The sequence below is a fragment of the Artibeus jamaicensis genome, unplaced genomic scaffold (genome assembly GCF_021234435.1).
Source record: "Artibeus jamaicensis isolate MK-2021 breed Jamaican fruit bat unplaced genomic scaffold, CSHL_Jam_final scaffold_916, whole genome shotgun sequence".
NCBI classification, from domain to species: Eukaryota; Metazoa; Chordata; class Mammalia; order Chiroptera; family Phyllostomidae; genus Artibeus; species Artibeus jamaicensis.
Genome location: NW_026522059.1, coordinates 39,134,056 through 39,202,903, shown reverse-complemented (window position 1 = coordinate 39,202,903; position 68,848 = coordinate 39,134,056). Strand labels below are relative to the sequence as shown.

Below are 68,848 nucleotides of genomic sequence, written 5' to 3'. Positions count from 1 at the left end.
ACTTGTGGAGATTTATACCACAGCCCTAGTAAGTCAAGACCCAGAACTTTATCAAAATTATAATATGGGGAGGGAAGGGAGCCCTTTAAAACTCTTTCAATTGCATTTTTTCCTCTTATTTCTTTATTCACTAAATATTTATTAAGTAACTAGTACATGTTAAGCACTCTCTAGTCACTGGAAATAAAATAAGACAGATAAAAGTCTCTGCCCTAGTGAACTGAAAATTCTAATGGAGGAGAATAGCAGTAAATAAACATAACATAAGCTAGTGTTAGGTGCTGTGAAGAAAAATAAAACAGGGAAGTTTATTAGAAAGTAGTATATGTAGGTCACAGAAGCATCTTTGAGAAAATGACATCTGAGGAAAATCCTGAATGAAGTAACGAAGTAAGCTAGGCAAACGAGTAGGGGTTAGGGGAGAACTTTCCTGTTAGAGGCAACCAGTACCAATGCCCAGTGCATGAATGAGGCAGATGGGTAGCGAACAGAGAGATGGCAAAGAAGGGAAGGAGATGAGAGCAGATCAATTCAGGCCCCTGTAGGCCTGGTTAAGGATTCAGATCTTATTCTAAGCATGATAGGAGGCCATTGGAATGTTTTTGTTTTCTTTTGTTTAATAAAGAAGTGATATTATCTGATTTGTATGTTTTATAGATACAAATAATATCTGGTTGCTCTGTAGACCAGGGGTTCCTAACATCAGGGCTGCAGACCGGTACCAGCCTGGGCCTGTTAGGAACCAAGCTGCTTAGCAGGTGAGCTTGAATGTAATGTGCTCAAATCATCCCCAAACCATCCCCCCACCTCCTGTCCATAGACAAATTATCTTCCGTGAAACCAGTCCCTGGTGCCAAAAAGGTTGGGGACCGCTGCTCTAGACAATAGTCTCTAGAAGAGTGGAAACAAGGAAGTCAGTTAAAAAAGTTTTAAACAGCCCTGGCTGGGTGGCTCAGTTGGTTGGAGGCTCATCTCATACTCCAGAAGTTTGTGGATTCGCTCTTCAGGCAGGGCACATATCTAGGTTGGGGGTTAAATTTGCCCGTAGTCAGGGCATGTACAGGAGACAGCCAACCGATGTCTCTCTCTCCCTTCTTCTCTCTCTAAAATCAGTGGATATATCTTTGGGTGAGGATTAAAAAAAAGTTTTCAAACCGCCTGAAGGGTGGTAGTACCTTTGAGCATCTTCAGAGGTGGTGCTATGTAAATTTATATAGAAGAAACTTACAATAACCATCTAAGCCTATAAACATCACCCCTTTTCGAGTTAAATATCACGATAGTCATGAGATTAATTCATGGTCCCTGAACTTGTTTAAATTAGAAAATGATAGGTATTATGGAATAAACCAGGTAGTAACCATTTGGACATTGTATTCACAGCTCAAAAATTTAATTCCAAAGTTGAAGAATAAAAATAAAGTTACTGTTGAAAATCCAGGGTTTAATTTTTTTAGGCAAAGCACTTATATATAATTAAATTTTTATGAAGTATAGCAAAGTAAGTTATATATATATTAGCAGTAGCAAATTAATTTTTAAATACAACTACAATGATTATTTCATTTAGAGTATTTAAGACCCTCAACATTGTCTAAGAATTAGTAAATTTTACAATTTTTGGAGTGAAATAAGTCAGTATTCAGAATGCAGTTTAGTTTAATGTGAAATTTGTTCACTTGTGAATAAGTAAATATAATTAGTAATAGCAGTCACTGACTTTAAAAAAGATTAAATATCCAAGTTTGAAAGTCTTCAAAATTTTCTAGGACAAATAACTCAGTTCAAAAGTGGGTAAAACATTTGAATACACATTTCTTCAGAGAAGATACACAGGCAGCCAATAAACACCTAAAAAGGTGCTCAATATCATTAGTCGTTAGGGTAATGCACATCAAAACTAAAATAAGAGCCTAGCTGGTGTAGCTCTGCAAACCAAGGGGTTGCTGGTTCGATTCCCAGCCAGAGCACATGCCTGGGTTGTGGGCCAGGTTCCCAGTAGGGGGTGCATGAGGCAACCACACATTGACATTTCTCTTTCTCTTTTTCTCCATCCCTCCCCCTCTCCTTTCCCCTCTCTCTAAAAAATAAATAAGTTTTAAAAAATTTTTAGAGAAGACTTCCACCAAGATGGAGGCATAGGTAGAGACGCCATACTTTCTCACACAACCAAGTTTAGAGATAACAAAACATTAGCAACAGAAAACACAGTCAGAACATAGAAAATTGAACTTTTCAGAAGTCTGATAACAATGAATTCTTCAGCCTGACCGGTAAGAGGGGCGAAGCCAGCAGCTGGGGGAGCGGGGCTGCACAGGAAAACTCAGTCAGATGGACTCAGGTGAATGGATCCCAGGCGTGGGGTTGCAAAGGGCGGACCCAGTGAGAGACCCAGTGAGCCACCGGGAGGGCTGCAGGTTGACTGGTGGTGCATTCCTGCACAGATAGACTGGCGAGGGAGTGGGCAGTGAGACGGGACTGAGCAGGCCCCAGCGGCAGGAGGCAGCAGAAAGGGCTGCCATTTCCCACTATGACCCGGCCCCCACATACAGCGTCACAATCCAGCGACCCCACCCTGGTGGCCCTGCCCTGCCCCTAAGGCTCCACTCCTCATACTTAATGGGTGTAAACAGACCAAAAATAGCTCAAGAAGATCTCAAAGCCCCAGAGCCCATAACTCTAAGCAATGAAGAAATAGCAAAACTTTCAGATGCACAGTTCAAGACACTGGTGATCAGGATGCTCACAGAACTGGTTGAATTTAGTCACAAATTAGAGGAACATATGAAGGCTAAACTAATTGAAATGAATGGCAATGCACAGGAAACCAATAGTGATGAAAAGGAAACTGGGACTCAAATCAAGGGAGTGAACCAGAAGGAAGGAAACAATGACCAAACAGGAAAATATGAAGAAACAAGAATTCAAAAAAATGAGGAGAGACTTAGGAACCTCCAGGACATCTTTAAACACTCCAACATCCGAATTATAGGGGTACCAGAAGGGGGAAAGAAAGAGCCACCAGTGGAAAACTTATTTGAACAAATAATAAAGAAGAATTTCCCCAATCTGGCAAATGCAACGGACTTCCAGGAAATCCAGGAAGCTCAGAGAGTCCCAAAGAAGTTGGATCCAAGAAGAAATACACCAAGGTACATCATCATTACATTAGCCAAGATTAAAATGAAGGAGAGAATCCGAGAAGCAACAAGAGATAAGGGGACAGTCACCTACAAAGGAGTTCCCATCAGAATGTCAGCAGATTTCTCAAAAGAGACCTTACAGGCAAGGAGAGGCTGGAAAGAAGTATTCCAAGTCATGAAACCCAAAGATCTACAACCAAGATTACTCTATCCAGCAAAACTTTCATTTAGAATGGAAGGGCAGATAAAGTGCTTCTCAGATAAGATCAACTTCAAGGAGTTCATCATCACCAAACCCTTATTATATGAAATGTTAAAGGGACTTACCTAAGAAAAAGAAGATAAAAAATATGAACAGTGAAAGGACAGCAAACTCACAGTTATTAACGACCACATCTAAAACAAAGCAAACTTAAAGGACAGCTAGATCAGGAGCGGAAACATAGAAATGAAGATCTCATGGAGGGTTAGCAACAGGAGAGTGGGAGGAGGAGAAGGGGGGAGAAGGTACAGAAAATAAGTAGCATAGATGGTAGGTAGAAAATAGATAGGGGGAGGGCAAGAATAGTATGGGAAATATAGAATCTAAAGAACTTGAGACACATGGTCACAAACTAAAGGGGGGGATGGTAGGCGTGGGGGGTACAGGGTGGAGGAGAATGAAGGAGGGAATAGAAAAACTGTAAAGGCATAATCAATAAAATAAAAAAATTTTTAAATTTTTTAAATTAAAAAAATTTAAAAACTACAATAAGATACAACTTCATACACATCAGGATGGCTTTACCTAAGAAACTGAAAATTGTAAGTATTGGTGAGGATGTGGAGACATTGGAACCCTTGTACACTATTGGTGGAAATGCAAAATGGTGCAGCTGATGTGGAAAACACTTTGGTGCTTCCTCAAAATATTAAAGATAGAATTACTCTATGATCCAGCAATTTTATTCCATGTTGTATTTCCAAAATAACTGAAAGCAAAGACTCAAATAGATACTTGTATAACAATGTTCATAGCAGCCTTATTCACAATAGCCAAAAGGTAGAGACAACCTAAATGTCCAGCGATTAATTAAATACATGAAATGTAGCATATGTGTACAAAATTTGTTCATCTTCAGAAAGGAATGTAGATAAACCTGATAACATTATGCTAAATGAATAAGACAGAAAGAAAAGGACAAACGTTGTGTGATTCCACTCATCTGAGGTACCTAGAGTAGTCAAATTCATAGAGTCAGAAAGTAGAATAGAGATGGTCAGGGCCTAAGGGAGGGAAGAATGGGGAGTTATTACATAATGGGTATAAATTTCCTATTTGATATGATGAAAATGTTCTAGAAATAGATAGTGGTGATGATTGCACAACACTGTGACTGGACTTAAAGCCACTGAATTGTACATTAAAAATTATTACAATGCTAAACTTTATATTAAGTGTATTTTACCACAATAGAAAGGGACAAGGGATGTGCTATCAGAGTTCACTGCTTTAGCCAGACTCTGTGAATTCTAGGGTAAAACTCCTTGTGGAGACAGGCTACCGCTCTTGTTCTGAGGGCATACACCCACCCCCTCCAATGCTCACAATGGCTCTCTTCCCAGAAATGGTTGGATAGAGTCTGACTATGGCCTCCTGTCACTGCATGCACCATGGCTGGTGATGTGTGTCATTAGAGCTCCTACTATGTGTTCTTTTTTTCATCTACTGTTTTTCTGGAAAGCATTGAAAAATACTTCAGATAACCCTATAACACTTGTTTTCTCTTTTTATTTCAAATATTCTCACAGTTAAAACAATGGAGTCATTTACCAAGTTGAAGTCTACACACATTATTTTCCTTGATACTTTTCGTATGTTGGTTTTTAACTGCAGATTGGGCCTGTTGTAGGTGACGTGGGTGTTGTCAATAATACCTAAATACTTTTGGGGCAACCATATGCCCTGACAGTTTAGTGCTTACATGTTTTCTTGGTTTGAGGAATTTATCCAACCCCAGCAGGCAAAATTATTGTAATGCATCTGTTGGCAATTATGATAAACCATGTACTCTGCAAGTAGATAAAACTGTAAAACCACCAGATAAAACTGTAGTACACACAGGGGAAGACAAAGGAACAGATAACCTGTAAAGCAAATAAAAATATCAATAAAAGATGGAAACCAAAAGCCTCACAAAACAAACAAAACCAACCAAATGTCTAAAAAACCTGGAGCAAAGCCGCAAGAAACAAGTTGGTTTTGCTTTAGACAAAGTTTAGTCACATGAAAGAGATAACTGGAAGAAATGTTTTTCTTAATCTGTGGACACTATATCTGCCAACCCTCCCTCATGCCATCGTGTTTGTGAAATCACAGACACTGTTGAGATTTCTAATAAATATGGCAATGATGAAAGTTCACCAAGAAGTAGAAATAAAAATGCATGCACAGGCCTGAATAAAAGTTATAATGAAAAAACAAACCCATCGTTCTGGAAAACAAATGACCAGGAGTGTCAGGGAGGGGAAGAGAATGTTTTGTCTGCTGCTCAACTCACCTAACAGTCTTCAGAGTTACTTTCATCACAAAGCCATTACTCTTGACCTTGACCTTCTTCTTATTCCCACAAGTACCTCGCTTTCACCTCCACATTGTCCCCCATTCTATTCCCTCTGAATTGGACACCCACTTCTTTTCACCCAGGCCCCAAGTTCCTTCCCCAAGTTCAAATCCCACATATCACGTGACCCAGTTTTAAAGGCCCTTTCTCAGTGAAACCCTTCCTGAATTCCTCAGCTGGAAGCAGCCTTTCTCTTATAAAGTCCGTACTTCTTTTAAGTACATACGGTCTTACCTCTTTCTGCATGATACTACATTTATCTATGATTATATGCAATCTTTTTGGACCCCTCCAAAATTTTGGACCCCAAATTTCAGACGTTCTTCAAAGGTCTCTGCTGGATCTCCTCTCTCATCAGTCTCTACTACATCCACACAAACAGATATGCACATGTCCCTCCGCCACAGCCGTCTGCCCACGGCTTCCCTGTCTCTTATCTCCACAAACAGGAACTCCAAAATCTCTACACCAATCTTCAGTCCTATGGTTCTCTCAAGTTTCAGTCCTCATTTCTGACTGCCTGCTAGATTTCTGCACAAAGTTGCCTCTTTACACCTCAGTCTCACTGAGTCTACAGTAGAAATGATCATCTTCCTCACCCAACTTTCTTCCTTTGTTAATGACTGCCCACCTGGTCACTTGGGTGCCAAACCCATTACCCATCATCACTGCCCACATCCAGTCAGTTACGAATCTAGCCAATTATATTTCTGTAATATTATTGTCATTTCAACCCTTTTTCCTCACCCCTTTCCCTTCCCTGGACTGTATACAGTCCACCACTGTACACACAGTATGTGGAAATACATAGTGAAAGAATGAACAAGTAAATTTCTCACCCAATGCCTTTGCTCATTCATGCAATTTTCTTATTTTGAAATGTTCTTTTACCACATTGCCAATATTTACACTATTCTTCAAGATGCAACTCAATTGCTCTACCCTCCGTGGAATTTTTCCAAAAAGGCAAATTTCAGATTTCTGAATTAGTCAGGATTCTTGGTTGCAAACACAGTAGCCAACTTTGATCATTTGAAAGAAAAAGAACAAGAACGATTTATTAAATGATGTGTTGGAGACTCACTGCATGGATGGGAGGCTGAAAAATAGGCAGGGGATTATGTCACACGGACAGAAGCATGTGGGACAGAGGCCACCACCTTTATTACCCCCATACCGCACTGCAGCTGGGTCTAGAAGCCAATGCAGTCTCTTCTCGTCACTCTTCATCTTTCACCACCTGATCAGGACACAAAGTCACAGCAGAGCACACATATTTGGCTAATCCTAGGTTATATGTTACAGGGTTTGAGGACACAGGATACCTGATTTCTTGACTTTCAAAGGAGATGGCAAGAATGCCTCTCCCAAATACTCATATAATGGCAGAGTCCCTATTTATAAGCATTCAGATACTGAGCAGGAAATAAAGCAATAAGTGTCCATTACTCTGTCCAGTGGCCAAGTTTTTACTCTTCCACAAGACTGTAAGTTCTATGAAGGCAGAATTCATATCTATTGGTATGAATGGTATATTCATACTATTTATTGTTGTATCCAATGTAGCTCCTAGAAAAAGCACTTTACACTTCTCCTGATTGAGAGGGTACCTTTTAAATTACTTTATCATATCTATCTTGATTTAAAGTTTCTTGTTTAAGTTACTCCACACCACTCAAAATTTTTCAGATTAAAAAAATAATAATATATATACACATACACACACACATATCTGTATATTTATATGCATTCCTTCATAGGGCTTACAGTCTTGTAGAAGATTTTTGCTTTCCCAACAATATCCTGGGTCCGCTCTCTTGAATTCCCTTCCTGACTCACAGTAGTCATCTGCTCAGAAAATATTCCCCTAGAGCAGCCTCTGCAAAGCAGGTTAGGTCAGGTTTGATTATCCACATAATGTAGTTACCCACTTATCGAGTCATTTCTACACATTGGGTACTTTGTTAAGTGCTTTGTAAACATTATTTCATTTATTTTTCACAACCTCCTGATGAGGTAGGTATTTTTATTCACATTTTACGGATGAGAAAACAAGCCTCAAACAGGTTTAGTAAATTGCCCAAGACCATACAGGACAATTTTCTCTAACATTATTTAAATTAGACATAAAAGACTCTAACACTACTGACCATCTTTCTAAGTGAGGCTGCTTAGAAACACATCCCTGGCTACCATATTTTGACTTTGCACTCTCCAGTTCTGACTAGAAGATAGTCATAAGACCTATGCTACAAACCAAACTGGCTTTTTTTTTTTTTGCTTCAAGAAAAGAGTTTCAGTGTTGCTGATAATAGTCATTAAGATTACAGTGGCAGATTGTGGCATCTGTTTTCACTAGACTTCCTTTTTAAGTCTAAATTCCAGTAAAGCAATAAAGATTTGTATGCTTTGTTTTTCAAAATGGAATCTTCTAGAAACGAGACAGCAAAATTGTCAAAAGTAATTTCCCCTCTAGCTTTGGGAACTCATTCCAATTTCGGATTTTCTAGACCCTTGTTTTGAAGGCCTGAAACATAAAGTTTCTTTCAAAATGGATTTTGTTTTGTTCTGAGTGGGAAAGATATTGTTTCTACTCTGTACTTCTACAATGTACTTTTTATTTTGTGAGTTTTACTTTCTTGATTTAATTTATGTTTTGACAACTTAAGATATTTAAAAATTTTTTTTCAACTAAATCAAAATTTATTCTGGGATTGTGTAATAATAATATAAACCAAGTATAGAAAAAAACCTCAACCATAGTTCACAGAAAAAATATTTCAAGCATCATGTAGAAATATGTTATGGATCTGTCTCTGGATGTAACTATATCTTGACAGCAAAAACAGTATGGAAGCTGAAAAACTAAAATTTCAATATATTGTTTTTAAAGAAGTAGATAATTCCTTATGTTTTTGAACCTACAGAAGTTAAAATTTAAATGAAAAACTTATTGAAATTACTGCTGTAGATTATGTATCATTTCTATAAGTAAAAAATGTTGGAACTTGCCTAAGGAATGGACAGAGTTCCTTTTACAAAACAAATCATTGAATAATATTTTTTTCTGAAAAAAAATTTTTGCAGCACACATCTTCCTGATTGCAATTGTGGAGAGTGATGCCTGAAAGATCAAACTGCTGACAACAATGATACTATACTTTTAATGTCATATTTCTAAAATCTGACTACTAATATTGTAATGAAATAATTACATTTAAGAAATAAAATTTCAGATTTACGTTTGTGACACAGTTAATCACATCCAAAAATGTGTATTTGTCTCATTGTCTAATTGTCTCATTTTATCATTAACCTGGTTCCCCATGTACTTATTATTTTCTCCTAATTTCCAAACATCTGTATCATTCTTTTCAATGTTTTCCATATATTCAAACACTTTGTTCCAAGTTTTCTAGAGACCTACTTCCTGAAACCCCCTTACTACTTACTTGACACGGTAGTCATTCTGGGACTTGCCTTCTTTGCATTCTGTTTTGAGATGTTTTCACATGTTTTCAGGATCCCTTGCCTTCTTACTTAGATTATTCTTTTGTTTTAGTGAAACACATCCCCCAGTAGCCTTCGAAAGGGTACATGGTAAGGTACAATTTTGAGACCATGCAAGGCTAAACTTTAATTTAGCTCCATACTTATTTGGATTGTTGGGATACAGAACTATAGATTAGGATTAATTCTTCATCTTAAATTTGAAGGCCTTGCTTTCATAGTCTTCTAACACTCAGTGTTGCTACCAAGAAGTCTAAATGCCATTCTGAAAATGTCCTTTTATGTAAACCTTGTTTTTTCCCTTTGGAAACCCTTGGGATCTTCTTTAACCCTAATATCCTGAAACATGATTATATAATTTTGAGTTTAATTCTTTGTGCTGGACATTCAATGGCTCTTTTTAATGTAGGAGAGTTAAGTCATACATTTTTGGGAAATGTTAAGATGTTTTTGACAGAAGATTTATTTTTTTTTAAAAACGTTATTATGCATTAGAAATTGCCTGCAAAGTTTCTGCTAAAAAATCAGCTTATGGGCTTATGGGTTTCCCTTTTAAGTAACTTGTTGCTTTCCTCTTGATGTGTTTAGGATTCTCTCTTTGCCTTTAATTTTTGACAATTTAATAATGTGTCTTAGTGTGGATCTTCTTGAGTTCATCTTGTTTGGGATTCTGTGCTTCCTGGACCTGGATGTCTCTTTTCTTCCCCAGGTTAAAAAAATTTTCAGCTATTATTTCTTCAAATGAGTTTTCTGCCCTTTTATCTTTGTCTTCTCCTTCTGGTCTCATCACACCTATAATGAGAATTTAGTATACTTAATGTTGTCCCAGAGGTCCCTAAGCTATTCTCAGTTTTCAAAACTTTTTTTCCTTTTTTGCTGATCAGCTTGGGTAATTTCCACTACTCTAACTTACAGGTTGTTGATCTATTCTTCTATATCATTTAATCTCCTTTTGAGTCCCTCTAGTTTATTTTTCACTTGGATATTGTATTCTTCAACTGTAATTGGTACTTTCTCATATTTTCTATCTCTTTTGAGATTCTCACTGTGTTCATCCATTCTTCTGCAGAGTTCAAGTGAGCATCTTTATGAGCATTACTTTGAACATAAGGTAGATTTCTTAACTCCATTTCATTTAGTTCTTTAATAGAGGTTTCTTTTTGTTCTTTCATTTGAAATATGTTCCTTTGCTTTACTTTCTGTGTTTGTTTCTGTATATTAAGGAGATCAGCTATGGCTTCTGGTCTTGAGGGAGTGGCCTTATGTAGAAGATGTCCTGTGAGGCCCAGCAGCACAATCCTCTCTGGCCACCAGAGTCAGGTGCCGTATGGATTTTCCCTGTGTATATTGCATGCACACTTTAGTTGTGGTGGACCACTGTTGTGATAGGCGTGCTGTTGGATGACTGGCCCCAGCATGGTGGGCTAAGCGGCCTGGCCAGTGTCTACTGTGGGTGCACTACTGGGCTGATGCACCCACTTTCAAACTGTTGTTATGAAGACACTGGGAGAACAAGATTAAACACTTTTTTGAAAAACAAATTACTCTCTCACCCTTGAAGCACTCATTTTTTATGTGTGCGTGCTACTTCCCAGTCCTGTTGATAGGTAAATATTTTTATGTAGTTGCAATTTCACATCCTTTTTCTTAAAATAATGACATTATTTGAAAGCTTTTTTTAAAAAAGCAGTTGTTGCCACTTACCTCTTAGGTGACTTTTAGCTTAGCCTGTGTTCATAAACATCAAGTGTGCAGGGCTGAAAAGGAGAGCATTGTCATTATATAATCTTGGCACAGATCACTAAAAGCCCTCACATGTTATTTGACCTTCCCAGTTTGACCCAAATCTCATTTTATGCTCACATTTTAAAGTATCCCATCCCAATATTTCATTCAATCTTGTGGTAAAAGAAATAGATATAATATCTGATGTTTTAAGGAACTATAAAATAATTTTTTTAAGCAACCAAGACTTGCTTAGCTATATATACAGTACACTGGCCATCACCAGGACAAAGAATGGCAGAAAATTTTCCTGGAGCATCATATTTGCAAAGAAGAAGTAAAAAGAAAAGGAAAGCTTTAACTTGCCAGGAGGTTAAATCCCCTAGGAAAGAAAGCAGTAAGCACAGTTGAACTTCCATGATTTTTCTAATTTAGTACTTTAAGGATCATTAAAACTGTAATTTTTATCTAAAGAAACTGCTGCAAGAGAACTGTTGGTTTTCTTAGTTTAATTGACTGTTATGAATTCAGATTGTATATATTACTTAAGCATATATGCACAATTCTATGATATTCCTACTCAAATAGAAATGGAAACATTACTCAAGAAGAACTGATATATTTGAGAATAATATTTTGGTGACTTTTCTGTGGTTTTTCAAAGCACATTTGAAATTGCCTCACTGCTACTTTTCTGTTTTCTCCAGTGGGAAAATTATAACATCATAAATGTTGAAAGACTTTAAGCAGCCTAGATGATTTATAGAAAGCACTGAAAAAATAGTCTTCTAATCTACAATATACGTTATTCATTTTTCTCTGTGAATAAATTTTAATTCTCTCATATCATACATTGATGATGAATGACATAAGAAGTCATCTAATCACTTCTGCCTTCAGATGCAAATAAATCTTGATCTAATTTGGGAGGATAAAATTTATGTAGGGAGCTAAAACACTTTTCTAATACTGCTTGTTTTCCTTCTGACTCGTAAATCCAACCAGCTGGGCTGGCCTTGGAGTCTACATCTAGATTTATTTTAAGGCACCTGGTAAGATTTGTCTCAAGCATAAACTTTCAAGACAGCATAGTTCATCTTTGATGTTTTTCATCTCCCCTGTTGAGGCCTCTTTTCTTCCAGGCCACACCTGCTGCCTTGCCTGCCACACACCTGTGATAACAACCCTGGGCTAGCATTCAAGGTGGGCTGGCACGCAGAACATTCTTGGCTGATTGGCTGATTGAACTTGGGTTTTATTTCCATAGTATTTGTTCCTTGTTTTCTCAACTAAGCAATTTCCCCTCATTTTCCCCCAGACGATTCTATTAAAGATTCCTGAAGACTAAGAGGAATATGGCTAAAACTGTAAAGTTTATTCACTATAATAGAAAATGGAAGTTTTTTCCCTCCTCTGGAGAAGCAGACTAACTACTTTTAAAACACATGCTTTATTTCTGTGTGGAGATGCCTATGCTTCACCAAGTGACGTTCAGAAATGAGCATTCAATAATGAGACAAAATGAGATCTGGAGTTGATTGAAGCTGAGGATGCTGAAGCTTCACATCCCTTTTTTGCACAGGTCTTTTTGAGGTCTTGGAAAAGGCCTTAGCAATATGTTCACATGTTATATGTTTTTGCAAAATTTGCAAAATAAAGATATTTTAGCCACCCTTCATTAACAGAATTCTCCTGCCCCTTTGATATCCTTTCTGCAGCACTTGGCCTTGTGCGGGGTCTGTTGCAGTGGCTGTGGGTATTATAGGATCCTGGTAAGGGGAAGTTCAATTGGTGATACATTTAGTGTAGGCTTCATAAAGTATATTTATATTGTTTGCAGTCATTTCTGTGATTAGTTAAATTATAGCAAGGTGCCCTGAGGGAGGAATAGTTTCTGGGAATACTTCTACCTCCCGCTATTCTGACCCACCCAACATCATGACATAAAGGGGCAAAGCCAAGGTTTATAACAACACGAATGGGTCATATCTCATCTCTTACCAGGACTGTGTAGGTAAGTGGGTGGAGAGACATGTCTTAAATGTTCTAAACTAGCCTATGGAAAATGCTTCCCATCATCAGATGTATAAATTATAAGCAGAGGATTCAGTTTGCATTGAAGCCTAGACATAATCATAGCTTTCCAGTTGGAATATATAGGATGATGCAACATCTACAATTATCAAGACACCATATATATTTTTCTACAGTGATGGGAATTGTGTGAAATTGAACTGAACAACATTCTTTTGATTTTAGGGCACAAACCTATAGCAGTACTAAAAACAGCAAACATGTCTGTGCAAAAGGTTGGGATTATTTATGCATCTTAAACTTCAATATATAAAACAAATCTCAATCAACTGTGCTGGAGGAAAAACTGAATTACTTTTTCATTGTCTTTATAGATGATATTACAAAATAGCTGTTGTATAAAGAAGCTACTAGAGAATACTAAACCAAAAAAATGAAGAAGAAAAATATTATATTGGTATGTCAGGCAGTTAATAAATAAAAATATATGATTTTCCTAGAGTTTGTATTATTTTAGTGTTTATCAGCATTTAAAAAGTTTAAGCCTATTGTGATCTCTATTATTATTCTAATTTTTGCTTAATTTTGTATTTATAATTTTATATTATTTTCTTTTACGAGGGCTCCCAAATTATGTAAAATTTTGACTGCAAAACCTCGATCTGCCTCTGAATGAGATGAGTTAAGTCAAGCCAAGTCCTGGCATGTGACACAATGAGCTAATTAAATAAAAATTGAAGTTAGTGAAAAAAGGTAAAAAGTCAAGGAACTATAAGCGAGACAAGGAGCAGGATGTATTTTTTGAAAAAAAAAACAAACAAATATTTTATGTCGGTGAATATAATAGGCACAGGTTTAGATGATACTGGTTAAGGGAAAGTATGTGACTTGAAATATTAAAATTTTTACTAAATTTATTGAGCTCCACTAATTCTCTTCCGTCCCCAAATCTCTTATTAGTTGCTCAGCACTACTAGAATATTAATGTTCAAAAAAATTTAAAGCCTAGTTTTGGGGGGGTTTGCCATCTAGATTTTTAATGGATTCTCCCATTTATATTAGAAAAATTTTCTTTAAACTATACAACCTCAGAACATATAGTAAGATACTGAATAGATTATTGCATTGAATTGTCTTGTCTACATACTCATCTAGGACTCTCTCCAGAGGAGCCTACTCATTTCAAATATATTTACAAATTTGCCTCCTTAGAAATTATAACTAGTGGAAGGGACGTGTCAAACAATTGATTATCATGGTGTTCTAGAACCAGTTTTCTAGGTTCTGCCTCTATAAATCCTTGTTATGATGATTAGTTAATTCTCACTCTTCATTCCAAAGGTCTGAAGTTTTGGGACAAGCAAAGGCACATTATTGGTAGTAGATTCTTTTCTTTGGAATTTGCGTTCTTTGTTATCCTTTTGAAATTGGGTTGTTTTTGATCCTAGCTGTCCCAGACACATACCCAAAGCCTCATTAAGTACTATTCACTCTTGTTGGTTTTCTACTGACTGACTTTCATTCAGAAGGGTAATGATGTTGCAGAAAAAGCAGAGTAACTCTCTTCTAGTTTCACTACTGTTTGAATTTTTGTTTTTTATTCTTAAGTTAGACTCTTTTCTGGAATATTTATTATCAGGCTTTCATCCTCCAAAATACATTTTTAGATAGTATATAGCTGATTAGTGGTAATAACTGGATTGAGAGACTGTTAAGAACCTGGTCAGTGTGCTTCTCTCTCCCTTACTTGAGCTTTGCTAAAAAACTACTAGGTGGTTTTGCTCTAATTATAAAGGAGCACAATATAGTACTTTACAAATCAAATTATGGAAAACATATGGAATCTGTCATGTGTTCTGCTTATCCTGATGCAGTATGGATATATAAAAATACTGCATCCAAAAAGTTTTGAGAACATCTACACTAGATTCATTATACCTCATTTTTTAAAATTTCATACATTTTATTCACTTGAACTATATTTAATCCACATAGTATTTTGCCATTAAGTATTGGAAATTACTAAATTTATTGTGTTTTTATGCTGGAATAATGTATGAACAATTTTTTGTAGATTGCATAACACCAGATAAGAAAAAACATTCTTTAGGAGCATGGCAGCAAATCCGCCCAAATGGCACAACCTGGTGCTTACTTGAGCTTATCAAGTCACGAGCCTTTCCTATTTACTGAAGTGCATTCAGGGCTATCAAGGAGAACATGACCCGCCATACCTCTATTGCACTTTAATCACACGCGCACACACACACACACACACGCACATGCATATGCACACACTGGGAGAAAGCAAATTTCTTCCAGCCAAATGTTCCATAATCTAAAAACACTGATAGTGTAACACTTTCATCAAATATTTCAGCAAATCATTGGCCATTGTGTAACTCTTGCCACAGAACACTCAGGTTCTATTTGGCCAAGTTTAACTGTTAGTATTTTAAGTAAGTTTTTATATATGTATAATATTATAAATGTATTATCTTACTCTGTAAGTAAAAAAAGCTGAACCTTATAATAGCTAAAGGTTTGCCCATAGTTATAAAGCAGTGAGTCAGAATTAGAATCAAGGTAAGAAAGCCTGACTGGTACCTGCCGATTCCCTGACAGTCAACATTTGAAGTCATTTAGACACTTATAGAGCCAAGGTAACTCTTACAGTTGTTGGCTGTAGTTTGAAACTAGCTGGCTCGATATGTGGGGCATTCAGCTTTCTTCCATTTGACTAAACGAAACCATATGGAACCCACCCATGTATTATGGCTGGTGTTGCCCTGCACTATCCACCAATACATACTAATTTAAGTCCTTAAAAGATTATAGTCTTCAAGACTTAGCATGATGTGACCCTGAGTCTCTCTGTCCATTCTCTCTAATCTTATGTGACCTGTTTCTTGGCTTTGGATGCCCAGACACCCTGGTGTTCTCTCATCACTTCCCGAGAGAATCTGGACCCCTCCCCAACTCTGGTTCTTTGCACAGACTATTTCCTTGTTTTCTAATGCTCACTTTTCTCTTTACTTGGTTAATATTTATTCACTTATTCTTCAGATCTCAGCCTTCATTTCACTTCCTTAGGGAAGCTTTTCCTGACTTCCTGGTCAGGGACAGACTCCCCTGTTAGACACCCTCAAAATCCCCTATACTTCCTCATCATGGCACTTATCCCATGTCTTTTTCTCATTATTTGGTTATTTCTTCAAGGTATAATTATTTCTTCAAGGTATAATTTTCTCCACTAAACTGTGAGTCTGAGAAGGCAAGAACAATACTAAATTTTACAATATTCTCTCCTAGCTCACATACCTAGCACATAAGCAACGTCCAATAAGTATCTGTTGAATTAATCAATCAATTTCAGTAATGTCTGTGAAAATATATATGTACACTGTAAAGCTTTATATACATAGTATTGCTATTGTCATTATTAGTAGTCTGATTACTTGAAATTTATCTTACAGTTTAATGATAATGCTAGTATATAGTGAATTTGTATGAGTTAAATTAATTGCAATACATTTTGTATTATTTTAATAGTTGAGCTTATCTTTGGCCAGCCTTGTGGTTTACTATGTGCATAGGAAGGGCAAAAGTTAACCAGAAAAAGGCAGGCAGATTTTTGTTCAACTGTGACAGGAATCCTAACTACACGGGAAGGCTCTACATTCCTTACCTGACCTCTCGCCCATAAGACAATGAGTCAATCCTAAGAGATTCACTCTCAAATCAGAAGAGTTTTGGCAATGTTTCTGGTACTACTTGTTCCAAGGAGAAAGTATGTATTTGCAGACAATGTTTGCTCTTTGTTTTTTTTATCAGAAAACATAGACCATGTTATGCAAGATGCTTTCAACTTCTGCCATAGGTGCCAAGATATTAAAATAAATTCAGTGAGCACCTTTTACTCCTTGCAGTCTGGTGTTCTTTATTTCTCTGCTCTTTTTAAATGGTTTCTGTTCTCTTTTTATTTCCAGTTGTCCTGTTTTATATTTTATTAAGAAATCCTGAATCCTTTGGGGCAGTTGGAGCTAGAGCTATCCGCAGTTAGAGAAGTAATCTCATCTTAAAGGAAGAGCTGGCAAAAATAAAACTATTATCTTTATTACAGTATTTGAATTCGGACACAATGGCATCTGTGTTGGAGAAATCTCTTGCACCTTAGCTTTCTTTAGTGTTCCTCAAATTAAAATTATACATATACGATTCCCTTTTTGACTAAGATGAGGCTATCTTTAGCATAAAATCTAGCCACTTTTTAAGTTCATGGTATAAATTCAATAATGTGTGTAAAATCACATTGTAAACATGTTAAAGTATTTAGTAAAGGTTCTATGCAAGTGTAATTGCTATGGTTATAATTATTCTTATTCTAATTACATAAAAATCATTATAGATTTTAAACAATGATTAAACCTGGCATTTTGAGTATCTTAAATAGCTGTGCACTGACTTTCATTTTAAGCAAATCATTTTTGCTAGTAATAATAATAATAACAATAACAACAACAACAACTAACATTAAGAGTTTATTATATGCCCAGCACTGTGTTAAGAACCTTATGCAGGCTCTCTGCTCCTCGTCTTGGACAGACAATGGCATCTTCCTGCACAGTGCTGGCTGCAACCCTGGGGCATGATGGTGAAGGTTGCAGTGAACGGATTTGGCCTTATTGGGTACCTGGTCACCAGGACTGTTTTTATCTCTGGCAAAGTGGATCTTGTCACCATCAGTGACCCCTTCATCAACCTCAAATATATGGTTTGCATGTTCCAGTATGACTCTACTAATGGCAAGTCCAAAGACACAGGCAAGGCTGAGAATGGGAAGCTTCTCATCAATGAAAAGTCCATCTCCAAATTCCAGGAGTAAAATGCCACCAACATCAAATGGGGTGATGCGTGTGCTGAATATGCTGTAGAGTCCACTACTATGAAAAGTTGGGGCTCATTGAAGGATAGAGCCAAGAGGTCATCATCTCTGCCCCTTCTGCAGATGCCCCCATGTTTGTGATGGGTGTGAAGCATGACAAATATGATGACTCCCTAAAGATTGTCAGCAATGATCCTATACTACCAACTGCTTGCCCCCCGCCCCCCAGCTAAGGGCATCCATGACAACTTTGGCATCATGGAGGGGCTCATGACCACAGTCCATGCTACCACTGCCACCCAGAAGACTGTGGATGGCCCTTCTGGGAAGCTGGGGAGTACTGGCCAAGGGGCTACCCAGAACATCATCTTTGCTACAACTGGTGCTGCCAAGGCCATGGGCAAGGTCATCCCTGAGCTGAATGGGAAGCTCACTGGCATGGCTTTCCATGTCCCCCATCTCAATGTGTCAGTTTTGGATTTGACCTGCTGCCTGGAGAAAGCTGACAAATATAAGGACATCAAGAATGTGGTGAAGCAGACATCAGAGGGCCCCTCAAGGGCATCCTGAGCTATAGTGAGGACCAAGTTGTCTCCTGCTACTTTAACAGTGACACCAGTCCTCCACCTTTGATGCTGGGGCAGGCATTACCTTCAGTGACCACTAGGTCAAGCTCAGTTCCAGGTATGACAGTGAATTTGGCTACAGCAACAGGATGGTACACCTTATGTTCCATGTGACCTCCAAGGAGTAAGAGCCCCTGGACCACCAGCCCCAGAAGAGGAAGAGAGGTCCTTAGCTGCTGGGGAGTCCTTGCCCCATATTGATCCCCCAAGACACTGAGAATCTCCTGGCTTCCAGTTTCCATGCCAGACTTCCTGCAGAAGGAGGGGAGCTTAGAGAGCTCTACCTTATTATGCACCATCAATAAAGTTCACTGTACCCAGCCCCCATCAAAACCTTATGCAAATGATTTCATGTAATCCTCAAATCCTATGAATAGAATCATTATTATTTGCACTCTTGTTTTAAGATAAAAGGAGAGGTAACTTACTCAAAGTCAAGTTTGAAGTTCATTAAATATAAATGAGGTTGGCATTCACAGGCTTTAACAGTAGCTATGGCAAGAACACTGGACAATCAGAATGGACATCAGTCATAGACCTGCATCAGGGTCAAGGGGGCTAGTAAATTCCCCTCAGTTCCCAGATTATGGCTGGTCCAGGGGTTGTCTGGGGAGGAATCAGATTGAGAATTTAGATGAATATCATCTTTGAACATAAAATGGGACATTTGTAAGAGAGTGATAAGTAGAGAGAGTATTCGACTGAGAATTCAAGTCAGCAGATGCCCTACCCTGTGCCCTCAGGGCAGAACAGGAATGAGGAAGTGTGGTCTCTCATCTTAAGAATCTTGGAATTGGGAGGCCTGAGATTCAGGCTTAGTTCTGATTTCAAGAGCTGGGTAACCATGTGAAAGTCACTAGCATCCAGGAGCTTCTTAGAAAATGGATTAATTTTATATTCAGTAAAGCTCAGGGGAGGAAGCAGGGTGATTGATTTTTTTACAGAGCCTAAAGTCATTAATGACCATCTGGAAAAAAATGTACAACTTTCTTCATTTATATGTTATGTTGCCTTTAGCTGACATTTTATTTTTTAGTGGAACTATGATAGTCCGAATTTGAAACTCTATATAACAGTAAAATTGATTCAAACTGCTAAATAATTTAGACCAAGGAAATCCTTTACATAAATATATAATTATGTGAATTGCTGTTATTGATGGTGGAGTGTCACTGTTTATCTGAAGAAGCTAAAGGTGTTCTCTAATTAAAGTCTTTTAAATTTATGCTGATATTTGTACATTTGAGATGCCATCATTATGTTCAAATGAATTCTTAGTGCTTCAGGGAATATGTGGCTCTAGAAAATAATAATGTTGCTATAAATATTTTTAGTATTTATTTAATGATGTAATGGTTTATGCAATGTTAATGTTCAGATGCAATGGGTTGTTAATGATGTGATTATTGAAAACAGTAAACTATGTTATCATTATAAAAATCTTCTGACTGGATAATCTACTTTTTGTTGCATTATACTAAAGCAATATTTTTTCACATGTTGGTTGATAACTATCATGATATGTTGCTTTTCTACATGGTTCATCATCTATGTAACTATGCGGGGATAGGACTTTTCAAGGTTTACTCTTAGTGCATACTTGGAATGCAAACACTCTGGTATTTATCCATCCTCAGAGTCAACAGCTGACATTCTGGTAAGTGAAGTAACAGAGGCCCAGGAGCTGGGTAAATAGAAGCAAAAGACTGATGTGACATTTCATCTCCCAGGACCAATTCCTTTCTTACCGGTAGCTCTGAGAGAGCATGCTCCTGCACACATTTGTGTGTGTGTTTTTAATGTTATTATTAATACTCTAAGGCCTGAGCAAACTATATTCGGTGAAAGCTTCCATGAAATAATTACACCTGCTTCAACTACTGGACAAGATTGTTTTGTCCAATCATCAAATCATTTGGAGTTGGACATTTGCATCTTCAGAATAAAAAGACTAAAGAAGTCCTCATTTCTTTGGGTATGAGTACATCCACAGAGGAGGGCACTCAGTTTTGCTTGTCACAAAACAATTCCTGGCATAATGGTGCATGTGGCAGAGTAGGAAAGGGTCTATGATCCAAAGGCAGGTGGACCTGGGTTCAATCATGGCTCTGAAGCCTATTAGCTATGACTGTAGTCATGATACTTATCCTCTCTGAGTCTCTGTTTCTTTAGACCAGGTTTTTTTCAAAAGTGGCACTACCAACATTTTAATAATTCTTTATTGTGGGGGAATGTCCTGTTGTTGTAGGATATTTGGCATATCCACCCACCAAATGCCAATAGCACTTCACCACAGTTGTGACAACCAAAAATGTCTCTAGACATTGCAGATTTTACTGGAATAAATCACAACTACTTCAGATGTTAATTGATAATTATAGAACCCACTTCCCAGGTTTTGTGAGCAGAATAATAGCTCTTGAATATGTTCACATCCTAATGCTAGGGACCTATAAATATATTACCTTCCATGGTAAAGGGGGATTAAGGTTGCAGATGGAACTAAGGTTGCTGATCAGCTGAGTTTAAAATGGGGAGATTATTCTGGATTATCTGGCTGGACCCAATGTAATCACTAGAGTTCTAAAAAGTGAAAAGATGAGGCAAAAGAGATCAGAGTAAGGTGATGTGAGAAGAATTTGAACTGCCTTTGCCAGCTACAAAAACAAAGGAGTTCATAAGCCAAGGAATGTGGGCAGACCCTAAAAGTGGAAGAAGGCAAAGAAACAGATCCTGTCAAGGGCGTGTACAGGAAGGAACACAGACCTGCCAATGCCTTAAGTTTATTCCAGTGAGACCCATGTAAAACTCCTGACGTACCAAATTGTAAGATAATACATTTGTGTTGTTGTAAGCCACCAAGGTTATGCCAGCCCGCTACAGCAGCAACAGAGAACTAATATAATAGGGCTCTTGTGAAAATTATTAGATAATGCATACATGTTGCCTGACAAATAGGAAGTGCCCAATGTTTATAATTTTTAAGTTATTTTGTAAAACGTTTGGGTCATATCATCTGTAAGTTTTAATGATATCAAAGACTTTTAAAAGGATCCCTGTATTTCACACAACATGCTTTCTGGAAATGCCGCTTGTTCAACTGTAGCAAGAAATCCCTCACTTTGTCTTGGTGTTCTGCTGCTGTTTGCATATTTCAAGCTACAGTTCTGTGCATTATAGTCATCCCAGCTCTTTGACCCTTACTGCATTCTCCTCCAAGGCCTTCCTTCCTATGACTGCTACTCTAGACATGCACCTTTGACTTTGGTCCTTGAAATTCACTCTTGAGTGTGATTTTTTTCATCTTTGGCTCCCTGCACAGCGGCTGCGTAAGGCATGTAAGCATTTGTTCCAAACCCATTGTATCCATACAGTTGTTCTAGCCCATTGGCCAGCCCCTTTTCTGGGAGTGGGGATAGCACAGCTGAGATAGCTTTGTTTTGTATAGTTGGATGCTCTGTTAGTTGGCACCATTACGTTTAGATCCCTTTATATACTTTTCTTAGTAGCTGCTCTAGGTATGACAACAACATACACGTGGGGTTTCTCACAATCTACTGGTATCAGTGTGTTCCCATGCTGAATGAATTTCAGAAAAGTTACTTCTGTTTAAACCTCTTTATCCTCTCTGCTTTTTAAATATAGTTTCCCTAAGCATTACAAAAGATCGAGCACTACATCAGATAGTGTTATAATTTTTGCTTCCACCATCAAAATGATTTAAGAAACAGCCCTGGCTGGTATGGCTCAGTGGATGGAGTGTCAGCCTGTGAAGCAAAGGGTTGCTGGTTCAATTTCTAGTCAGGGCACATGCCTGGGTTTCAGGCCAGGTCCCCAGTAAGGGGTGTGCAAGAGGCAACCACACATTGAAGTTTCTCTCCCTCTCTTTCTTCCTTCCTTCCCCTCTCTCTAAAAAAAAAGAAACACACAAGGCATAATGGGAACAATGGAACAAATTGAGATTCAGAAATAAACCCTGACATTTATGGCCAATTGATTTTCAACAAGAGTATCAGGATAATTCAATGGGGAAAAAATAATCTTTTCAACAAATGGTGCTGGGACAACTGGATAGCCACATGCAAAAGAATGAAGTGTGACCCTTATCTTGTACCATATATAAAAACTAACATTTTTCCAAAGAAGATACACAAATGGCCAACAAATCATTTTTCAACAGTAAAAATGCCCAACATCATTAATCATTAGGAAGTGCAAATCAAAACCACAATGGGATCACCAGTAGAATGGCTATAATCAAGAAGTCAGATGACAACAAGAGTTGTTAAGGATGTGAAGAAATTAGAATCCTTGTACATTGCTGGTAGAAAGGTAAAATAATCCAACCACTTTGAAAAATTGGGCAATTCCTCAAATGATTAAATATAAAATTACTATAGAACCCAACAATTCCATTCTTAGGCATATGCCCAAGAGAACTGAAAAACATGTGCCTACACACAAACTTGTACATGAATATTCAAAAGGGAATTATTCATAAAAGCTGAAAACTAGAAATAGCCCAAATATTCATCAACTGAGCATAAATAAATATGGTATGTCCATACAATGGAATATTATTTAGCCTAAAAAGAACGAAGTGCTGATACATGCTACAACATGGATAAACCTTGAAAACATACAGTCTGTGAAAGAAGTTATTCACAAAATGACATGTATCATACTGATTAATTTATATAAAATGTCTGGAATAGGCAAGTCTATAGAGACAGAAAGTAGATTAGTGGTTGACAGCAGCTAAGGTGTGGGAGTGTAGCATAGAAAGTAATTGCTAATGGATATGGGGTTTCTTTTGAAGTAATAAAAATGATCTGGATTTAGATAGTGATGGTGATTTTTACACAACTTTCTAGATACATGTGTGCTAAAGAACCACTGAATTGTACACTTTAATAATGTAATTTTTTTAGTATGTGTGCTGATGAAGGGAGCATATAATAGTATAAAATTTTTAAAAAGAAATATAATAATCTATTAAGTTTCTTCTATTTATATCTAATATTTTTTTCATCCCTCTCTAAAATTCCAAATTTTCCTGTGTTATTTTTTTACTGTTTATAGGACTTCCTTAGTTATTCTTTAAGGGTCATTTTTTTAATAAACAAATTCTTTAGTTTTCTTTTGTCTGAGAATGTCTTTATTTTCCTTTAATTTCTGAAGGATATTCTGACAGATATAAAGTTCATGGTTAATAGTTCTTTTCTATAAGCACTTGAAAAATGTCGTGTCACTTCCTTCTGACCTCCATGGTTTCAGATGAAAAATCTGTTATTCGAGTTGGTGTTCCCCTATTTAAATTTTAATATTGTGTCATTTCTCTCTGGCTGCTGTCAAAATTTTTTTCTTTGCCTTGAGTTTTCAGAAGATGAATTATGATGTGCTAGCTGTGAATTTATTTGATTTTATCCTATTTGGGGCTTTCTCAGCTTCATGAATCTGTAGGTTTATATTTCCCCAAAGACTTCTGGGGAAGTTTTCAGTCCTTATTCTTTCAAATACTTTTTCAGTCTCACCCGCTCTCTCTCCTCAAATTCTGGGACTTCAGTGATTCAAATTAGCTCTTTTGTTATTGTCCACATGTTCCTGAGAATGTTTTTTTTCCCCTATTCTATTTTTTTTCTGTTTTTCAGGTAGGGAAAATTTTACTGATTTGCTCTTAAGATACTGATTTTAATTGTATTCTCTGTCATTACTGAGATTTTTTTCTGTTATTATATATTTATATTATAGTTTATAACTTTTTGCTGAATTTTCTATATTTTATTTGTTTCAGGATAATTTGTAACTACTTTTTGAAGAATTTTTATTATGATTGTTTTAAAATTCTTGTCAGATAATTTTAACACTCTTGGAATGGATAAACAAATGTGACAAACAGTGTTGGCATCTTTTTATTGTATTTTTTCTTATTCAAGTTGTGATTTTCATGGTTCTTTATGTAATAAGTAATTTTCAATTGTATCTTGAACATATATCGTATTATGAGAGTCTAGATTCTAACTTTCTTTTGAAGCAATAGTCTCCCTTTGGGGTGTGGCCTGACATTAGACGGTCCTACACATTGAGTTTATCATTGAGTCCTGCTGACACCTTTCTTAAAGACAGTGAGGTGCCAGCTTGCACCACCTTATGGTGTCCATAGTGAGGGGAGAATGCCAGCTCAGTGTTCCTCTGGTTTCTACAGGACACCCATACCATCAAGGCCAGAAGCAACAACTGACACAAATTTCAGTACATCCTCCGGGGCTCCACTTCATGTCTGTGAGCTCCAACTTGTATTTGCTCTTCTCCAAATTATGTAGATCTTCCCTTCTGATTTGCCTGACCTGTAGACTTCAAGCCTCAGCATCAGAAGCAGAGACAATACCCTTACAGAGATTTAGTAAGTGGCTTCACAATTACGTAATGACAAACTGCCATACCCAGTCTTCTTACGTGTATACACGTATCTACTAGTGGTTCCACCCTTCTGATTGGCCTTTGACTGACACATGAAAACCAGTAATTCTCATCAGTTTACTTTGCAGCTCCACAAACTAGTTCTTCATCATTTTAAGCAACAGTTCAAATTTGTGACTTCTTTTTCAAATTAAAACTTTATTTTAGAATAGTTTTAGATTTATAGATAAGTTGGGAGGACAGTACAGAGATTTATATTCCTCACACCTTAGTTTACCCTATTTTTAAATAACTTTATTGAGCTATAATTCACATACAATGCCATTAATCAATTTAAAGTATACAATTACTTTTGGTATGTTAAGAACTGTGAACCATTATCATAATCAATTTCTAGAATATTCTTATCACTTCCTTCCAAAACCCTGTACTTATCAGGAGATATTCCTAATTTCCCTACCATGTCCCCAGCCCTAGGCAAACTACTAATCTACTTTTTGCCCCTATGAATTTGTCTGTTCTGGACAACTCACATAATTGGAACAATACAATATGTGGTCCTTTGTGACTAGCTTCTTTCACTGAGTATTATGTTTTCTGGGTTCATCCATCTTGTACCAAAAATCAGCATTTCATTTCTTTTTATTGCTGAATAATATTATATTTATAGATGTGCCACACTTTTAAACATTCATTCATTAATTAAGAGACATTTGAGCCCTGGCTGGTGTAGCTCAGTGGATTGAGTGTGGGCCTGTGAACCAGAGGATTATGGTTCTATTCCCAGTCAGGATACATGCCTGGGTTGCAGGCCAGTTCCCAGGAGGGGGTGCATGAGAGGCAACCATACATTGATATTTCCCTCCCTCTCTCCTTCCCTTCCCCTCTAAAGATAAATAAGTAAAATTTTTAAAAAAGAGACATTTGAGTTACTTTCAATTTTGACTATAATGAATAATACTACTGTAAACATTTGTGTACTGGTTTTGGGTGGACATATGTTTTCATTTCACTTGCATATACCTAGGAGTGGGATTCATAGGTTTATGTACAGCATTTGGAGGAACCGTTAAGACTGTTTACACCATTTTTACATTTCTACCAGCAATGTACATGGGTTCCGATTTCTCCACATCCCCACTAACACATGTTATTATCTGTCTTTTTTTGTTATTACAGCCATCCTTTTTGATTATAGGGTGTGAAGTGGTAGCTCATTGTGGTTTGGACCTGCACTTCCCTGCTGGTTAATGTTGATGTAAAGATGTTGAGCATCTTTTCTTGTGCTATGTGAGTATCTCCTTTGGAAAGACATCTATTCAGATCCTTTATGCATTTTTCACTGAATTGCTTGTCTATTTATTATTGAATGGTAAAAGTTCTTAATATATTCCAGATACAAGTCCCTTATCACACATGATTTGCAAAAATTTTCTCCCATTTTTGCAAAAATTTTCTCCCATTTTGTGGGTTGTCTTTTCACTTTCTCGATGATGTCTTTTGAAGCACAAAAATTTTAATGTGAATGATGTCTAGTCTGTCCATTCTTTCTTTTGTTACTTACGCTGGTGACATCATCTTTTAACTGAAATCTTGAATATTAACATTCCACAACACCCTCACTGTCAGTTGCATCATTTAAAAACAAAACTAAACTTACAGTTTTGATAAACTGGTATATCATTAGGTAGAAAAGCATAGAGAGACTGTGGCACAGTTGACTGGGAAACTAAGTAAAACTGACCCATCATAGTTACACTCATACCAGATGAACTAAGAGCAGGGGTGCAAGATACTGTAAAGGTCTGTTATAGTCTAAGCCTCACACCACTGAGCTATGGACTCCTGATAACTGACTCTTCAGGATGGGGGCTATATATAATTTCTAAACTAAACCAGACCTACCATGGGAAGGTCAGTGGAGCAAACCATAGTGTCTGTTCCTAAAGCAAGCAGTTCCCAACACCATAACTGATATTCTTTATCCCCCTCCTCCACGACCCATTTTATATACATTTTTTTTCCTTGGCCAGTATTTCAGCCTTTCAGGATTCCTTGCCTAGTGGAATGATCTAGACCTTCATCTCTAGGGGATGGAGGCCTTGGTTGCCTCACTCCGTCAGACCATAATTACTGCATTTGCGTGTTTTCTGTTATTCACCAGGAATAGAAGCACCCAAGGATGCTCTGAGTCCTTTGAGTTGAAGGCTCTTCCCTGGTACATAATGTATTAGCAATCATATCTCTTCATTATAAACAAAGTCAATTATCCCTGACAGTAAAGCAACTCCTTCCCTTGCTGTTGGCTCATGAACCTGAGAAGTTCGAAGTGACCAGGCATTAGTTATAGTTCTAGCTTCAGTGGAACATTATTATGTGCCTGGTCAAAGTACTCCCTACTCCCTAAGAACCTCTAATCCAGCAGAACTCAAGATTCTGCAAGTGGGCCCAAGAGAGCAGTGCTGAGAGTTGACAATCCCTTGGTTCCTGGATCTGTGCAGTGCGTTTGTGAGAAACAGCACCATATGTCATGTAATTGGCAAATGCATATCATATCCTCAAGGTCTCTGCAGCAACCCAATTGGACATTGTCTCCAATTGCAGCTTAGCCAAATCTTTCCAAAATCTATCAAGCTGATGCTCTGGGGAATATGGTATATAATAGGATCAGTGCACTTCATGGGCATACGCCCACTGTCATGTGCCCTTTTGTTGTAAAATGGCTCCTTCAGTCTGTAGTAGTGTTACATAGGATCCCATGTTGGTAAACCACATTATATAAGCACTTCAAGAATGCTCTGCCCAAAAATCTGTAGACAGAAAAGTTAGACCCTTAGCTAAAGTAAGTGTCAGAGACTAATTACTGTCCCTCCAGGATTGAAAGGAATAATCAATTTTTCTAAGAAGCTAGTTGATCTTTTCAAGGGGTACTATATTAAGAACATAGCTGTGGTCTTTGTTGCTTCCCAGGTCAGTTTCAGCAATTGCAGTAGTGAGGTTGGCCACAGTGAGAGAGAACCTAGGATGTTGAGCCCATGCAAAGCTTCCAATCCTGCCAACATGGCTACTCTGTAACGTGAGCACATTGTGTAAGCACTGGGTCATCTGAGAAGAGTTATTCATTCCATCTGACTGTTGAGTATTTCCTTGGTGTTGGGTATTTTCTGGTAGGTATTAAATCAAAACACAATTATCCACACTCTTTGTGCTCATTCCCAGAAATCCATTCACATGCGTCTTACCCGACCTCCTTGACTCTGATTTTACATTTTTGCTGCTTTCAGGACATAATTAATCAGCCAAGTGATTTGTCCCTGCCCATTCCCCTACTGGGGTTGGAAACAACAATATAAAAATTCTCATTTGGAGAGAATTCTCTGTAAAGGGGAGCAGAGATGTGGAGTAACAGTTAAAAAGAGAAAAGGGATCAAGATGACATTTTTTTTTAAAATATTTTATTATTTATTTATCTTTAGAGGGGAAGTGGGGGAAGGAGAGAGGGAGAGAAACATCAATGTATGGTTGCCTTTTGTGCGTCCCCTGCTGGGAACTGGCCTGCAGGGAACCGGCCTGCAACCCAGGCATGTGCCCTGACTGGGAATCGAACCGCGATCGTGTGGTTCGCAGGCCCGCGCTCAATCCACTGAGCTACACCAGCCAGGGCTCAAGATGACATTTTTAAGATAAGAGGAAATCAGAGTGTATCAGTATGATGATGGAGGTAATCCAATGGAAATAAAAAATTATGGTGCAGTACACAAAGAAGAGAATCACCGAAGGTGGATTACGGTAGCTTTGAGGTGCACTACAAAGGCAGCTATTATTTGAAGAGACATTATGATAGTTTTTAATTATTTTTATATCAATTCAATGGGTCAGTACAAATTAGTTAAGAAACATGTATTAAACATCTAATAGGAGCTAAGAACATGCTATTTCTAAGGATATGGAGATAAATAACTTATTAAGAAGTTTGGGGAGATGATTGTGGAAAAGTTAATTACAATTGAATGTAAGAAGTTCTATAATAGGATGAATAGAAGAATTTTAATTTTGATATACTCAAATAACTGCTTAGATATGAGTTTAACTATAAAAGGTATACAACTTTGCAACAGCATGGATGGAACTGGAGAGCATTATGCTAAGTGAAATAAGCCAGGTGGTGAGGGACAAATACCATATGATCTCACCTTTAACTGGAACATAATCAACAAAAGAAAAAAACAAATAAAATACAACCAGAGACATTGAAATTAAGAACAATCTGACAGTAACCAGAGGGGAGGGGAGAGGGAATAAAGGGGGGAAGGGTTTTCAGGAACAACTATAAAGGACACATGGACAAAACCAAGGGGGAGGGTGGAAGCAAGGGAGGGAAGTGCATTTGGCTGGGGTGGGGGGGGAGTGGTGGGGGAAAATGCAGATAACTGTAATTGAACAACAATAAAATAATTTAAAAATAAAAAAAATAAAAGGCATACAACTAAGCAATTAAGGACTTTTAAAAAGTCCTGAATTTTTTATCTGCTGTTCGTGTACTTGTTGGGAAGAAGCAAAAGAGGAACTAATTCTTTTTCATTTGTCCTCTTTCTTTTCTCACTGTAAAATGGATAGAGAGGTGACGTAAATGCAAATGTGGTTATAAAAAGTTACAATTATGAATAATTGGTACTGTCAATTACAGATCCTGGTAAAGTGCTGGTATGTAGAATCATTAAGATAATTGGCAGACAAATGTTACAAAATCAGATACTGCTTTCCAAGGAGATTATTAGGAGGGAATAGCACCATAATAGGGAAAATGAAGCTGACTTTATTTGGGCTTTACTGTGTTTCACTAGGCATGCATTATGCATAAAACTGCACAGTATGGGTCGATTTCCAGGTTTACTTTGAGAAAGAATGAAGAGCATAACTCTGGGAAGAAAAAAGTAAGCCTAAAGCCAGAAAACAGTTTCACATTTTGAAGAGTTGTTTTGTAGTTCTGCTACCTATACCACTGACAAGTAACATCTTCACAGGAGAACAGGGTGAGGGCCAAAGGGAGCTGACTCTGGGCAGTATGACAGGGGCGTTTGGGAGTAACCAGAGCTTCTCAGAGACAAGCCAGCACCCATCTTCTTCCCTGTATCCAATCAACCTCACTAAACTGCTCCCATGTTCCACAAAAGAGTACACTCTTTTGAAGTTTTAAAGAGTAGCAGTAATTTTTATAGTCTTCCAATTTTATTAGGTATAAAATATTGTTTTTCTTCTTATGATATAAACTATATTTTATTTATATATGTAATTCATATAACCATTGAAAGAAGTTAGAGATGTCCAGCCTACATATTATATTTTTTAAACATTTAATTAAATGTTTAAAAAATTTGGAGCCAGTATTATTGTTTTTTTTCATGTCTATAATTTACACTACCAGAGGCCCTTAAAAATATCATAACTCTAGCCCTGACAAGGTGGCTTAGTTGGTTGGAGCACCATCCCAAAGACCAAAATGTTGTGGGTTCTATCCCTGGTCAGGGCCCATACGTAGGTTGCAGGTTCAATCACCAGTCAGGGTGCATACAGAAGGCAACTGATCTCTCTCTCTTTCCCTTTCTCTCTCTAGAAATCAGTGAACATATCCTTGGATGATAATTAAAAAAAAAACCTTAAAAAATGGCATAACTCTAGGTACTTTGCCAATGGTGACTAGTGGATAAAATTTAGATGGTACACAACAAAAATCATGGATTCTTCTTTTTCCTCATTTAAGAATGCCTCTCTCATCTCAGGATTATAAAGTTATTTTATATGTTCATTTAATTAATCTGGAATTCATTTGTGTATAGTGTAGAAAGGAAACCTAATTTTTGTATGTATGTATATCAAATTGCTTCATCTGTTGATTGTTAGTGGAACGTGCTACAGAGACTGTTTATGTCAAGTCAGGCAATTAGCTGTCAGGGTAAAAAAAAGAGGTCAGGTACTTCTAACTGAAGGTATCCCCTCAAAATTCATATGTTGAAACCCAAATCTCCAATATGACAGTATTTGAAAACGGGACCTTTGGGAGGTAATTAGGTCATGTGGGTGGAGTCCTCCTGATGGATTAGTGTCCTTTAAAGAAAAGGCTTGAGAGAGCTCAATTCCTCTCTCCTTTCTCTGCATCGTCTCCATGTGAGGAGACAGCGAAATGGCCATCTGCAAACCAGGAAGAAAGCCCCCTCCTTGATCTTCTCCACCCCTCACCAACAAAGAATTATCTGGTTTAAAATATTAGCAATGCTTAAGCTGAGAAACCTTGGCGTAGGGGCATGGTCAGCCTGCTTTCTCACTGTGAACCCCATATATCAATAGCCAGAGGATGGTTCTCTGGTGTGTGCAGTTAGTTTCTCCAGGGAAGAATCTTCCAGTCTCCTACTAGAAGGTGTAAACCTAGATGCTCATGTTTAGAGTGAGGCAAAGAAGGGGAGCTGGCAGGGTTCTTGAGCTTTAATATGTAGACTTTTGTTTAAAGTCCTGTTTTCACTCTTGTACTTCACCTCACCATTCTCTTTGTAGGTATACTCTCTGGTTCCAAGTTCTCCAGAGGGATGGTCACCAGGCTGAGAGATGCGGGAATGAAGATGTGAGGATGTTTCCCTATTACAGTAATATTTTCCAACAATATTATTATTATTAACACTCATCCTTACCTGTCAAGGTAGTGGTATCTCCACTTTTTAAGTCATACTGGAGTTCAGTGAGTTAAATTGATTTACATTTGGCCAGTATCACCTCTGCAAGCACTTAGGTTTGACCTCCTGGGATTCTGCTAAGTCATTTATCGCTCCTCAGTCTCATTTCCCTCCTAGAATAATGTGGTTTGGGGTTACAGATGTTTCCCAGATTAGAGAATAAAATTTAAGTTTCTGTTTCTTGTTCTCCATGTGAGAAGAATGCATTGGAAATGTCTTTAAGAAGGAAGCAATCGGAACTTCTATGCCAAATTGCAGAAAACTTTTATTCTCTCCATCTTTAGTTGCTTCAAGTTCACAATTTAAAAATGAAGTGTGTGCTCCTTTGCAATATGCCAATAGAAGCTCTCCAAATTTCTCTTCTGAACACTCATGCCTCCATCACATCTCTACTACAGTTATTCTTTTATGTGCAATGAGGGCAAAAGTAATGAATAAACGCTTTGGAAGTCCGGAGGTGAAATGAATACTTTGACAGAATGAAGGAGGTTTGAGAGGGGTGAGTCTTTGCTTGAAATTTAAAGACTGAGTGGCATTTGGCTGTCGGAAAAGAAGTAGAAGAAGGAAGCAAGGTGGAATGGATTAGACAAAGCTAAAAAGTGTGGAGATGTGAAAGAACTGTTAAGAAGAAGAATAATGGCTGACTATTATTTGTGCCTAACTAGGAAACTCATCTAATTCTCATGTTAATCCTGTAAGGAATATAAAGTGATTACCATGTTCCTCCTTACACGTATGAGGAAACTAAGACACAAACGAGAGTTAGCCACTTGCCCTAGGTCCCTCAGCTAGCAAGAGACAGAGCAGGGATCCAGACCCAGGCAGTGCAGTGCCACAGAGTGTGCTCTTAATGACCAAAGTAGACTTCGCCTCAGTGAGGAGCATCACTAGTGAGAATGATGAGTGGTGCTGGGAGATAGGAGCGGTGAGGAACTTGGGAGCCAGTTTGTTAAGGAGTCTTGTATGACAGCCTCATTTATTTCTGGGTATGTATTATACTCAACTACTTAATTCTTTCCAAGTTTGTGTAAATGTAAATAATGTAAAGACTATCATTTAAATTTTCTTCCGATATTAAAAGTAATACAGCATAGAAAATGGAGAAAAGTAGAATAAAAGTCACCACAAAATTGTAAAATATTTCCTTTTCAAATTTTTATCTGTGCACATATTCATCCTGAGGAAGTATTAGAGATGATGAACTTTATGTATAAGGATGCTTATTATATCATTAAAATTAAAAACAATATAATTATTCAAAAGAAACTGATGCTTAAATTTGTTACAGATTATCATATCCATAAAAGAGATTATTTTGTAGTCATGGTAAGTTATTACAGCATTACATTTTCTGGTAACAGCCTTATTGAGATATATTTCATGTACCTTAACATTCACCCATTTAAAGTATAGAATTCATTTTACTATGATATTTCTAAATGTGATATCTCTGTTTATTGTATTTGGAGTTCTTTGCACTTCTAAGATATGTAGATTAATGTTTTCATCAACTTTGGGAAATTTTTAGTTATTATTTCTTTTAGTATTTTTTCATGTGCTCTCTCCCCTTGCCTTCTGATACTCCCATTACACATATGTTGCTCTGCTTAATTGTATCCCACTTTTCTCTGAGGCTGTTTGTTTTGCTTCATTTTCTTTTTTCTGCTCTTTGGATTGTATAATCTATAATGATGTATCTTCAAACCTGTTGATTCTAACTTCCGCCAGCTTACGTATACTATTGAGCCCCTCTAGTTGAATTTTTATTTCAACTATTGTGTTTTCTAACTCCAGAATTTTGATTTGCTCCTTTTTAAAAAATTTCTTTCTCCTTGATGAAACACTGTCATCCTACTTCCCTTTATTTCTTTAAGCAAGGCTTCCTTTGGTTCTTTGAGCATTACTTAAAATGAATTCTTTGAAGTCTTTATCTATTAAATCTGACTTCTGGGTATGCTCATAGGCAGATTCTGTACTTGTTTTCTTTCCCATATATGGGTCATACTTCCTGTTTTCTTTTTTTTCTTGCATGTCTCATAATTTTTGTTGGAAACTGGGTATTTTAGGAACTACATTGTAGCAACATTGGATTCTGTTGTTTCTCATTCCAGAGTTTGTTTTTGTTATTTGCTTGTTTATTTGTTTAGTAACTTGGCTGGACTATTTAATCAAGTCTATTTCCTCATAATATAAGGCCTGTATGTTGCCTCTTAGAGGGCATATCCCTGGGCATGTGTGCAGTCACCCTGAGTTTAATTGCTGGCTGACTACCTTACTGTGTTCAGTGTTATGGACCATACATTCTTCCATAGTCTGCCCCAATTACATTCATGTTCATCTGCAGGGGTAGTTTGGAGACCAATCTCTAGCTGGCCAAATTTAGCTTCTTGCTCTCCAGTGCTACCAGCTTTCTGTTAATTGCTTACCACCAAATTCTCTGTTGTTTTCAAAAGCACCTTTAGGCTTGAATTTCTTCACTCTGTATTTCAGATAAAGTCAGTTCCTCTGGGTAGTACTTCAGAGCTCTCTTTTCTTAGGCACTGCCTGCCTCCTGGGCAAAATCTCTAAGCCATTGCTCCAGAGCTGAGAGCAGAGATCCCAGCCTACTTGTATCAGAGTGATACCTCTGATGTATGAGTATGTGTGGCAGGGACGGGATATCCTCCAGTGAGGTCAGTTGGGATCCCACTGTTTTCTGCCTGCTGTGCCTGGGATAGAGTTTTCACCTCCTGTGTGAAGGCTGGATACAGGAAGGGAGCCTCCACCCTCTTAGCTGTAATCCCTAGGGATTTCGCCTCTGCAATTTGGAACTAAGAGGATGAGAAATGCTGGTGGACCTGCTTTTCCCAGGGAGATAACCAATTCCTTGGCCAGGAGCTGAGGGTAGGGGCAGTCTTATCCTTTTGGCCATATCTACCTAGACTGGCACTTGTATCACTCTGAGCTGTGGGTGGGAAGGGAGAAAATGAGTCAAGTGCCATAAACTCGCTGTTCTCATGGATACTTAGATTTTTTTCTTTTCTTTTTTCATTGTTGACACTACTACAGATATCCCCCATCCCCTCTCCCCCACTTTGTCCACCTCCACCCAGCCCCTCCTCCTCTGGCCTCACCACACTATCGTCTGCGTCCATGTGTATATATATTTAGGTTTTCTTGAGTAAGTGTTTCTTCATTTGCTGTGTGTATGCATGTAGGCCAATTTCCAAAGACCTCAAATAGTTGTTTGTTTGTGTCATAATTTTCACAAGATATGGTTGTTTTGCTGGGGAGTGGGTCCATGGTCAAAATTCTTTCTCCATTTCAGAAGTGGAACTCCCAACACTCATTACATTTCTGGAGACTATTTAATTACATGAGAAAATATTCATGGCATAACAGCCGATAAAAGCACAATCTTAAATATTTCCAGTATAGCACCAAATTTTGTATGTTATATATATTTATAGGGGTTTTTGAATATACACTTGTCAATATGTTTGTCAACCCATTATGTGACAGCCCAAGGTCATATGGTTAGTAAATGGTGTACGTCAATTCTCTTAACCTTTCCAATAATCTGTTTGCAGATGTTCAAAGATTTGACTTAGAGTATACTAATGGTTAGTGTAACATTTTTCTATGAGTATGACTTTTAGAGTTGTAGCCAGCCACAAAGCCGGAGAGCAGATTGAGAGGAATTTATGATATGAGGTGACATTTAGACAGCTGGAGAGTGGTTGTTTGAAGATCTAAAAAGATTCAGGAGCAATCATGCAGTAAAGAGACTAGTTTAAATCAGTCAGGATTAACACAGGGAGTGGGGGGAGGTGGTTTGTAGAATTCCATCTACCGAAATCAACCTATAATTATGAAAAAAGTAAAGCTGAAGAAAAAAGAGTAATGGTAAAACAAAGCCAGGGAAAAAGCATTTGAATTTTCTCTTGTCACAGCTCTTCCCTTCACAACCCTGCATCCTTGGGGCTCTGTCCCCACCTGGAATCTCTCCCTGACAGGTGACAGTGTCTGTGTCTCATGGTCAGCACAGTCACCTCAGCTTCTTTCCAGGTAAAAGTCCTTCCAACCAAATGGAGTTTAGAATTAAATTTAGATATAATAAAAGTAATCAACCCACAAATAATCCTTTTGTGTAAAGTATACAAGTAAGTACTGAGGTAATCTATTGTATTTATTAAACTGTAATGCTTAAGAGAAGCTAACAGATTACCCATATGCTTTTGGCTTTTTACCTGCATTATTGATTTCAGACTTATAATTTTAAGTTAATAAGCATAGGAATTCAGCTAATTTATAAATAGTTTTTATGTTTGGGGTATACCTTGAGATTCACTACATATTTTTGCATTGTTTTTATTGGCTTAAGCAATTGTTTTGCTTATAAAGATTTAGTTTATCTTGTCAAGCACTTGAAGTCTTAAGAGAGAAGAGTAAATATATAAAATATAGTTAAAATATTTAAGAAAGTGACTAAATAACTTGGGAAATTAACTAAGTTTATAAATGGGAATTATTATTAAAAAGAATTTAGCCTGTTTAGCTTGAGTTAATCAAATATTGGTTAAATAATAAATAAAAATGAGTCTTAGCCAGCATGGCTCAGTTGGTTGGAGCATTATCCTGTAGACCAAAAGGCTGTAGGTCCACTTACCAGTCAGGGGACATAACGTAGGTTGTGAATTCGATGCCCCTGGTTGGGGTACATGTGGCAGGCAACTGCTGAATGCTTCACATTAATGATTCTCTCTATCTCTCTCTAAAAAACAATGAGCAAATGTGCTGGGGTGAGGATAAAAAAAAGAATAAATAAAAATGATTCATATTTTATTAGAATATTAAATAGGTTAGCATGGCTCGCAAATTACACTTAAAATGCTAGAAAATTGGGTTTTAAATTTTGCAATGTTAATAAGTAAATATTATTTTAAACCAAGGTAATTGTAAATAGTTCTTTCTCTGCACAAAGGCCGCTCTTGGATCTTAAAAGTCTGCACATCGACACAGTTTTAGTCTAGATGAATAGAGTCTTTATGTAGAAATTCACTGCTTATGCAACATATAGCATTTGTCTAGACAGGGACAAGAAATTGGTTAATGCCAAATATGAAGCAAGGAATGGGTTCCAAGAACTTGTGGTATACTCTGGTTATTGGAAGGGATTTTCTCTAAGGCCCTCGCCATTCTATCCCTTGTGTAACATTATTACTTAAAATCACTTTTTCCTTCCCAGTCAGGGCACATGCCTGGGTTGCAGGCCAGGTCTCTAGTAGGGGGCGTGTGAGAGGCAACTACACATTGATATTTCTCACCCTGCCTTTCTCCCTCCCTTCCCCCTCTCTAAAAGTAAATAAATAAAATCTGTAAAAAACCACTTTTTCCTGACTATAAAGAGAAATATGTCCTTGGATGAAGGCAAACAAAGACATCCCATTTGGCAGGTTAGGTTACTCTAACAATGGAATGGAACTTGGCACAGCTTGGAAGATTGTTGACCACATGGTGCTCTCCTGGTGAGAAGTCCCAAGATCCTGCAGAAAAGGGAGGATTTCATATTTTCTGTAGAACAAATCATTTTAGGTTGTAGTGATACATTTCCTTGTTCAAGAGAGCTTCAGCTTATTTATTTTGGCTGTGTGAAAATTTCTAGATTGAGAATGTGTCGAAGTATCATTTGATTCACTGACATCTATAAAGTATTTTCCTTTTTATGTGTTGATTGGCAATAGAATGACATCCTGTTTTGCAGGAGGAAGGGCTTACTTGTTTGTCCTTATTGACATCTCCCTTATATGGGGCCTGCTGGAGTGGGAATTCACTAATGGGTGTTCCTCAGTTTGAGGTTTATTGGTAGATGTGTCCCTCAGAGTAAACAGCAGTGTCTCCATCTTTGATAATTCTTTGGTGACAGTCCGCCTCCCAAGTTGCGAAGAGCCCTTCTAATGCAATATTTCCTAAATTCTCTCTTGCTTCAGCAATGCTTCATTTGTCACCTGGCTTTTGTTTTAATTTACAAATATTTATGTGCTGCTATCAAGAGTAATCTCAGATTTAAAGCACTGTTGTGTGAGAGGGACAGAATTCACACACACACAAAATGACTTTGGTGATAGCCAAGCAGACACACAGGGAAGGTGTCACTCAACCCTTTGGCTTCCAGAGATGATTTCTAACCACACAGAGCCCTCCCAGTGGCAGGGATTTGGGATTGGTTTCCAGCCACAATCCGGGGCACAAGCCTCAGTCCCATGGCCTATGCCTTCCACATGGCCACAGACATGGTCTGTGCCCCATGTCTGGGCCCTCTCTCAGCTCTGGTAACCACCTTGCTCCTGATCTGTTATCTATCCTGGGCTGTCTCAGCTTTCTCTAGCTGGGACACCAGATCTCGATATGAAAGAGAGCGTGGCCGAGGCCCTGGAACTGTCTGGTCTTGGCACTGTTCTGGAACACAGTGCTCCTAATTCTAATGCACTACAGACCATCTGCAGGATCTTATGAAAATGTAGATTCTGGTTCCATAAGTCTAGGGGTAAGGAAGAGATTGCTGGGAGTCTGCAGTTCTATCAAGTCCCCAGGTGATGCTGATGTTACAGCTCTTTAAACACTATTTGAATAAGAAAGACTCCAGTGAGTCTCTCTCCCTCTTTTCCTTTTTGTTTACTTTCTCCCTTCCTTCCTCTCATCAGTAAGAATCATATGCCTAATTAAGGTTATATGATTTTCTGTTTCTTCTCCAAGCTTGAGTTACACTTCAAAACAGTTCCCTCTACATTTACACCAGGATCCAGGGGAAAAGATGTGGTGGCAGCGGTGGTGCTGAAAACTCATTTTGTCCTTCAAATGGTAGCCTTTTAAAATTTCCTTCGATTAAGAAACTTCTGGACTTCCACCAAGATGGAGGCGTAGGTAGAAATACCTTGCGTCCGCGTACAACCAAATCTAAAAACAAAGTTTTAACGATAATAAACACAACCTAACCACACAGAAAATCGACAATACGAAGTCCAAAGACAACTAAATGCTCAGCTAAACCAGTAAGAGGAGCGAAGCCAGCAGCGGAGTGGGTTGGCAAAAAAGATCCCTGACCGGGTGTGCGCAAGCAGCCGAGGGCGCAGATCCCAGGTGTGGTGCGGACTAGCTACGGACGGACACAGGGAAGAGGCGCAGCTGGCTGTCTGCGGTTGGTGGAGCATTTGCGTGCAGATAAAACAGTGAAGAGGTGAGCATTGAGAGCGCACAGGGCAGGGCAGCAGGCTCGCACCTTTCCGCTCGGATAAACAGGCCAGGATGGTGGGCCGGACTGGCGAGCAGAGAGGACCGCCATTGCTCCCTCTCTGACCCCGCCCCCACATACAGCATCACAAACCAGCAACGTGAGTGGCCCAGCCCTGGTAAACAACTAGGGCTCCCCTCCTCATACTTAATGGGCACGAACAAACCAAAAATGGCTCAAGAACAACTCAGAGAACCAGAGCCCATAAATCTAAGTGATGAAGAAATAGCCAAACTTTCAGATGCACAGTTCAAAACGCTGGTCATCAGGATGCTCACAGAACTGGTTGATTATAGTCACAAATTAGAGAAACATATGAAAGCTAAACTAATTGAAATGAATGGTAATGCACAGGAAACCAACAGTAATGGAAAGGAAACTGGGACTCAAATCAAGGGAGTAGACCAGAAAGAAGGAAAAAATGACCAAACAGAAAAGAATGAAGAAACAAGAATTCAAAAAATGAGGAGAGGCTTAGGAACCTCCAGGACATCTTTAAATGTTCCAACATTTGAATTATAGGGGTACCAGAAGGGGAAGAGGAACAGTCACAAGTGGAAACCCTATTTGAACAAATAATAAAGGAGAATTTCCCCAATCTGGCAAAGGAAATAGACTTCCAGGAAATCCAGGAAGCTCAGAGAGTCCCAAAGAAGCTGGACCCAAGAAGAAACACACCAAGACACATCATCATTACATTAGCCAAGATTAAAATGAAGGAGAGAATCCTAGAAGCAGCAAGAGCTAAGGGGACTGTCACCTACAAAGGAGTTCCCATCAGACTGTCAGCTGATTTCTCAAAAGAGACCTTACAGGCAAGAAGGGGCTGGAAAGAGATATTCCAAGTCATGACAACCAAAGACCTACATCCAAGATTGCTCTATCCAGCAAAGTTTTCATTTAGAATGGAAGGACAGATAAAGTGCTTCTCAGATAAGACCAAATTCAAGGAGTTCATCATCACCAAGCCCTTATTATATGAAATGTTAAAGGGACTTAACTAAGAAAAAGAAGATAAAAAAAGATGAACAGTGAAAGGACAGCAAACTCACAGTTATCAACAACCACACCTAAAACAAAAGCAAATTAAGAGGACAGCTAGATCAGGAGTGAACCATAGAAATGAAGATCATGTGGAGGATTAGCAACAGGGGAGTGGGAGAAGGAGAAGGGGGGAGAAGGTACAGAAAATAAGTAGCACAGACAGTAGATAGAAAGTAGATAGGGGGGAGAGTAAGAATAGTATGGGAAATACAGAATCTAAAGAACTTGAGACACATGTTCATGAACTAAAGGGGGGAATGGTGGGGGAGGGGTGTGCAGGGTGGAGGGGAAAGGAGGGGGGAATAGAACAACTGTAATGGCATAATCAATAAAAAAATGTTTAAAAAAAAAGAAACTTCTGCCTAGATTCACTGTGGATATTTGTTTATCGTGTGTCAAAGAAGACACTGAAGATAACTTTCTTTATATCACTTGTCTTTACAACCTTTGAAAAAACATGGCTCAGTATATTTTTTATTCACTCTTTAGAAAAAAGTAGTTTTTCCTATTTAACTTTGATGACTTCATTGCTATTGCCTCTCAGAATCCCCATCAGTCGTCATCATTTGTACTAACACATGTTTGAAATAGTCTGCCTTTATGCTGGGATGGGGATCATTTGTTTTCCATAATTAATAAAAACGATAAAGTCAAAAGTATATTAAGTTTCTAGTCCTTAGGTTTAGAACTGAAAATGCTGTAGTAATTATTTTGTGTGGTATGTGCTGCGTACAGTGTACTGACTTTTCTATTCTGTCCGACAGTTTTTTGAAGACTCTTGTAACGGCAGCTGGCCGCACACACTTAGCAAAGGCACTGGTTTCCTCCCTGTGTTGTCATGTCAGATGTGGTTGATGATATCCTGTTTCTGCAGGAACAAGAACAACTTCCTGCATGCTGCAGAACGAGATGTTGCCTCTGAGAATTAATAAATTCCGTAAAGAAAAGTATTCTAAAAACTATCACTACAACTTTACAAGAGAGGAAGCCCTAATGAGAACTAAACATTGCTGCTATCGCTTCATGTTCTCTAATTTCCCAACTGTTGTCAAGAGAGCTGTAAGCAGATCAAGAAGACACTGGTAATGTTGCTGGGGCTGGTGTCTCAGTTTACCCTTCAGGTGCTGTTCAGCCAAAGGGAGTACGATAAATCTGCTAGGCCGACCCCTACTCATTTCAAGGGTGGGCAGAATGTTTGCTTGGAGTTGGTGGGCCACAGAGGCAGTGAGATGGGGCTGGGCCCTCAATAAAACTCATTTTTACCAAAGTGAAACTGTAGGTCACAACTGCACTTTCTTACATGCTGTCAGAATTCTCTCCTAATGAAGGACCCATTTATCACACTGCCAGTTTCCAGTTCTGCCAACATTATCTATCACTTACCTGCCTTAACTGATGTCATGGCACCTAAAATCATTTAAATACCAACACACCAATAGCACTACCAAGCATTTATATGTACCAAGAGCAGTTATTTGATTCTCTCAAAACTCCTTGAAGAAATTATTATCTTTATCTTTCAAACAAGGAAACTGAGACTCCAGGGAGTTAAGTAACTTGCCCAAAGTCCAGGAGAATACCAAGGGGTGGGTATGGGTGTGGTCTGTCCTGAGCTCAGGCAAGAAGAAGGAAAATTGTCTGCAGAGATTTTAAAAAACAGTAATAAAACTGACTATAAGTCAGACTCACTTGTTTGGGTTTTTTATAGCATTTAAAAATTTGTACAAATTTTTAAATTTGTAAAAGTTTACAAAATTTTTTTAAATTAAATTTTATTTAGGTACTTTTCAAGTACATTTTTTTAAATCTCTTTCTCCCATCCCCGCCCCGCCCGGTCTCCCCCCTCCCTCCCATTCCCCCCCCCAGTCTTCATCCCTGTGTCTTTCATACTTGTTCCTCAAAATCCCTCCCCCTTTTTCCCCTTAAATTCCCTTTACAAATTTAAATGTACATAAATGTAAAATGTACGTAAATTTACACAAAATCCTAGCCATTTTTAGTTGTATAGCTCAGCAGCATTAAGTACATATACACTGTTGTTCAACCATCACTACCACCCATCTCCAGGACTCTTTTTGTCTTCCAAAACTGAGAATTTAGATCCATTAAACAAAAACTCCTTATTTCTCCTTCCCCCAAGTCCCTGGCAACCACTATTCTATTTTGTGTCTTAATTTGACTACCATAAGTACCTGTACATGACTACTGTAATATAAGTAGAATCATACAGTGTTTGTCCTTTTGGGAGTAGCCTATTTCTGTTTGCATGTACCCACAAGGTTTATGCATTTTGTAGCACATGTAAGAATTTCATTCCTTTCTCAAGGATAATAATGCATTATATATATATACTACATTTTGTTTATATATTCATCTATCAATGGACACTTGAGTTGCTTCTACTTTTTGGCTACTCTAAATATGTTCCCATGAAAATGTGTGTGTGTGTGTGTGTGTACATGCGTGGAGATTTCTCTACATGTAAATGAAAGTAACAAGTTTGAGGAGTTCCTATATTTACGCTGGAGTGGAGAATACTCTGCCTTAGTAAGGAGTCAGTCCAGACTGGCCAGTTCATGTTGAGGCTCTGATTGGCAGTGAGGTCTCTGTGTCCTCCTGCAGTTGGTGGAGAGGTCTGCTGGGGTGTGTGGTTGTCCCTGAGTTCATGGGACAACCAGTACCCATAGGTCAGCATACAGCTGCAGCTTCATGCAGCTGGAGAACCAGTTTTCTGTTATTACATGAACTCACAATTCTTGGGTCATCTCACAAGAGGGTGGGGCAGGGAGGAAGCCTAATGATTGAATTCTTATGATTCAAGAGGATGAGAATGAGGAGCACATTTACTTTTAATTTTAGAAATAATGGAATGTGACATTTCTTGTACCTGAGTGGGAAACAGTGAAATTCCTGTTTGCTACGCAAACAAGTGAGACACTGAGGGATGAACAATGTTGGGCGAAGTGTAGAGTGTACAGAGAGCACTGAAGATGGGCAGGGAAAGCCTCCTAGGCAGAGATGTCCGAGCTGAGAATGAAGAGCATTAAATTCACAGTTCTGGAGGCTAAAGGTCTGAGATTAAGGTTGTGGCAGAGCTACACTCTCTCAAGGGCATTAGGGGAGAATCTGCTCCTGGTGCGGCTTCTGGTATTGCAGGCAACCCTTCCTTGGCGTTCCTTGGTTTGTAGATGTCGCATCACTCCAGTCCCTGCCTCTGTCACCCCTTGGTGTTCTCCCTGTGTGTCTGTGTCTTCACATCGCCTTCCCTCCATGTGTTGTCTGTGTTTCTTCTCTCCTTATACACCACCATTTAGGTTGGATTTGGAGCCCACCCTACTCCAATATGATCTCATCTTAACTGATTCTATTTGTAAAGATCCCTTTTTCAGATATTTGGAGATTATGGGAAAGACAGGGATTTGGGGGGCACTCTAGCCCACCCAGCAGAGGTTCTCCTGTGAGTACATCAACACTGATCACCACTGGACTGAGCAATGAGGCACTGGGTCGCTGCCTCAACGGTTGTTCTTTACAAAGTTAACAGGCAGTGCAAGGAGGGACTAATGTATTCTAGAAGTAAGCTCCTGTTGATTGATTATGCATAGATTATTGTATAGATTCACTTGGCTTTTTTGTATCTGGAAAGGCTGTTATTGAGGTTCCAAGGAGTAGAAAGATTGTAACAAGTATCTGCCCCACTTAAGTACATGCTATATTTTCTTTTGAGACAACATATTTTCAACTCAACATAACTTATATGAATCCACCAAAAGAGTGACCAGAGGGGAGAGGGGAGGTAATTTCAGGAAAAAAGGGGGAAGGATTTACAGGAACTAATATGAAGGACACATGGACAACAACTAAGGGGAGTGGAAATGGGAGGGAGGTGGGGAGCACTGGGGGGTGGGCTGGGATGGGAGTAAAAGATAGAAAACTGTACTTGAACAACAATTAAATAAAAAAAGAGAGAGAAGCCAAATAAATTGTGGTTTAAGGCATAATCCTATGCAAACACTAACGCAAATTTTTATTAAACACTAAATGGAAAGTTTGAGTAGTCAATTGCTTTATTTTAATTTTGAGGTGAAAATCCGGGTGTAATTTGGAAGCTTATCAAAAAATTCAGCCCTGGTTGGTGTGGCTCAGTGGATTGAGTGCTGGCCTGTGAACCAAAAGGTCACTGGTTTGATTCCCAGTCAGAGTACATGCCTGTGTTGCAGGCTAGATTCCTAGTTGGGGATATGCAAGAGGCAACCAATAGCTGTTTCTCTCACACATTGATGTTCCTTTCCCTCTTTCTCCCTCCCTTCCCATCTCTCTAAAAAAATAAATGAAATAAAAACAAGAAAGAAAAGCAGTGCCCTAGGACATGACTACCTGCTACGAACTGCTTTTAAAAAAATTTCAGAGAGAAAGCTTGTATTTTGTTGCCAAAAGTTTCAGCTATCTACCAAAATGATAAAACTGGAACATCAAGAAGCTGAGATGAATTCTTCTTTTATCATATGCATATTGAGTGTAACAGTGAAATACTGTATGATTTAAAGCACAGGGTCTCCCTATCTGTAGAAGGAATACAGCTCTAATACATTGTTAAATTAATACTTTAATATTTTCCCCGCTTTTAGTCTGGAGTAGAGCACTTCAGGTTTATTGTTTTCTTTATGAATTCAGACCATGTAGTCTATAATAATCATAACTATCTTGAAGATTACATGTAGAAAAAAATTCAAAGAAACTAGACCTGTTTTTCTGCTCTGTGGAGAGAGCTCATTTTGGGTCCTGAATCCATAATGAAACATATTACTTATCTCTTCTAATGAGAAGTCATATTTTATCAGACTACCCTTAAAGCTCTTTTCTAATTTGTTCATAAAATTTTTGAATTCATATGGAAAAAAATGGCCCAGTACATTTAGTTCTCTTCACATTTCCATCACCCTTTGGTAAGGCCATCAACCACATGTGAGCCCACCTAGCTGTATCATCACCTGGCCTAACCTAGATTCCCAAAACTCCTAATGGAGTGATTGGAAAGACCATGCTGGCTGCCTTGCTAAAATCCACTCACACTATGTCTACTTACCTCTTTTTATCTGGCTTGTTAGTAACTAGGCATGGTGGTAACCATGTCAAAAAAGAAACGTGGTTATTTGTACCTGATTTGTTAGTGAACCCGTTATGATATGACCCAGTGGCCACATCTTTCATTTTTACGAGAAACATTACTTGACAGTTTTCTAATTTTGCCCAGTATTAACACTAATGAGACACAGTTTATAGGTATAATAATAATAACAATCATTACCATTTTATTGAGTGTCTACTCTGTTGCAGGCATTGTATTAAGTTCTTTACTTACCTTACTTCATTTAACTTCTATAACAAGCCTATGAGGTGGATTTTACTCCCAGATGGAGAATGAGGTACAGGTAATTTAATCACTTTTTCAGATTCACATGACTTGAGATAGCCAGTATCAACCTCAAGTTGTTCTAATTTGTAAGACCATGTTCAGACCTACAGCTCTGGTCACCTGATGATATCCTATGCCAATCAACATCAATGCACTTTCCAAATGTTTATTCTATTATGTGTTCAAGTGCCTCCCTTCTGTGGGAACCATGTTTTTTAACAAAAAACTCAGGTCTTAGCATAGTACTTGTTACATATGAACATTTTCGATAAAGTGTTTGTTGAATAAATGCATTAAAATGTCTTGCTGTCATTCATGATCTTCCTGTCTGAAAATTAGGAGACCATGTGCCCTTATTCAATACCTACCCTCTTGCCCACAGTGATCATGGACAGTGGCACAATTATCTCTGCATTTCAAGCAGTCAGGGGTTCTCATCACATCCTCTCTTAACCAGGTCTGAATGAGAAGTTTCGTTTTAGCTTTTGCAATATGATGATCATCACCTGGGCAGAGAACACAACAAAAAATGGAAAAGGAATAATCCCCTTTTATATATGTAACTTTTTACCAACTGCTGGATATAGACTATCTCTGCCATATTCTTCAACTCTAAACATAAATTACTACTGTTATTGCCTTTAATTTTGTTCTTTATGAAGTGGACAGCTACCTTTAAATCAAAGGTTGAGGCAACACTTAAAACTGAATACATCTAGAAACTAAACATTCTTTTATTTATTCATGAAATCACATTTAAATATAATTTTAATAATGTCAGGATACTGGGAAAAGAGTAAGTTAATAACAGTTCCCTAATATTGTAAGAATTCTTGTATGTATATACACGGCAACCACAAAAATGGGGAAAAAGAAAAATGAATGGTTTTAGTTTTTACAATGGACAGACATCTACTTTGGCTTTGGGTTAACACCTCCAAAGTCATGCCTCCTTGACGTTACTGCTTACAAAGCACTCAACACGCTGCACTGGAATACAGGCTCTACAATATGGTTTGCTAGTTATTTCTTCCCAGTCAGGAATTATATGTTTTGGTCAATAATTTGGAATGGGCTTGACATTCACTTCAATGTGGTCCCTAACTTATTAGTTCTCAGGGAGGGAAATGCATGGCAGAAATCAAGATTTTCAGCTCTTAAAGTGTTGGATCCATCTAACAGACAGACTTAGCAAATGCCAGAAACAAGGTTGAACTCGAAAGGAGAGACAATGCTGAGATCCCCGATTAAGAAGGAATAAGGCCAGTGCATTTTCAAGTCATAGAGGAAGCAGATTAAAGCCACATGCAAATCTGGGTTAAAAAGGATACCACAGCACAAAAGACATATTTCTAGGCAGGGTCTGTCCATTGATCTTGTTAGGAAGATTCGTCCATTTTTTAATCTCCTTTTTGTCCAGGCTGTGTATCTTACTGAGTGGCAGAAGTTCGTTCCCCCTTTAAGTTTTGTTTACCCAGCTATTCATTCAGTTCAACTCTTAACCACTATTATTATAGAACATTACTAGGTGTTAGGGGTGCAAAAATGAGTTAACTCAATTATGTTTTTAGGATAGCAATCAAACCAATCATGCCAGTTAGCACACCTATTCTACATCATAATATAAAATGAAGAAATTAGAAGCTCTACCTGTAAATCATTGTTCCAGGATAAAGGGTAAAGGAAACATTATTATGTGGTATTCATGCTTATCAGTGCTTATGAATGTAGCATTAAGTATTATAAGCATATGGCTTGTGTATTTCAAGCCTTACTGAGATATTACCAAATAAAGTCACTTGTAGGTCCCAGACCTTACCCAGATGTACTATCTGATACATCTAAAATAATGCTTTTGATAATAAATTACTAGGCACTGAGTCCTCACTCATGAAATTACTGAGCTTTAGTGCCACATTTGTTTTTCTCTTTCTCCCCCTTTCCATACACACATTACTGCTATGGTAATAGAAGTATATTATTACTACTATTAACTTTTGGTTAAACCATTTGAGAATAAGTTGTAGACATCATGACCTTTAATTTCTAAACACCTGATCACATCTCCTAAAGACATAAAGACCTCCTAAGAACAAGAGCATGTTCTTAAGTAACCACAATCAATAATCAAACTGAGGAAAATTTAACAGTGATATGTTGGTATTGTACAAAACAATCCCATATTTATTCTCAATAATGAAATGTCCTCTCTGGCATTTATTTCTTTTATCCAGGAGTCAGTCTAGGGTCATACATTTCATTTGTCATGTTACTTGTCTCTTTCACTCTAGAATGAACTCACAGCCTCTCTGTGCCTTTTACAAAAGTCACATTCTTGAGTGCTGCCTAGTCGTTTGTGGAATGTCCTTCGGCTGGGTTTTTCTTATTATTTCTCAAGGTTATTTTTCAGAGTTCCCCAGGGCACTGCTTCATGTGTGAACTGGCCGGCTGCCTTCATGGGCCTCCACGTGGCTGCCGCTGCTGCTGCTGCACTTCTCCAATGGGCGCAGCTGTTTTCTCTGCAGAGGGCTGCTATTCAGATCCTCTTGGGACTTAGAGAAAGTACCTATCAAGCCCAAAACCTCTCACTGTGAACCCTCAATGGGCGCATCTTAATTCCCCACAGCACAGCAGAGGCCAGGCTATAGCTTTTGAACAAAACTTCATTCAATGCTTGAGGGTAACACAAGCATCACACAGAGAATAATGTCAAACCACGACTAAAAGTTGCTATTCTTAGAGCCCACAGGTTACAACATGACCTCAGATTCATGAAATAAGTGGTTCCTGCCTCCATATGGGTCAGTTCACTCTACCACAAATTCTCCTATAAAGTTCATGCTAGGGAGTCCAGACTCAGGACGGCACCCAGGCCTGGAGAGGGAAAAACATTGTCCTCAAGCCCCTATTTCCTAATTTAGGAACGTCTTGCCAGGATGAATGGTACTAAGGACACCCATCCCCTTACCATCACTTTTAAGTATGTGAGGCTCCCATGGCTTAGCAGGTCCAGTCACCACCGCCCACCCCCACCTGCCCCGACCACATTTATTAACATCAGGCTGTGTAGTCCTATGCAGTTGCACGTGTGGGTCGCCAAGAATCCAGCCTGGAAGCACTAGCTCAAGCTAAATACAATTCCTTTACAGCCTTTTCTTTAGCATGCAGTGAGGAGTAGAATGATGCTTCACACCCTTCCCTCAGCCAGGGTTTCATTCCTCCTGTAAACAAATGCCTGGGCAAGGACCCATCAACACATCTCCCGAGAACAACCAGCAATTTTCAGACATAAGAAATTCTAAATCTAAATTGAGGAAAAGAATTATAACTCTGCAGGAGCATAATGGAGTTTAAGATAAACCCAATTTACATTACTAAATAGACTGTTCAAATCATTTGCATTTGGGTTACTTCATTGCATTTTGGCCTTCTTTAAGAAAAACAGTGAGTATTTACTTGCCCTTATACCCACACAATTAAAAGGCTCATTGAAGTGATGTTTACAAAAACTGATTTAGCAGTTTGGCTCCAAAGGTAAATTCCAGTTTCTACCCCAGAGGGTGAAACTGCTATTAACTTCAAGACTGGAAGGTTTTTCAGCCTCAACTACTTTTACTATTTTTAAAAAAGATTATATATATATTTATTTTTAGAGAGAGGGGAAAGCAGGGAGAAAGAGAGGGAGGGAAGCATCAATCTGTGGTTGACTCTCACAGGCCCCCCACTGGAGACCTGGCCTACAACCCAGGCATGTGCCCTGACTGGGAATTGAACTAGTGACCCTTTCGTTTACAGGCCAGCACTCAATCCACTGAGCCACACCAACCACAGGCTATTTTTACCATTTTAAGGCAGGTTGTCAGCTTCTTGAAACATGTTCTGCCTTTCCAAACTTGTCATCCATGTCTTCTCTCAGTGTCCTCTGTTCCTGCCAAATAAGAACACTTTGCTACCCCTTACTTTCTCACTTCTTCATAATTGCTTTTATATGCTTCCCACCTGTCCTGATAATTCTGAGCTCTCAAAATTATTTTTAGTCTTCAAAGACCTAGTCCAAAGTCATCTCCTGATCTTCCCAATTGGATGTGATCAATCTTTCCTCTTAAGATCCCATAGCAAAATATTTATACAGCAGTATGTTTTACCTTATATTACAGTTATTAGGTTCATGTCTTATCTGGTCTTCCAGGTTTTCTTGAGTTCAGGAACAGAGCTCTACTCATCTTGGTACCTCTCCCAGCTCTGGCATGGTGCTTTGCAAATAAAAGGCATTCAAAATATTTATAGAGTTGATTTGAACTAAAAACTAGTTAATACAAGATTCCACAGGAAACTGATAGCTTTGATCTAAATTATGTTTCATGGCGATTCTGAAAATATTAGTTTCAGAATGAGATGATGAATGAGAGATGAAATGTTTCAATGTGTTGTTAGCATGCCAACCACAGCTTTGGCTGAATGTTAACAAAGATAGGCATTGTAAGGGAAGAGCCCTTTCAGTCAAAACTAATGGACATTTGATGACACCCACTAGACCAATGCATAAATGATTCCTGGGTTGTAGAACTTGAAGTTTATAAGAAAAGTACAATCCCAGCTAAATGAGAAATAAGAAATTACTACTGTTCTCTCTAGCATTTGGTGGGCTATACTGAAAGGAAAATTAAAAGTGGAAAGCAAAAATGTAATACACTAAACGATGATCTCTTGTGACACATTTCTGGTAATGTTTTGCTCATTTATTCACTGTTATCAAATATAGTCTAGTCACTGAAGGCCTATTAGAGTGGACTGCTGATCGGCTAACTGTATCACAATATAATGAGAAGGAAAAATATATAACAAATGGTACATGGGTTCCTGTTAGGGGAAACTCGCCTTTCTTACAAAAAAAAATACTTGAGAAGCCTGTAAAGAGTAAAAACTTCCCCACAGGGTATAGGTGTTAGATGGTTTGAGGTCTTCTGGGGAGCGAAGAAAGCCAAAAAGAGAAATCCATTCACAATTGGGACAGGGCGAATGGAAAAGGGAGAGATAGAAAAAGGAGAACAAAGGACAGGAACAAATGCCATGTTTGGTGGAATACTATGAAATAAGCAAGGTGACTGCTCTTCATGACCTCATGACATTAGGGAAATTTTACAAAATCACAAAAAGCTTGAGGTGACTGGGTTTCTTGTGAAAACCAGTAAAGAGGCCAAGTTCTGCATCATGGTTTTTGTGGGAAGTAAAATAGAGACACTAAGCTCTGGTGCAGGGGCCTGACTCAGAGATCTGGAGGCCTTGAGTTGGTGAGAGTCCCCAGAAATCCTGGGTACTTCCCCACCCCCTGGAAATTAGAGGCTCTGAAAAAAATTTCCCCCAAAGTACAGAAATAGAGAGGCGCTTAGATAAAATCAGCATTACAGTCACTTTGGTGGCTACAGGCTTATAATCAATATTCTAGGGATATAACTCATGACTTATTTATATAAACATTCTCTCCATTTATAAAAAAGGAAAACAATGCTTGAGGCATATAATGTAGCATTTACAAACACAGACTCTAGAGCCAGATGCCGGAGTTTGATTCTTGGCTCTACTTTTCACTAGGTATGTGGTCTTTGGTGAGTTACTCGACCCTCTGCATCTCAGTTTCTTCACTTGAAAAATGGGGGAAATGAAAGTAGCTATCTGGGAGCCAAGTGTTTAACATAACCCATTATTCTTCTGTGACATGTAAACATTGGTTGACCATCCAGCTTTGTTTTCCTGATAACCTGGAAAAAGTAGAAATACCACCTATGTTACTAGACATTGTTCTCTGTAGTAAAAAATGAACCCCGAGTGGTAAATTGAATCTGGACAGGGATGAATTAGATAAGACCTCTATATATACATGATGAGGACTCCATGCATTGGGCTTCCTGAGTATGGTGACCCTCATAACTAGGCTTGTACCTTTCAGGACCCCTGTAGCTATACTTATAAAAATTCTGCAGGAGGTAGTAACATATGACTCAGCAATTGTAACATATGACTATAGCAATAACTCCTTGCTATTCCCAAATGTATTGAAAAACTTATGTTCACACACACACAAATCTATCCATGAATGTTTATAGCAGCAGCTTTGTTCATAATTGCTAGAATCTGGAAGCTAAATGGGTAAGCAAATTGTGGTGTATCTATACTATGGACAATTTTTCAACAATAAAAATAAATGAGCTACCCAACCAAAAAAAGACATGGGGGGACATTAAAAGCATATTTCTATTAACCTAAAAATAGAAGGCTGAATTGGGAAGCAACAAGTTTACTTGACATTACAGAGAATAGCTACTTGGAAAGCACAGATTCAGGCAGAAACCCAAATAGTGTTCCTATTATGAGGTGAAGACAAGGGGTTTTTATAGGGAGGGGAAAGGAAATAATTACATGGATACAAGGAAGAAAGTTCTATTGGTGCTCATAAGTTAAGTGATTCTTTAGTCATACATGGTGGTGTTAATTCTAAAGAATGTCCTTAATTTCCAGTCCCGTGGTTAGGAGACAGGCTTTTTGGTAGCTTTACACAGTTGTTGGGAAGGCAACACTGCTCTGACCAAGTCCGAAGGTTCCTTTGCCCAGTTCAAACATTCCAGAAGCTCAAGGAGTAAGACATGCAATGCAGTTCCTCTGCAGTTGCTGCCCTGACTTTGATTTAAAAGAGCTCCACTTCTGCCAACTTTTCACATAGCTCAGTTGAGAGAAGTTCATCTGAAAAGGTTACATGCTATATTATTTCAAGTATGTGACATTCTGTAAAAGGTAAAACCATGAAGAATGTAATAAGATCTGTGGTTGCCAGGGCTTTGGAGGAGGGAAGGTGGATAAATAGGTGGAGTACATGTGATTTTTTAAGTCAGTGAAACTGAATGTTGATATTATGCATTTGTCAAAAACCATAGAATGTATATCAAGAGTGAGCTCTAAACTATGGGTTTCAGTTAATGATGCATTAACATTGGTTCATCAGGAAAAACAAATGTACAAAAGTAAGACAAAATGCTAATGACAAGGAAAATTGGTGCATATAAAGAGGGCTGAGGGGGTATAAGGGAAGTCTCTGTATTTTTCACTTAATTTTTCTGAAACCTAAAACTGTCCTAAAATATAACATCTATTAATTAAAAGAAAAAGATCCTACAGGAAGTATTGGGCTGTGCTGGGGAACGAGGCTTCAAGCCCAGTAGATACTGTCCTATGGGTCTTGTTTTCTGCCCCTGAGCTGCCATTAAAGAGAAATGTCTGAAGCTGCCTTGCTGGTGAGCTGTGGTTCCTCTCCACATGTCCTCCCGAATAAGCTGGTGGCCCACAGCCACCTGGTGAGTCTGAGCATTCGTTGAGCCTAAGAAAATCTTTTGGTGGTCTATGCACTACATCATAGAATTATTGGTAGGACTGAGTAAGGTAACATCAGCAAAACACTTAGAACAGGGCTTGGGACATACAAGTGCTATATAATTGTTAGTTATAATTCTTGTAGGAGTGAATAGTTATAGTTAAATATTTTAATAATTGTATCTCCAAAAATCATGAGTGATATGCTATCTGCCACACCAGATCAATATATAGTATATGTATGGATATATACATAGATATAATATAACATGTATATCAAATAGATTTATCTACAGATACAAATACAACATATGCATACATGCATACATACATATTTATTATTTAGTGCCTTGCACATAGGTTCCTGTTTGTTTTGTATCCTTTGCTGATGATCAGTCAGGTGTGTCCACAAGAGGAAGTACAGGAAAGGCTTAGGGAAAAAAACAAAGTTTTATTATAGTCACGGGTCCTAGAGGCAAGAGGCATGGCACACCTTGAAGGGCACATGGGAAAACACGAGGGTGGTCAGGACCAGAAAACAGAAGCCAAGGGATCATTTGGGCCAGAACTTTTATTGAGATTTCCTAGGGAAGGGCAAGGCAGAGCAGGATACATAGTTTGGGACAGGCTAATTAGAGTAATTTTATAGAGTTTGGGGCTATAGGGATAGGAATGGTCCTAGATTTCTGATACCTGGCCCTGGGATGAGTAAAGCAAAGGAATATTGCCTTCTGGGCTGTACAGGCAGATATGATGTCTCGCTCTAGATTGGTCAGTTTGCATATTAAGGGCAAGCTCCTGGCTGGGCCTTATGCTATCTTTAAGAATTGGCTAGCTCAGGGAGGGGCAGTCTCTCCCCATTTAGAAAGGTTTTTTAAGATGTCACATATACAGAAAATTTAAAAAACGGGTATACAATGCAATATTCCTCAGGTAATATCCAAAATCTCATTACATGGAAATATTTTAGTGATTACAGCATAAAACTCAAGTCAGGATGTCATGTTTAAAAAGCCCAGCCTGCCTTCAGCATAGCTGAATTCCTGACAAAATGAATCAGCTGATCCCTGACATTTTTTTTGGTGAATGTATCTGCCTGAAATCTCTGCTTTCCTTGCTATTGTATTCTGAGCACCTAACATAATGCCTTGCCTACAATGTGCCAAGTACTGGGCTATTCAGTAGTTGCTTAAAAAAAATCCTAATTGAAAATGTGAACCTTGTGTTGAACACACTCTGTGTGCTGCCTCAGATTCTCGCTGCCACAGATTCCCTTGGCCTCACCCAGCTCCTGGGTCTTCTGCCATTTTCTTCCTCTCAGCTGTTTCTGCAGAATCAGCTGTGTGCCTGAGTTCTACTCCATTCTGTAGTGTTTTCATTGGGGCCAATGCCCAGACTTCGGCACCTCCCACTCCTTCCTCAGGTTCACTTGGATAAGACACCGTGTCGCAGGTTAGATAAACCTGACTTTACACACTGGGTCAGCTGGGCAACATCACAGAAATTTGGGAGAGTTAACTCTGTAGGGGCACACTTCAGTCAGTGATGATGGCAGAAAAATTTCCTTCCCGTCCGTCCGTACAATGGACTGTTTTTGAGGTAACGTGTTCTGGCGCAGTATGAAGGCCATCATGGCCCCTTTACAGAAGAGGCCCTCTGTGTCTCTTCATGGAGTGACACTATCTGGTTTGCGTCTACTCCCACTTCCTTCCTCTCTCACTTTTGCTGCCCTAGGATTGCACCTCCCAATGAAGCCTTAGTAATTAAGTGTTGCCTAAGGCTCTGTTTTCTAGGGAAGCTGAGCTAAGCCTGGCTCCCAGATCCATGTCCTTCAAATTCCCACTTGCCAATGCTTCTGCTTATTGCACCATGGGTCCTCTCCTTGCCCCTTTCGTCTAAGTCACATTCTGATGTCATTCAGTTCAGCACCACGACTCTCCTGATCATACCTCTGTTTTGGCCCTGTGTTCTCACAACCATCTTGGTTTATCTCAGTCCCAATTCGATTCATATTTTTGCTGTTCCAGCCTCCATTCCTTCTTCTTACTATGGTTAGCAATATTTTAATTTTTCTCTCGGAAATTACTCCCCTCATTTTCTTAGTTCACGTGACTCAGGTGGAGCTAAACTTCCTTCCTACACTGTTCAGGTCTCAGCCAACCAGTGTATTCCATACTCCTAGTCCTAGTGAGTGGTTTGCAGATAGGGACGTGACCGGGTTGGTCCAAACAGAGCCAATCCTGAGCTACTGAATTCATTCATATCTGAAGTTTTCTACCTTCAAAACTTTCAGTTTTCTGGGTGAATAAATTGCCCTACAACGGAAGGAGGACAAACTAATGATTCTGTCTCTGTAAATCCCAGCCTCCTGAGAATTAATATAAAAACCTGGGGTAACCAACAGCAAAGCTCCCTAGAACCTTGTGATCTCTATCTATACCTTTCCACTACAGCAATGTAGGCCAAGCTTAAATGAGTCATTAGGTAGACAAGGATTGAGTTACCGGCCCTGAGGGCAGACTCTCCACACCCAGTACTCAAGTAGCCATTCCACAGTACAGTGTGTCTTGTCACATCTTGCCTCTTCTTTCCCTCCTGATCTGTGTTTTGGTCTGAGTGCCTTGCCAGCAATCTGATGCAACTTCTTAAATTCTTAAAACTGCAGGGGAATTTTATGGCCAGTCAGGCACACAGTCCTTCAGCAGAACCGAGCAGGTGGAATTTCTGGCACCTTACCACACTGGAGAGACAAAAGCCGGTCTGTTGCACTGGGATGTGGGGCAACGTTAGAAGGAACTTCCGGGCCTGACCACTGTGCGCCTTCCAAGTTTGGCTCCTATCATTCCTACTTGGCTCATGTTCCTATCTCTCTTAACGTTTGATTGATTATGCCTCTCCTAATAGAGTTTTACTTTTATACTTTGGCACACAACCTCTAAGAAGGCAGGCCTTCTGTTCCAACAGGATGTGTGGGAACTGGACACTGGTGAAGTCTAATTACTGTGAAATAGAGCTCTTTACTCTGACTCAGGGTCAGGGTGTACCAGTGTGTCCCCAACCAGCACCAAAGGACAACTTGGGGCTCTTCCCCAATCTTGCCAGGGCTCCAGCAGATGGCTAGAGTTTGTGCATATCCTGCTGTGGTCTCAGTGCAGTGTCCTTATGCAGTGGTCAGATGTGCACCGGGCAAGGTCTAAAGCACATGCAGTGGCTTTCTCCTGTTTATATGATGAGTGAATGACTGATGGGTAAAGCCCTGAGGCACACACTGAAAAATAAAAATATCCCCATTCATGTAATGGTCCGTTTTCTCTGGCATGTTAACCCCTTTAGTCAACACAACTTCTGGACATTTGTTTGGTGATGCTTCCAGCAGCCATATCCCTAGTCTGCCGGGCAGATGCATGCTGGGCAACCGGCTGACTTTCAGGCAACTATGACTATAGAATTCAGCTGTAAAATACATGGACCAAACAGTAACAGCAAACATTGAGTATCTTCTTTATGCAAGGTACAGGCTAGGTGCTAGTGGTTCAAGGCACAAAAAACCGAATTAAAACATTGTTACAAAATGTGAAATGTGATTTGAATGAAATGCACCAGAAGCAGAGACAGAATACTAGGGAAAGGTGACCATTCAGGGAAAGACTTGCTGAGGATGTGACAAGAGGTAAGACAAAAATAATGAAAAGGCAGTGATCATGCATGTGGTTAAAGGAAGGGGGAATGTAATAGCCAGAAAGAACAGCATATGCAAACTCCCTGAGGTGGTTATGTTAAAGAAATGGGAAGATGAGCAGGGTAGCTGGTAGGCTGGAACAAGCAGGGAGAATGGTGCCAGATGAGAACTGAGGCAGGGTCAGTGGCAAGATAGATAGCTTAGATGGAATTCTATGTGAAAAATGAAGCCACTGAAATGGGAGAATTAAATGAAATCATTGCAATTCCAAGGTCATTCTTACTTCAAAATGCACACAGAATGGGTTGTAGGAGGCAGAAGAGAAAGAAAGCAAGGGGACCAGTAAGGAGGCTGCAGCCAAGTGCAGTAGCCTTGGGGAGGAATGGAGGGTTTCCCCATCCACTTGGTGGTTGAATCAACACGACTTCCTGTTGGCTTTGATGTGAGAAGTGAGACAAAGAGGAAGTAAATATGACTCTTAGATTTCTCATTTGAGAGATTGGTCTGTGGTGGTGTCATTAACTAAGATGGGGGAATCTGAGGAGAGAACGTGTTTGTGAGAGTGAGTGGGCATCAAGCTCTGTGATTACATTTCAGCTGCTTGTGAGACAGACAGTGGGAAGATAGACTATGCACCTGGGGCCTGGAAATGGGGTCTGACCGTGAAGCAGGAATTTGGGGCTTGTCAACATGGAGATGGCATTTAAAGCCGCATGAATTGATGGGGTTCCAGGAGAGAATATGGTAAGAAAATAGGGGGGCAGAGGGCTGTATGCCCAGTCCATTTCTCCCCTCAAGTTTTTCTCCACAGTCCTAGTCCAAGGCCTTCCTTCTTTAGGCTTCAGAAGCAAAAGACACACTGCCATTCTCTCCTCTCGTTAAAAAGTCTAATGGCCTCTAAATAAGTGAGCCAACTCTGGCCATCTTCTCAGAGATCCCAGTCCTTAAGCCTGTTCCCACGCTTCTGTGTTCTCATTTTTTCAGATTAGCTTCCTCCCCACCCCCACCCCTACTCCCAAGGCTGACAAATAATCTTCATGCTAGGAAAAAAGAAAGGAAGGAAGAAAGGAAGAAACCTTAAGTAACACTACCATCACCACCCATCCAAGCAACTAAGCCAACAAACAAAAATACAGCATGAGCTCTTAGAAAGGACAGTACCCTGCTGACCAAGTCTTGGGGCCTAATTTGCTGTTCTACTGTTAGCCTTGGGGTGAGCCATGCATGCTTCAAGTCATTCTGCTTTGCCTCGTCAGTCGGTTTATCAGGGTGTAGCACTGATCACAGGGAAGACTAAAGAAGATAATTTGACTGGCTCTGGGCCAACCAGGACCACTCCTGTTTGAGCATATATGCTCTACTAAAAATGGGTCATGAAGCTCACATGCACCTGGAAAGGTATCACATATCTTTCCATGTGGTGCATGCACTTCAAAGACCCCATTGTGGACCTATCTGCTCTTAAGTGAAATGGTCAGGTTCTTCTCTTACCTCTCTGTGACTACTCCCTACTCCTGGCAGATTTGCCTGCTCACTCTCCTACCAATAGCTCCCAGACTAAGCCAGGAATGAAATTCTAAACCAGAAAGAAGCAAACAGGAAGTGTCCTAGTTGTGGCTGTAGATTACCCACAACATTGGGGTTTCCTTTTGATGTTTTGTACCTTTGCTTTTGCTCATTTTGCCCTGCCCCCTTCCTTCCGGTACAGAGTTAGGCCACTTTCCTGGCCTTTCTCTGCTGTGTTGAAGCCACCTATTTCCTACCTTCCTAGCTGGTGCTTACCCCAGTATTTTCCCTGGCCAATCATTGCTGTGCTGTACAGATTGGTAATCTGATTCACAACTTTGCCCTGATGCTTGATTTGCATGTGTACCTCACCCTGGCTCCCCGTCAGGCTGCAGACCTAGTGTGCAACCCAGATCCATAGCTTCTGCATGTCCTGCATGTTCTGCATGTTCTTCATTCTCCAGCCCCAGCTTTCTATGCTGCCTGTCTTTATGCTAAGCCACCCTCTGACCCAGTTCCTCTGATGACATAAAATGCACACATGCAGACTGCTTTTTAATTCATGACTGCTTTAGATACCTGCATGCCATAGTTGTGCATGCTTATTTATAATATATATTTTGTAACATTTTGGCTCACCAATAACTATTCCGTCTCTGCTCCCCACCTACTGGTTCTGCCTCCTGTGCCTTTTCCATGATGGTCAGCATTGGTGTGTATCACTGCTTCTAAGCAGGGTTGCCATTGATTCTTTTAAGGATTTCTTCTTTCTGTGCTAGGGGTGTCTGTTTCATATCAGTTCACGACTCAGAGATTCTTGGGAAACCTGCATTCAGCCATCATGTTTAAATGGTGAGGTGAAGGCTGGGAATGATAAACTGATGGAGTTCCAACCTGCAGTGGCATTTAGTATTAAGCCTGTTTCATATATGGCATTAATGGAATTGGTAAAGAAAGGGTATGTAGCTTTCTTTAGCACTATACCCTAAATTATTCCTGGTCTCCTGAGTGCATATGGTTTGATTATATTTCCTTTCCCTTAAAAATGTCAGGCATGCCCATGTGACTTGTTTTGGACACAGAAATATGAGCAGAAGTTACATGTGTTACCTCTAGAACTAGTGTGCATTTTGGTACATTTCCTTTTTTTCTGCCAAAGCCAGCACTGCCTAACAGAAATATAATGCAAGACATATATGTCAGTTTCAATTCTTAGTCACATTAAAAAAGTCAAAAGAAAAAGTTGAATTAATTTTAGTGATATATTTCATTTAACCCAATATATAAAATATTATTTCTATAGGTAACCAATATTAAAATTATTCATTAATTTAATTTTTTCCATATCAAGTCTTGGAAATCTGGGGTGTGTTTTACAGTTACACTGCAACTCAGACCACCCACACTGCAAGGACTCACAGCCAGACATGTCTGGTGACTGTCGTGTTGGATGACACAAGCCTCAGCAATCTTGAAATGTGGCTAGTCTTAATTGCAATGTAAGTATAAAATATATATAATTTATGTTTTAAAATTTTACCACCAAGCCCTGGCTGGTGTGACTAAGTGGGTTGAGTACCCGCCTGTGAACTGAAAGGTCGTTGGTTCGATTCCTGTTCAGGGCACGTGCCTGGGTTGTGGGCCAGGTCCCCTGTTGAGAGTGTGTGAGAAGTAACTGATAGCTGTTTCTCTGGCACATCGATGTTCTCTCCTTCTCTTTCTCCCCACTTTCTACTCTCTCTAAAAAATAAATAAAATCTTTAAAAAAATAAAAATAAAATTTTACCACCCCCAAACCATGGGCCAGGTCTTTAAAAGTCCAAGATTTCCAAGACTTACAAGGGTCCTTGTTCCCCAACTGTTGGTGGGCAGTAGGCTAGTCTGTAAGGAAGGCACATCCTCTAATGCTCACTTCAGATGAGGTCAAGGAGGATACCGGACCTGAGAATCAAAGCACATTCTCTGCCCCTGAGCAGGGGGCCCTTACAACACTTACCCAGTGAGATTTCAGAATTCTAAATGAGCACTGTGTGTCTATCATACTTCCCCAAATTGTGGTAAGGACATAATATTAAGGCATGGAGAGAAAAGATTGGGAATAAAAGGAATGAGAAGTTATGGGTTAGTAGTTAGATGCCCTTTGGAATTATTTAAAGAATAAAGTTTGGAATTACATTTAGTTATACTGGCTACTGGGCTGATTTCAGGAACATAACCCCTTGCAGATGCTGCTCTCACTGGGGCCAGGATGCTTGGTGAGTTACAATGAAACAAACCAAACCTGGTGCAGGTCATCATTAGAATGTGCCATATCCGTTCTGCACATATCAACTAGGTTGTTCTTTTTAAATGTGAATCAGACTGTGCCACTCCACACTGAAACACTTGACATTCCTTTCGAAGTATCCAAGGCTCTTCATGATGTTTTCTTTTGCAGCCTCATTTCTTGCCACTCACTTCCGAATGTTTTATACTTCAGGAACACCAAAGTATTTCGGGTTTCTTGCTCATACCATACTGCTTCTCTTTATTTCCTGGGATCCCCTTCTTTCTCTTTACCTGGCTAATACCTACTAATTATTTAAGATTTAATTCCGTGCCATCTCAAAGAAGTCTGTGTTGCCTGCCAGATGATTAAGTGTTCTTATTTGACTCACCCCACGACCTTGCACATCTATTGTTAAACTTACCACTTAGTATTAAAATTATTTATTTATGTGTGGCTTGTTCTTAGGGGCTAGGTAGATGCTCATTAAATGTTTCTTGAGTAATATTCTGGAAGAGCCAGTGACCACAGAGAAGAATGGATAGAGAGCAGGGTTGGCAGGGTTTGTCAGTGTTGCCTCCACTTGAACTTAGGCGGGCTCCATGACTGCTCTAATGAATAGAATATGGTAGAAGTGGCACTGTGCTAGTTTTGGGGCCCAGGCCTAAAGAGATTGACAACTTTTACTTCCTGTCATGTGGAACTCTCACTCTTGGAAGCCAGCTTCCATGAAGAAGTATAACTACCTCGAGGGTGCCATGTTGTGAGAAGCAAAAGCCATGTGAATAGGAAGTGGGGGATGAGACATCATGTGGAGCAAGAGAGAGACTAAGGATGCTAGACATATGAGTGAGATGCTAGACATATGAGTGAGACATCTGAGGTATCTTAAAAAGGGATATCCAGCCCCGATGACCCCAGCTGACATCAAACGGATCGGACACAAGTTGGCCAGCTGAGGTCATCCTGAATTTTCCAATCTCCAAATCCTGAGCAAATAAAATAGCTGTAAGGCAAACTTAATTTGGTGGTAGTTTGCTCTGCAGCAATAAATAGCAGAAACATAAGCGCTGCCATTACAAAAACCTAAAATATGTGGCACTGATCTTGAGATTGGACAGTAGTCAGAGACTGAAAAGACTTCAAAGGAGTATAATGGGGGCTGGAAGGATAGGTTATTATTAAGACTTGGCAGGGGGGGAGCCTATATGGTATAGATGCAGAAGGTTTAGCAACGCTGCCACCTGACATGTTTTAAAAAATATAAAATGGACCTAATAAACTGGTGGATCTTGGTAAGTGGACTTCCAGGCAGAATGTTAAAAGTGCCAACAAATTCTTTTATCTGAATATGATAAAGTATAGATAGAGAGATAAGCTAAAAAAAGTTATTCAAAGTTTTTAGCAGAACCTAGACGAAATACATAGGACCCAGGACTTACTGACTTCAAAAGCAAAACTCTTTCTTATCTGTTTTCTGGCTCAGAAAACATTTTTAAAGCAAGAAATGTTCTCCAGGTAAAGATCAAATCCAGGACAGTAAAACTAAGTAAAGATAAAGTCAAAGCTGCAAGCATCAATCCCTTTGGTGAGATCTCAGAAATGTTTAATTAATGCCCCATGGAGCCTATCAGATAAATGCAAGATTTTAAATAGTGTGGTTAAACAACAGAGATTCTAATAATCTTAAAGGTATTCACACCATCCATAAGCAGATTTGTAGAGGGCAAAGGAAGAGAAGATGTGTGGGCCTGACTCTTATCTATCAGAATAGATTCTAGTTTGATACACAAGAATCTCACTATGTTTGTAAAGGAATTATACCACCTTGGACTGAAAGAGTCAGAGACATAGGCTCTTTCTTATGGAAAATGAAAAAAGACTAAGGTGGAACCAAGAGCCTAAACATCAGAATTAAGGGCCACTAAGAATTATACCAAAGGTGCAAGAATAGGACTTAATCGAGGAACTGGCAACATATTCCTAACAGGATGTCCTATCATTATGGAGCACTGACTGTCCTGTGCCGCTGCCCCCATTTCCTCCTTTTTTGAAAGGGCTTTTCTATACACTTGGCCCTAGCATCTTACCAGTATGTTTGTGTTTGTGTATGTGAGAGAGAAAGAGCAAGGGCAAGTTAGTTATATTTTTCTATTCACAGGAGGACTTCAGGTTGAGAGGACACATACCTGAGGAATCAAACCTGAGGAGGCTTATCCGCACCTGGCCCTGAGATTGGCAACCTTAAGCTTAAGCCTGAGCCTAAGACATAATAGGATGAGACTCACAGGGACTGTGGAAGGGATTTAGCACATTTTGCATGTGTAAAAAATATGAGCAATTTGTGACCATAGGGTAGACTATGGCAGATTAAAGATTGACTCTTTTCCCATTGATAAGTGAGGAGTCTATGTCCCTCCCCTTGAATAGAAATGGATTCTGCGACTGTTTTGATCAACTGAATACAGCCAAAGTAAAGTTGCAGCTATTTATGAATCTAGGTTTTAAGAGATTGCCAACTTTCATTTCCTGTTTCTTGGAAGCCAGCTACCATTTGAGAAGTATGACTATCCTGATGCACCGTGCTGTGAGAAGCCCAACCCCGTGGGGTGGCCCTGGGGGATGAGGCATCCTGTGTGTGGAGAAAGAGGCCAAGGAGCAGTGATGAGCCACATATGAGTGGAAGAGATTTCTTAGAAGTAGGTCATCCAGTCCTAGCCACCACAGCAATGCCTCATGGATCAGAAACAAACCCTTCCAGAATTCATGATGTACAAAAATCACAAGGTAAATAGCCTGGTTGTTTTCAGTCACTGAGTTTGGGGCAGTTTATCACACTGCCAGAGGTAACCAGAACAACTTCTGCTTTGAAGTCACTATTTAATCAAAAGCACTTGCTCTTTTCATTCATGGAAATTGTTAGTTGCACAAAATTTGAGTCTGTCTGACCTTATGATTTCTGGCCAACAGATGTGACAGAAGTGATAATGTCTCAGTTCTGAGCCTGGACCTCAAGAGGCTTGTGTGCTTCTGTTCTTTCTCTTGGAAACTTTGGAGCCTGAGGACATTAGTCATCCCAGTTGACCCTCCAGCTGACCCTGCAGCTGGCCACAGACTTATGAGTAAGCCCAGCTGAGATCATCTGAGTCCAACCCAGCAGAGAAGAACCCACCCAGTTGGACCCAACTAAACCGCCAACTCAAAGAATCATGGACTAAAAAATTATTGTTGTTTTAAGTTGTAAGTTGTAAAGTGGTTTGTTAAGCAGCAACAGCTAACTGGTACAACAGCCTTCTGTTTGATTTACTTCCAACCAAGAACAAAATAAAGAAGTATGGGTTGTTCTTTCCAGTTTTAGGTAATTTATTTACTTTTGTTTCTTTATAAATTTGAAGACAAAACCAATACACTAGCTGGCAAGATGCAATGGGAATGTATCAACACTGTGACATTCCTGACCAAAATTCAAAACCTAAATCCAATTATATGCAACATTAGGCAAATCCAAATTGAGGGATATTCTTCAAAAGTGTCAAGGTTATAAAAGAAAAGGAAACATAGAGAAACTATTACAATTTGAATAAGACTAAAGACACATGAGAAAATGCAACATATAGTTCTAGACTGGATCCTTTTATTATAAAGAGCACTTTTGGGACAAGAGATAAAATTTGAGTGAGAATACAGAGTGGATGGTAGTGGTGCATCAGTGTCAATCTACCAGTTTTGATGGTTGTATTGTGATTATGTAGGAAATATATTTGTTTATAGGAATTATGTACTACAATATTTGCAAGTTTTGGGGCATTGGATAGACAACTTAGTCTCAATGGCTCACTTTTTAAAAAGTTGAAAAGAAAACAAATAGTTTAGAAAAAAATCTTATTGGTAGGGCAGTCCTAACCCTACAAGGTAATAAAAAACAGGCACTTCCCACTTAAGTCAATAAGTTGTTCTTGATAATCAGAGTTACTGCCCAAAAAGTGCTGCCTGAGATCCTGTTTCTCCATTAATTTAAGTTGGAAAAACTATAACATGTAATCGGTACATCAACCCAAAACACTCAAATTTAATTTCTCAAACATGGAACCAAATGCAGCAAAATGTCTATATGTCAGAAGCATTGTGTTAGTGTATAATATGTTTAAACATCACTTTCTGATCAGCAGACAATAATATGGTTATAAACAAACTTTTGCTTTGTGGGTACCATCCCAAATATACCTTCCTGTGCTGTCGTTCTTGGTGGGCTTTCCAAAATGGTCTACGCATTTTGATATTGCTGTGATTATAATATCCTACTAATTTTATTAGACTCAAGACATTTGTTTTATTATTGTTTATTAATTCAAGACTTACTCTACCTATAGTTTGTTAAAAAATATGGTATTGAGTTTTAGGAAAAGGTATAAATTTTCCTATATAAACAGTGTTGAAAAATATTATACTGAAAAAAAAAGCATGTTCAAAGAAGTTTGTGTAGTGTAATGCAAGAGGCATTCTAATAAAAATTTATCTGTGGAGACATATGGATTATGCCTACTTATTATAAAGCTGTAATCATGTCAGGTATACATCTTAACCAGATAGCTAAGTAAGAGAGTATATTGGCTCTCAAATGTAATTTGTACTATACAAACTTATAATTAGCAAATGAATAAAATCATTGGCTAGCAATTGAGAAAACAATTTAGACTGTTACATCATTATAAACACTAATTCCAGATAACTTAAAGTATTAAACAGAAAATCTAAAAGAAAATGAAATTGAATTTGTCCACCTTATGCAAAGAGAAGAGTTTCCTAAGTATAGAAGCAACACGAGTCAGTGGGGAAAATACAGAGGTTTGAGTATAGTGAAGTTTAAGAATTTTGCGTGTATTAGTTTAAAAGTAAAATGAATATTACAGCAAATAGCAGACCAAAGTATTCAATGTAAGAGCTCTTATAAATCCATAAGAAAGATATGATAGATGTGTGGGAAAGGACATAAAAAGGCAGCTTGTAAGAGAAGAAACACACATAGTGAACCACATTATGGAGAAAAAAATAACTTTGCTAGTAGTCAAAGAAGTGAAAATCACAACTGGGGACTCTCATAGTTATTTATTAGATTATAGAGAAATCATTAAAAAAATCACAAAATCCAAAGGCATGAGGCTGTGGTAGGCAAATGGGATACTCTGCACTTAGTGGTGCCTGGGTAAAACTACAGACCCTTTAGGAAGCAATTTGGCACACGGACCCAAGAGCTATAAATATTTTGGGATTTGTTTTAGTTTTCCAACAAAAGGGACCATTACAAAGCTGTTTAGCAGAAAAGCATGTCTGTGTTGAGGTGGGAGGGCCGACTAAATAGCTCATGGTGAAGTAAGCTATGGTGCCAACACTTTGCCAGATAGTATGTAGTCATTAAAATAACTCGGAAAATAAACAAGAGTGACGTTCCATGGTATACCCTGTATAATTACCCAACTCCGTCACATAAGAAACAGCACATAAAAATAAGTCATGAGATTATAACCAGGATGACAGTAGATGTGAGAGGTGACGAGGTGGTAAAAGATTCTTTTAAAAACACTTTTCTCTTTTTTTCCAAGTTAAAAAAAACACGTTGCCCTTATAATTAAACAAAATAAAGAAAGAAGAGAGGAGAGATGAAATTCTGGTGCATGTAGGCAAATGGAATTTTTTTCCTATGTGACTATTGAAATAACCATCACCAAAAGTCCATGAGACAATCATAGAGATGCTGCTGACTGCACCCTGGAAAGCATAACAGGATGACAGACCACTGTAAAGCCAATATCCTACGAGGAGCTGATGACAACTCTAAATAAGACAGGTCACGTACCAACCTGCTCAAGGAGACTTCCATACAGTCATAGCTGCTGTAACACATTAGAAGGCTTTAAACACATCAAGTGCTTACTGGCCAGGAAATAAGCCTGGTAGTTAGGTATTTTTGTTTATGTTCAACATAAGGTGTGTCTGTGTTTTTCTACTCATCATAAGGTTAAGGTCACAGTGTTTTTCTTTTATAATATGGATCATAGAAGAAAAAAGTCAGCAGTACCATCATACAGTGGTTTTTAATGTAGGAGCAATCAGTAGAGGTGGGGTACATTCTTTCTTTGTTTTTCAAAGATCATTTAAAAATTTCAGATTTTGTGCTGGTACTATTTTAAATCAAGGAAGTACATTGGTGATATCATTTTACTTGTAGTTTGCTGCTTCTTAGAGCAGATGATGTTTCAGGTGAATGTAATATACAGTGGGGGTAACTACCCATTTAGCTTTACAATTCTATCAGTGAAATGCCAGGGGAGAGGGAATATCTTGTTTTCTTTGAATTGTGTTTTTGTAACCTGAGATTCAAGTTCAGGTTTCCTGAAGTATCTTTGGGCATTGAATCTGAATTAATTACTGTGTCCAATTTCCTCCTCCTAGTTCCCAAGACAAGTGCAAACAAACTAGCAACGGTTACCCTCATAACCACTAGAGATGATATCAAGGAAAGTTCAGAGTTGTACAGTGTTTCATGGGTAAGAATTTATCCACTGAGAAAGAACAAAGGGGGAATCAGGATGACACAAATTGGAAGCTATTGGATATACTTAATATCTTCTAGTTCAATTCACACCTTCCAAGTATGGGTTAGAAACACATCTCAAAGATAATAATTGAAGGAGGTAGTTTCTTTGTTCACTCCCTCCCTCACTCCTTCCCTTCCCCTTTCCCTCCTTTCCTCCGTTCTTCCTTTCTGTACTACAGCTGGCACTGTCTACAATGCGCAGGCAGGCCTCATGCCAGGTTGCATGTGTGCTCATTGGGTTGCCACGCATTCTTTATGACACTTTATGACAGATCTGAGAATTTCCCTCCGTGAAGAATGACTCATGAAAACAAAAGGCAGATATAGGTCTTTTTGAAGTTCCTTCGAAGTGACTGGTACCAATGTTCAAAATGTCATATTTCTTGTGATATAAAGTTCCCAGTAAATAATGAGTGGATTAACAGAATAATTCCATCATCTTGTCCTCTAAAAAGCAGACTCTTGCTCTCAGATTGTCTTTTCGTCTCGGCTGTAATTCTCTGTACAATCTACTAATGAAACACTCCAAAGGCTGGTCCAAGGGGAAACAGAATAGAATGGCTTTTCTTATTTTCTTTATTAGACATATTAAAGAAGAATTCCTTCCTCTTTAATTTAAGTATTGGGGCAGAAATTTGAGAATGACTTTGAAAATCACCTATGAGGTGAAGAGAATGACATACTGAGTTTAATTTTGTATAAGGGAATATTTAAAAAATAACAAGTACTAATATTAATGATAGTAAATATGAAAGCCACTACTTTGTGGTAGGCAGTTAGGCCTTGAAAACAGGTCCCTGGGTAATGCCTTTTTCTGCCACAAAAAATTGTGTCTGTCAGTTGTGAGTTAATACAACATTTCTTTTTTCAAAAAATTAGAACAGATTCGAGATGGTTTCTATACTAACTTAATCTTTGCTTGCATTTTCTTCAATCAGAGAGAAAGTTGTAGGCTTTTGGCTAATATTCTGGGGAGTCGTGGCAGTCTCAGGTGTACCTATAGTTATGGAGTGGATTGTGTCCCCCAAGAAGACCTGGTGAGCTTCTAATCCCAGTGCCTCAGAATGTGACCTTATTTGGAAATAGTCCTCACAGATGAAATTAGATGAGATGAGGGTGTGCCCCTAATCTAATATGACTCGTGTCTTTATATAAAAAAGAATGCCATGTGAAACGACAGAGACACAAGGGAAGATGGACATGTGACGATGTCATTGAGTTGGCTGCCATAAGCCAAGGACTGCCTGGGGCCACCAGAAGCTCGGAAGAGGCCAGGAAAGATGCCCCCTTAGAGGCTTTGCAGGCAGCATGGCCCCAGTAACACCTTGGTTTCAACTTCTAGCCTCCAAAACTGTGAGATAATACATGTCTGCTGTTTTAAACCACCAATCTGTGGTATTTTGTAGTGGCAGCCCTGGGAAACTAACAAACCCAAAGAGGTGTGCTGTGCTTGTGTGAGTGTCATTCAGTGTCATGCATGAGTTATCATTTCTGAAGAAAGAAAAATGAAGAGGAAGAAAAAAACTCTTTTTTTCAAAGCTATATAGAAGTCTGGGCTGGCTGGCTACAAAATCTGTGAATGGCTGTCTACCTGAGAAGGTTGTCGCCAATCTCTAGTGTTCACTAAGGTCCTGATGTTTCACACTTGTAATCCATGTCTTATAAGGTTGTTTAGACGGCATAAATAACCACAGGGGCCAAGGCTCTCAGGCATTGACTAAGAGTCTGAGTCAGCAGTTGGCTTTCAAAATTTGCTCACAGGAAATCAAGATTGGGCCATTGTAAGGCCGAGGACCCTTGCTTTAGCCCTGGCTTAAGGATTCTCAGTTGGAAGTGGGACTCCGGTATGGCCTTGGGATTCTTGGCTGTCCTTATGTTGTGAGAACGTGTCCTGGGCAGGGCAAGTGTTGAGATAAAGTGCAGGACTGACAGATCGGTTCTGTTATGAGGTTAATGCTGGAAAGGCCTGCGGTGGGCTGATGCTTACTGTTGAGGGCTGGGTTGTGTTCAGGATTCTGAGGCTGTGCCTGGGGCCCAGT

The 68,848-nt window shown here is 38.9% G+C and overlaps 1 long non-coding RNA gene across 1 annotated transcript; it reads left to right on the top strand.

Annotated features, from left to right (window-relative positions):
* The first annotated feature begins 31,891 nt into the window (after window positions 1-31,891).
* Window positions 31,892-64,561, top strand: LOC128626741 (uncharacterized). The gene is made up of 3 exons (XR_008390794.1): window positions 31,892-32,170; window positions 59,328-59,447; window positions 63,185-64,561. It is a non-coding gene; the product is annotated as an uncharacterized LOC128626741 (long non-coding RNA).
* Window positions 64,562-68,848: the final 4,287 nt, after the last annotated feature.